Source organism: Heptranchias perlo, chromosome 18 (assembly GCF_035084215.1).
Source record: "Heptranchias perlo isolate sHepPer1 chromosome 18, sHepPer1.hap1, whole genome shotgun sequence".
In the NCBI taxonomy this organism is placed as follows: Eukaryota; Metazoa; Chordata; class Chondrichthyes; order Hexanchiformes; family Hexanchidae; genus Heptranchias; species Heptranchias perlo.
This window is the reverse complement of record NC_090342.1, coordinates 4,414,554-4,482,411: the sequence shown is the minus strand read 5'-3', so window position 1 is coordinate 4,482,411 and position 67,858 is coordinate 4,414,554. Positions and strand designations below refer to the sequence as shown.

At 45.5% G+C, this 67,858-nt stretch overlaps 1 protein-coding gene across 1 annotated transcript; it reads left to right on the top strand.

Annotated features, from left to right (window-relative positions):
• The first annotated feature begins 8,834 nt into the window (after positions 1 to 8,834).
• On the top strand, positions 8,835 to 64,039 carry pah (phenylalanine hydroxylase). Its single transcript, XM_068000023.1, has 13 exons — positions 8,835 to 8,980; positions 14,779 to 14,886; positions 26,817 to 27,000; positions 31,571 to 31,659; positions 38,012 to 38,079; positions 41,738 to 41,934; positions 43,913 to 44,048; positions 47,269 to 47,338; positions 48,556 to 48,612; positions 56,290 to 56,385; positions 56,490 to 56,623; positions 58,007 to 58,122; positions 63,869 to 64,039. The coding sequence occupies exons 1-13, from the start codon at positions 8,939 to 8,941 to the stop codon at positions 63,910 to 63,912; spliced, it is 1,341 nt and encodes a 446-aa protein (XP_067856124.1). The 5' UTR covers positions 8,835 to 8,938; the 3' UTR covers positions 63,913 to 64,039.
• Positions 64,040 to 67,858: the final 3,819 nt, after the last annotated feature.

Sequence of the window (67,858 nt, the reverse complement as noted above, 5' to 3'; positions counted from 1 at the left end):
TAGTGCTTGTCTATAGCACTTAGTGATGTATGGTGATTAGTACTATTGGGATTCATTGCTTCACATTAATGCTATGAGAATAGTGCTGTCATATGGTGATTAGTGTTATTTGGGGATTAGTACTAGCCTATGATGTTTGGTTTTACCTATGGGGCTTGTCTTGTTTTCTGGAGGTTATTATTACTCTGTTGGTTAATCTTACTATATATGGAGTTAATAATGGTTTCGTGTTTCATTGCTTATTGGAGGTTAGTACTGTTTAATGGAGGTTGGTACTATTATATGGAAGTTAATATTGTTCCATGGATGTTGGCACCACTCAATGGAGGTTAGTACTGTTTTTTGGAGGTTAGTAATATTATATGGAGGTTGGCACTGTTTCAGAGAGGTTACTACTGATAAATGGAGGTTAGTACTATTCAATGGAGGTTAGTACTGTTAAATGGAGGTTAGTAATGTTTTATGGAAGTTGGCACTGCTTAATGGAGGTTGGTACTGGTATTTGGAGGTTAGTACTGTTATATGGGGAGGGCATTGCCTAATGGAGGCTAACACTATTTCGTGGAGGTTAATGTTGTTCCCAGGAGGTTAATACTGTGTATGGAAATTAGTACTTTTTTTTAAGGTTCACGTTGCTCTATGGAAGTTAGTACCATTGAATGAGCATTAGATTTTTGGACTCTAAGGGAATCAAAGGATATGGGGATCAGGCAGGAAAGTGGAGTTGAGGTCAAAGATCAGCCATAATCTTATTGAATGGTGCAGCAGACTCGAGGGGCCATATGGCCTACTCCTGCTCCTATTTCTTATGTTCTTATGTTCTTATCTTAGTATTGTTATTTGGAAGTTACCACTGTGCATACAGTTAATTCTGTTCCACAAAAGTTAGTACAGTGTATTGTTGTTCTGTGGAGACTGGTGGTGTTTTATGGAGGTTAGTGCTGTTGTATTGAGGTTAGTGCCATTGTATGCAGGTTAGTGCTGTTATATGGAGGGTTGTGCTGCTGTATTGAGGTTAGTGCTGTTGTATTGAGGTTAGTGCTGTTGTATGGAGGGTTGTGCTGCTGTATTGAGGTTAGTGCCATTGTATGCAGGTTAGTGCTGTTGTATGGAGGTAATGCTGTTCTACTGAGGCTACTATTGTGCATTGAGAGAGTATCGTGTATGGATATTAGTACTTCTTTGTGGAATTTAGTACTGTTGAATGGTCTTAGTACTTTTGTATGGATGTTAGTACTGTGTATGGAGTTAGTACTGTTGTATGGAGATTAGTACTGTGTATGGAGGTATTGTGTCTGGAGTTTAGTACTGTCTATGGTTGTTACAACAGAAAAAGGAGGCTTATGATAAATGTTGGGTTCTTAATTCAGTAGAGAACCAGGCTGAATGCAAAAAGTACAGGGGAGAACTGAAAAAGGAAATAAGAGGGGCAAAGAGAATGTGTGAGAATAGATTAGCAGCTAACATAAAAGTGAACCCAAAAATCTTTTATGAACACATAAATGGCAAAAGGGTAATCGAAGGAAGGGTGGGGCCAATTAGGGACCAAAAACGAGATTGTCTTGTGGCGGCAGTGGGCATGGCTGAGTTACAAATGAATACTTTGCATCTGCCTTCACTAAAGAAGAGGATGCTGCTAATGTCACAGTAAAGGAGGAGGTAGTAGTGATAATGGATAGGATAAAAATAGATAAAGAGGAGGTACTTAAAAGATTGGCAGTGCTCAAAGTAGAAAAGTCACCCGGTCCGGATGGGATTCATCCTCGGTTACTGAGGGAGGTAAAGGTGGAAATTCGGATGCTCTGCCCACAATCTTTCCAATCCTCCTTAGATATTGGGAGTGCCGGAGGACTGGAGGATTTCAAATGTTACACCCCTGTTCAAAAAAGGGGAGGGGGATAAACCCAGTAATAACAGGCCAGTCAGCCTAACATTGGTGGTGGGAAAACTCTTAGAGACAATAATCCGGGACAAAATTAATTGGCACTTGGAAAAATAAGGGTTAATAAATGAAAGTCAGCACGGATTTGTTAAAGGAAAATTGTGTTTGACTAACTTGATTGAGTTCTTTGATAAAGTAACGGAGAGGGTTGATGAGAGTAGCACGGTTGATGTTGTGTATATGGACTTTCAAAAGTCTATTATGTGATACTTGATAAAGTGCCACATAATAGATTTGTTAGCAAAATTAAAGCCCGTGGGATTAAAGGGACAGTGGCAGTGTGGATGCAAAATTGGCTAGGGAAATGGTTGTTTTACAGACTGAAGGGAAGTATACAGTGGTGTTTCCCAGAGGTCAGTATCACTAGGATCACTGTTCTTTTTGATATATATTAATAACCTAGACATGGTTGGAGAGGGCATAATTTCAAAGTTTGCAGATGACATGAAACTGTGGAGGATAGTAACAGACTTCAGGAGGGCATAGACAGACTGGTGAAATGGGCAGATACATAGCAGATGAAATTTAATGCAGAGAAGTGTGAAGTGATGCATTTTGGTCAGAAGAATGAGGAGAGGCAATATAAACTAAATGGTACAATTTTAAAGAGGATGCAGGAACAGAGAGACCTGGGGGTTTTCATACACAAGTCTTTGAAAGTGGCAGGACAAGTTGAGAAGGTTGTTAAAAAGGCATATGAGATCCTGGGCTTTACAAATAGAGGCATAGAGTACAAAAGCAAGGAAGTTATGCTAAACCTCCATAAAACACTGGTTAGGTCCCAGCTGGAGTATTATTGTGTCCAGTTCTAGGCACATCATGGATGTATGTCAAGACGTTAGAGACAGTGCAGAAGAGTTTGACTAGAATGGGATGAAAGATTTCAGTTACATGGAGAGACTAGAGAATCTGGGATTGTTCTTAGAGCAGAGAAGGTTAAGGGGAGATTTAATAGAGGTGTTCAAAATCATGAAGGGTTTTGATAGAGTAAATAAGGAGAAACTGTTTCTAGTGGCAGGAGGGTCGGTAACCAGAGGACACAGATTTAAAGTAATTGGCAAAAGAATCAGAGACAACATGAGGAAATACATTTTTATACAGCGAGTTGTTATGATCTGGAATGCGCTGCCTGAAAGGGCGGTGGAAGCAGATTCAATAATAACTTTCAAGAGGGAATTGGATAAATACTTGAAGTGGAATAATTTGCAGGGCTCTGGGGGAAAAATAGGGGAGTGGGACTAATTGGATAGCTCTTTAAAAGAGCCAGCACAAGCACAATGGGCCGATTGGCCTTCTTCTGTGCTGTATGATTCTATGATTCTGTCGGGAGTTTAGTACTGTCTATGAAGGTTAGTACTGTGCCTGACGTTTAGTATTATCTCTGGAAATTAGTACTGTGCATGAAGTTGGTACTCTGTATGGAGTCAGTACTTTATATGGAAGTTGGTACTATGTCTGGGAATTACTGCTGTGTTTTGAGGTTAGTGCTGTGTCTGGAAATTAGCATTGCCTATTTGGATTTTGGAATTGCAAGATGCTTTGTTTTTTAGACCCCTCCTGCACTTTCTATAATTAAATGTGATTTATATTTTCGGACGGGAACTAAACACAATTTTCATCTCAACACTGAGCCCAAAATCTACTGGGTTTCTTTTATATCGACCAATAACTCCTCACCGATTGCACATTTTTTCTTTTTGAAACAAACCTGAAATTGATGTCTTGAGTATTGCTTTAAAACAATTCTACCCTCCTCCCCATTTTAGTATTACACCGTCCCCGCGTTTAAAGTTTACAGCAGCCTTTCCTTAATCTTCTCAAACACTCTGAGCACCCTGCGCCTCACATAAACTTTTCTTTTGCCCGAAAGGTCTCGGTAAACATGTGGATTTAACCTCGCTGGTATTTCTTCGTTGCAGTTTGCCAGGATCGTTTATGTGACAGCAGTTAGGTACGGAGAAAGAGGGAGCTTAAAATTTATGCCCTGGCAAGATAGCATAGGAAACGGCTAACTGGACGCGTTGCTATGGACAAGTCCATCTTTACAGCGCTGGTCCCTGTGTTTGTCTTTTGAAACCACTGCATACAAGAGAGGCAGGTGTGGGTACATAGGTGCACCAGTGCTGAACCCGCAGGATCAATACTGTACCTCCCCGAGCTAATTTATTGGATTTCTAGGTCTGATGCGTCGCAATGAGCGTTGCAGGGAATTAATGTAAAGAGGGCACAATACATACAAATGTTAAAAGTATACAGTGTGTGCCCATTGATAGCTCTAACGTGTAAACTGTGCCATCTATTGTTGGAGGCCAGTACTTCAGGCTTTCAGGAGCTGTCCAGGGTAGAATATTTTTAGTGACTACTGGTTGGATGTTTGTCTTTTTTTTAAAAATAATTCTTGGGATGTGGGAGTCGCTGGCAAGGCCGGTATTTATTGCCCATCCCTAATTGCCCCTCTGAAGGTGGTGGTGAGCCGCCTTCTTCCTAATTCCTGGGATGAGAGGGTTGTCCCATGAAGAGAGGTTGAGTAGAATGGGTCTATACTCTCTGGAGTTTAGGAGAATGAGAGGTGACAGGGTAGATGCTGAGAGATTGTTTCCCCAGGCTAGCGAGTCAAGAACTAGGGGGCATAGTCTCAGGATACGGGGTCGGCCATTCATGACTGAGATGAGAAGGAATTTCTTCAAGCAGAGGGTTGTGAATCTTTGGAATTCTCTACCCCAGAGGGCAATGGATGCTGAGTCATTGAATAAATTCAAGGCTGAGATGGATACATTTTTGGACTCTAGGGGAATCAAGGGATATGGGGATCGGGTGGGAAAGTTGAGTTGAGGTCGAAGATCAGCCATGATCTTATTGAATGGTGGAGCAGGCTCGAGGGGTCATATGGCCTACTCCTGCTCCTATTTCTTATGTTCTTCTTGAACCACAGGTTGTGATTTTGATATAACTGAGTGGTTTGCCAAGCCCCTTCAGAGGGCAGTTAAGAGTCAACCACATTGATGTGGGACTGGAGTCACATATAGGCCCAGACCGGGTAAGGACGGCAGTTTCCTTCCCTGAAGGACATTAGTGAACCAGTTGGGTTTTTATGACAATCCGACAGCTTCTTGGTCACTTTTGCTGATATCAACTTTTTATTTCCAGATTTAAAAAAAAATTGAATTCAAATTCACAAACTACCACGGTGGGATTTGAACTCACGTATTCCAGAGTATTAGTCCAGTAATATAAGCATGAGGATACCGCCTGAGCACATGGAATTACCGGACCAGAGCGGTGATTGAAAAATCTGACAGTGGTCAATTCATTGGACTTTTTTCCCATGAATTTCGATGGTAGGAAAGTGAGGCGGGCTCTGTACGGGGCTCGCAATGTTCCCCTCCAGATGTCCTTTCTCTGCTGCACCCAGCCGATGCTTAATGCCCAGGTGGTAAGGATGGAAATCTTGCCCTATGAGTTTTCCATTTGACTCAACCCCTCACTAGTCTCTCATTATTGCCTGTGTGATAGGCAGTAGAGTTAACTAAAAGGTTTCAAGCAACAGAATTCACTGGAGCTGTCTTGTAACAAAGAAAGAACTTGCATTTTTATAGCATCTTTCACGACCTCAGGACATCCCAAAGCACTTTACAGCCAATGAAGTACTTTCAAAGTGTAGTCACTGTTGTAATGTGGGAAATGCGGCAGCAAATTTGCACACAGCAAGATCCCACAAACAGCAATGTGATAATGGCCAGATAAGGCTGGGGTTGTTTTCCTTGGAGCAGCGGAGGCTGAGGAGAGACTTGATTGAGGTGTACCAAATTATGAGGGGCCTAGATAGAGTAGACAGGAAGTACCTTTTTCCCCTAGCGGAGAGTTCAAGAACTAGAGGACATAGATTTAAGCTGATTGGCAGAAGGATTAGAGGGGACATGAGGAAAAACTTTTTTACCCAGAGGGTGGTGGGTGTATGGAATTCACTGCCCAAATTGGTGGTAGAGGCAAGGACCCTCAACTCATCTAAAAAATTTCTGGACCTGCACCTAAAGTGCTGTAAGCTGCAAGACTACGGACCGGGTGCTGGAAGGTGGGATTATAATGGGCGCCTGGTTGTTCTTCGAGCTGGCGCGGACACGATGGGCCGAATGGCCCCCTTCTGTGCTGTATCTTTTCTATGGTTCTATGGTTCTATAATCTGTTTTTTAGTGATGTTGATTGAGGGATAAATATTGGCCCAGGGCACCGGGGAGAACTCCCCTGCTCTTCTTCGAATAGTGCCATGGGATCTTTTACGTCCACCTGAGATGGCAGATGTGGCCTCGGTTTAACGTCTACTCAGAGAGTGGTGAGAATGTGAAACTCACTACCACATGGAGTAGTTGAGGCGAATAGCATAGATACATTTAAGGGGAAGCTGGATAAACACATGAGGGAGAAAGGAATGGAAGGATATGTTGATAGGGTGAGATGATGTAGGGAGGGAGGAGGTTCACGTGGAGCATAAACACTGGCATAGACCTGTTGGGCTGAATGGCCTGTAACTGTGTATGTAATTCTATGTAATGTGAAAGGCAGCACCTCCAACAGTGCAGCACACCATTAGTACTGCACTAGAGCGTCAGCCAGGATTATGTGCTGAAGTCTCTAGAGTGGGAACTTGAACCCATGACCTTTTGACTCAGAGATGAGAGTGCTACCCACCGAGCTGGTTTAAGAAGTTTCTTCAATGCCAGGACCAAGTTCTCCAGTTGATTCTTTTTGTTCCCTTTTTAAAAAAGTAATATTTAATAGCTATTTTTCCTCCAGTTTAAATTTGTGCAATGTGTTACTTTGTTTGCCTCAAGGTGGCAGAGCTGCCCAGTTTGGACAGTGGTGGAGCATTAACTGCATTCAATGCCCTCACCCTGTTACGGTTCCTTTGGACTTCATCATGCAGCCAGTGGAAATTTAAGCTGACCCATCAAACGGCTGGTGTTAATGTCGATGTTTCATTGATTTGTGTGTGCGAATAAGTGGCTGAACCTAAGCAAACCGAGTGACTTATGCTACTGTGAGGTAAACGTGCAGAATGGAATCTCCAAAACATCACATGCGGCCAGGTCTCAACAATGTTGAACTTTCGCACATAAACTTTCTCTGGTTACACAGAGGAAGCCGGGTCAGTTAACTGAAAAATAAGAAAGGGATGCAATAGCCTGAGAGGACAAGTTCTACCATCCCACACCCCCATCTCACACATGGAGAATGCTGGAGAGAGCCATTTGATTACTGCTTAATATAACCCAATGAGTTTATGCAATTGCAATTTGGAAAGAAAGAAAGACTTGCATTTATATAGCACCTTTCACGACCTCAGGACATCCCAAAGCGCTTTACAGCCAATTAAGTATTTTTTTGAAGTTTAGTCACTGTTGTAATGTAGGGAAAAGCGGCAGCCAATTTGCGCACAGCAAGATCCCACAAACAGCAATGTGAGGATGACCAGATAATCTGTTTTAATGGTGTTCATTGAGGGAGTTCTCCCCAGTGTCGTGGCCAATATCACTAAATCAGATTATCTGGTCATTACCTCATTGCAATTTGTGGGATGTTGCTGTGCACAAATTGGCTGCCACATGTGCTGATACAGTGATTGCACTTCAAAAAGGAACTCATTGGATGTGCAGTGCTTTGGGACACCCTGAGAATATGGTAAGAGATATTGGGTGTAATTTTGACTTTGAATGATTATGCAAAATGGGCAATATCAGATCTGCCTCCCATTATAATCTCTCCCAATTTGGAAATGAAAATGGGGAGAGATGTACAACAGGCGGCTGATCCGATATCACCTGTTTTACACTATCGCCAAAAGTCAATATGTTCCTCTTTCTCTTTTTCTTTCCTGAAGAAATCCTGATCCTTCCAACACTGCCAACCCACCCCCCACTCTCCCCCCCCCCACCCCATTAGTACAAAACTCCACTTCTTCTAGACACCTCCCTCCTTTATCCTCCTGCCTTCAGACCCCACCCCCCAATATTCCGGTACCCCCAAAACCATCTTCCTACTGGATCTAAGGACCCTTCCCTCCACTTCTCCCAGATCTCAGCATCACCCTCATACTACTCCCAGATCCCAGAACTCCCTTTGTAGTTTTTCTATATCCAAGAACACACCACCCCAAAATTCCAGATCCTGGTACCTCCTCTGTTGCCCCTAGTCCCTGGTACCCCCTTCCCAGTTCTCCTAGACCCTATGACCACTCTCCCAGTACCATCACACCCCAGTGTTTTGGGATGCCCTGGGGTTGTGAAAGGTGCTATATAAACGCAAGTTCTATCTCTCTTTCAAGTCAGGGTGGTGTGTGACTTGGAGGGGAACTTGGAGGTGATGGTGTTCCCATGACGTTGAGGCTCTTGCCCTTCTTGGGGGAAGGAGGTTGGTAGAGGTCGCAGGAGAGAGAAGAGCTGTTGAAGTAAGGTTGATGAGGTTAAACGAATGGAGTGAGTGCTCCAATTCCCGATACAGTCTCCCTGTGCCCAACACTCACCGGGCAGTACAAATTCATAAAGTTATCCCCTTATATCCAAGCTAACATCTGTTGGAAGAATCCTGTCAGGATATTCCTATCATTTTACAAGCCAGAACCGCAGCCTTCTAAAGTAAATTCTATACGCAAACCTTATTAAATAGGGTTACGTGGTAATAACTGCAGGAGCTAAGACGCTGTGAGTGTTAGGGGCACAGGAGGGAGAGCTTGGATCCAGTACCGTGTTTGGGAGAGGGGACCACTTGCAATCGACCTATCAATCACACGGAAGGGGGCGTGTCCCAGCTCAGGTTAAATGCCCCAATGAGAAGCAAGGACAAAGGTCCCTGCTCTGACCTGCTGACTGTCAGCAACCAGACCTGGGTTTGTAGGAGAGAGGAGTGCAGTCCAGTGAGCCGAACCATCTCTCAAAATCCTCGTCACAGAAGCTCAGGAACTTCAGGCACTAAAGGCGGCAAACTTCTGAGGAAGCCCGAACAATGGACGCTGCATTTCTCAAGAAGAATGGAGAGAATGCTAAGGTAACCCTCCCACTGGCAATTTAAATTGAAATGTAAAGATGTGCTGATGGACTTCTATTCTTTCCCATCCTTTCTCATCTCATCTCATCATCCCTCCCTCCATACACACAAAACCCTTAGTCCTTTCAGTTACCGCTAAAAAGAGTGCGAATGCCGGAGGATTGCAGTAAAAGCAGGAAACACTCAGCAGGTCAGTCCATCAAGGGTTTTGTCTTTTCAGAAGCTGAACTGCCCGCTGTGTACTTTCTGTTTTAAGTTCTTTTTTGTTTCCTAGTAGTTTGCTTCGGAACGCAGACACAGACAGTGGTCATTGTACCACGTCCGTATGAAGTGGGAAAGGAAGCCATTATGTGTAAACCTTTGCTTGAGAAACAAATATTTCCTGTGTTTGATGCCGGTTTTATTTTGGTTCTGCATCTGTATCAATAATAAGAGCACAAATGAAAAAGAACTGGAATTGTTAGAAATGGAGCAAGGGAATAATGTGGATAGGTGGATCAGATGGGCCGAAGGGCTTCTCCTGTCTGAAACTGTCACGACAACAACAGCTCGCATTTATATAGTGCCTTTAACTTAGCAAAATGTCCCAAGGCGCTTCACAGGAGTGTAATCAGACAAAAATTGACACCGAGCCTAAGAAAGAGACTTTGGGACAGGTGACTGGACAATTGGTCAAAGAGGTGGGTTTTAAGCAGCGTGTTAAAGGAGGAGAGAGAGGTGGAGAGGTTTAGGGAGGGAATTCCAGAGTTTAGGGCCCAGAGGCTGAAAGCGCGGCCGCCAATGGTGGGGCGAAGGAAGTGGGGGATGGACAAGAGGCCATTATAAAGTCATAGAATCGTAGAATCGTAGAATGATACAGCACAGAAGGAGGCCATTCAGCCCATCGTGCCTGTGCTGGCTCTTTGAAAGAGCCATCCAATTAGTCCCACTGCCCCCCGCTCTTTCCCCATTGCCCTGCAATTTTTTCTCTTTCAAGTATTCATCAAATCCCTTTTGAAAGTTACTATTGAATCTGCTTCCACTGCCCTTTCAGGCAGTGCATTCCAGATCAGAACAACTCGCTGCGTGAAAAGTGTCTCCTTATGTCACCTCTGGTTCTTCTGCCAATTATCTTAATTCTGTGTCCTCTGGTTACCGACCCTTCTGCCACTGGAAACAGTTTCTCCTTATTTACTCGATCAAAACCCTTCATGATTTTGAACACCTCCATTAAATCTCCCCTTAACCTTCTTTGCTCTAAGGAGAACAATCCCAGCTTCTCCAGTCTATCCACATAACTGAAATCCCTCAACCCTGTTACCATTCTAGTAAATCTCCTCTGCACCCTCTCTAAGGTCTTGACATCCTTCCTAAAGTGCGGTGCCCAGAATTGGACACAATACTCCAGCTGGGGTCTAACCAGTGTTTTATAAATTTCTAGCATAACATTTTTACTTTTGTACTCTATGCCTCTATTAATAAAACCCAGGATCCCACATGCTTTTTTAACAGCCTTCTCAACTTGAGGTGCCACCTTCAAAGATTTGTGTACGTACACCCCCAGGTCTCTCTGTTCCTGCACCTCCTTTAAAATTGTACCATTGTTTACATTTTTTCCTGCGTCAGTTTGTGCCGAGACTGAATTCTGTCCTTGCAGCTCCTCAGAATGTATTTCCCCATTAATACACTGCGCTGTTTTGAAGAATGTCAAGCAGTTTGTACTTTAAAGCTCTTGAAGGACGTTAAGCAAATAGGGCACTGATGCCTTTTGAGATACTTGCACTCATGAGCCATGCTAGAATTGCAAACACGTCACTAACACAAAATGTTTGTTTACAATATGTAAAACTTTATTTGCTGAAATGTTTTTGGATTCATTGCTTTTCCAGCATTCCCCAGGCTGTTCTCGTGACCCCTGGGGATGGTTTAATTGTTGCAGTGGGACTTTTAAAAAAAGAAATAATGTGCATTAAGTTTGCCAGTGGTAGTGTAATGGTCACAATACTGGGCTGTTAATCCAGAGAATGTGAATTCGTAATCCCACCATGGCAGTTTGAGAATTTGACTTCTGTTTAAAAGAATTTGATAATAAAAAAAGTTGGTTCCAATAAAAGTGACCATGAAGTTGTTGGATTGTTGTAAAAACCCAACCGGTTCACTAAATGTCCTTTTAGGGAAGGAAACCTGCCGTTCTTACCCGGTCTGGGCCTATATGTGACTCCAGTCCCACACCAATGTGGTTGACTCTTAACTGCCCTCTGAAGGGGCCCAGCCCTCAGTTGCATCTGAGTGATGGCCCACTACCATCTTCTGAAGGCAAATAGGGATGGGCAATAAAGGCCGGACTTGCCAATGATGCCCACATCCCGAGAATGAACAAATAAAAAGTGATATATACATGATCTCAGGATGTCCCAAAGTGCTTCACACCCAATTAAGTACTTTTGAAGTGTAGTCACTGTTGCAATGTAGGAAACGAGGCAACCAATTTGCACACAGCAAGATCGCACATACAGCAATGAGGTAATCGGGCGGGTTGGATAATGGGCAACCGAAACAATATCGGCCATTTTACACTATAGCCAAGAGTTAAAATCCCCCCCTTCACCCCAGGACTGGGCTGCAAATATCTTCCCACTTCTTGAGAACACCGTGAGCACCAACCAGTCCTGGGACAGGAGAAGGATCGCTCCACTCCATGTCCTAACTCAGGGAAGCACCAGAGTAACACCAGAGTAACATCTTCCACCCAACCATTCTTGTGCCTCCCCCCTTACCCCAAGCCTAGTTGGTAAGTCTGTCCCGATTGGTGCTGGATTACGAACAATTTTATGGTGAATACTCACTCACAACAAACTGGTTTGAGACTGCCCCCAAAACTCATTTCACTAGGAGCCCTCACACTAGGCATGATTGCACGATCTGACAGGAAGTGTCCCTACCCGACACCATTGGTAAAGAACGAAGAAAGAACTCGCATTTATATAGCGTCTTTCACGACCTCAGGCCATCCCAAAGCACTTTACAGCCAATGCAGTAATTTTGAAGTATAGTCACTGTTGTAATGTAGGAAACACAGCAGCCAATTTGCGCACAGCATGATCCCACTGTTTTATTGATGTTGGTTGAGGGATAAATATTGGCCAGGACATTGGGGTGAACTCCCCTGTTCTTCTATTGAATAGTGCTATGGGATCTTTTACACCCACCTGAGAGAGCAGACAGGGCCTTGGTTTAATATCTCATCTGAAAGACGGCACCTCCAACAGAGTAGTACTCCCTCAATACTGCACTGGGAGGGTCAGCCTGGATTTCGTACTCAAATATTGGGAGTGGGACATGAACCCACGAGCTTCTAACTCAACGGCAAGACTGCTACCCACTGAGCCACAGCTGACACACTAGGTAAAACTTTAGCCACCTTGGCCCAAATCTGGAACTCCCTGAGCACCCTCTTCCCCTTGCTAACTCTCCATCTTCAAAAGCCTCCTTTAAAGGCCCAACTCTGCTGTTACTTTTCAGCATTAATTTCTCCCTAGTCAAATGCCCTGCGGTGTTTATTACATGAAAGAAAAGAAAGGCTTGCATTTATATAGCACCTTTCATGATCTCAGGATGTCCCAAAGCACTTTACAGCCAATGAAATACCTTTGAAATGTAGTCACTGTTGAAATGTAGGAAACACAGCAGCCAATTTGCGCACAGCAAGATCCCACGAACAGCAATGTGACAATGACCAGATAATTTTTTAGTGTTTTAGTGATCATAGAATCATAGACCATTAGAAAGGTTACAGCACGGAAGGAGGCCATTTGGCCCATCAAGTCTGCGCCAACTCTATGCAAGAGCAACCCAGCTAGTCACTCCCTTGCCCTATCCCCGTAACCCTGCAAATTTTTTCCTTTCAAGTACTTATCCAGTTCCCTTTTGAAGGCCATGATTGAATTTGCCTCCACCACCCCCTCGGGCAGTGCATTCCAGATCCTAACCACTCGCTGTGTAAAAAAGTCACCTTTGGTTCTTTTGCTAATCACCTTAAATCTATGCCCTCTGGTTCTTGACCCTTCCGCCATTGGGAACAATTTCTCTCTATCTACACCCTTCATGACTTTGAAGACCCTTCATGACGTTGTTGAGAGGTAAATATTGGCCAAGACACCAGGGAGAACTTCCCTGCTCTTCTTCAAAATACTGCCATGGGATCATTTACATCCACCTGAGAGGGCAGATAGGGCCTTGGTTTAACATCTCATCCAAAAAACAGCATCTGTCAGCCTAGACTTTGTGGTTAAGTCTCTGAGATGGGACTTGAACCTACAACCTTCTGACATCAAAGGCAAGAGTGCTACCCACTGACACACATATGTCAATGCAAGTTGTTGTCGTAGCAGTCCGATTGATCGGTGGCACATCCGCCTCCTTAAACATCCACTCCCTCCACCACCGGCGCACTGTGGTTGCAGTGTGTACTATCTACAGAATGCGCTGCAGCAACTCGACAAGGCTTCTTCAACAGCACCTCCCAAACCCGCAACCTCCACCACCTAGAAAGACAAGGACAGCAGGTGCATTGGAACACCATCACCTCCAAGTTCCCTTCCAAGTTACACATCATCCCAACCTGGACATGTAACGGCCGTTCCTTCATCATTGCCCGGTCAACGCTATCTGCTTAGTTCCATTGCCATGTCCTTTCCCCATTCAGCTCATTGCCCCCTTGCCAGGTCTCTAATAGAGCTATCCCCTTAGTCCCCTGCCCTTACCCCATTTGCCCCATCATGCACGTGCCAGCTCTCTGAAAGAGCTCTCCTGTTAGTCCCATTCTCCTGCCCTTACTCCATTCGGCCCATCATGCTTGTGCCAGCTCTCTGATAGAGCTAGCTCCTTGGTCCCATTCCCCTGCCCTTTCCTCATGCCCTTTTAGATTATCTTTTTCGAATATTTAACCATTATGAACTCTGCATCCACTATTGATTCTGGTCAGGCATTCTATGTCCTAACAACCCTCTGTGGGGGAAAAAAAAATCTCCTAACCTCTCCGTTCATTTTTTTTTGGTGATGATCTTAAATTTATGTCCCCTAGTCACTTACCCACTGACTAGTGGAAATAGCTTCTTTCTATTAACCTTATCAAAATCCTTCATCATTTTGAGCACCTCTATTAGACCGTCTCATGTAACTGTTGTTATCCACGTGGACACCAATCACCACCCTTGAGCATGAATAAGGAGTTGGTATCTAGAAGATATCAAGGGCATTTTAGAGGGTGCCTTTAAGATTTAGAGAGCGGTCCCCTTGCATAGTGCCCTTCTTCTCAAATGATATACTGAATACTCTCCAACTCTTCAACCTTTTATCCTTATCAGATCTCATTTGATAAAGAAAGATGTTCACATTCTCCATTTCTATTCCAACCAACTAGAACTGGCAAGGCCGGCATTTATTGCCCATCTCTAGTTGTCCTCGAGAAGGTGGTGGTGAGCCTTCTTCTTGAACCGCTGCAGTCTGTGTGGTGAAGGTGCTCCCACAATGCTGTTAGGTAGGGAGTTCCAGGATATTGACCCATCGATGATGAAGGAACGGCTGATATATGTCCAAGTTGGGATGGTGTGTGACTTCACCTGCTGCCCTTGTCCGACCTAGGTGGTGTAGGTCATGGGTTTGGGAGGTACTGTTGAAGAATAATGTGCAGAGTTCTTCTGGGACTGAACTTGAAAACCCTTGATGCAGAATTAGACCTGGTTTTTGCATCTAAATTCTGGAGCTTGTGGTATATTTGGCATGGGTCAGCATTATGGTCTTTATTTTTTCCTTTATAGGAGTCGATGTACATTGAGGAGAAGTCTACCAAGGGTGGAGTAACATCACTTATTTTCTCATTAAAGGAAGAGGTTGGAGCATTGGCCAAAGCCTTGCGACTGTTTGAGGTAATCCCCGTTGAATTTCCTACCTACTCGTTGTTATTAATCCCTAAACTCAGCATGTAAGATTATTCCTGCCCCATTTATATTAGGGGGAAAAAACAAACAAAGCCTCTACACTTGCTGTCATTGTTCCATCACCAGTTCCTCCTACACCCTGCCAGTTGGCCTTTCCCCTACAGCCGTTATAGTTCGCTAGAATAAAATTAAGTTACCTGTGCACATAACATTTTGGGATACAGTGTGTGAGTAATTTGAGACATTGGGGACAGATGTCATGGTTAATGTTAGACAGAAAGTTGATCCTGTTGAGAGGGAAGGCTCCATCTTTGCAGGTCCAGTAGGAGAATGCACTTTGTCACTCCCTTAAAGTGTATTTATACTGCGGCTATGGGGGGCTGATTTGCATCCAAACCCATTCCCAATCCTTCATTCTGAAGCTTTGTCAATAGATTACGACCCAGCATCATGATATTACAAGGCTGCGAGCAAAAGGAACGATGAACTTGGAACCAGAACCGTTGAAGCCCAGATTTGCACTGCAGTAAGGGAGCTGCAGCGGGGGTTAGGAGGGCCTCAGGAGCTGTGGGGTTTCACCTTCGAGTTCCCAGCGCGATGGAGAGTTAGATCACAGATTACTCCACGTTTACACACCAACTTGAACTTGAATTAAAGCTGGTGTGCAAATGAGCCTTTAATTTCATTAACTAACAAGGTTGGAAACACAAGAGTGCTGCATTGAATATAGACCACCTTCTGGCTGATACAATAACAACTTATAAACTTAATTTATATAGCGCCTTTAACATAGTAAAACATCCCAAGGTGCATCACTAGAGCATTATTACACAAAATTTGACACTGAGCCACATAAATTAGGTTGGTTGAACCAAAAGCTTGGTCAAAGAGGTAGGTTTTAAGGAGCGTCTTAAAGGCGCAGGGGTTTAGGGAAGGAATTCCAGAGATTAGGGCCTAGGCAGCTGAAGGCACGGCCGCCAATGGTGGAGCGAAGGAAATCGGGGATGCGCAAGAGGCCAGAATTGGAGGAGCGCAGAGATCTCGGAGGGTTGTAGGACTGGAGGAGGTTACAGAGATAGGGAGGGGGCGAGGCCTCAGAGCACTCTTGACCGGGGATGCTGTTTGTTGGTGTAATGAGTACAAAGACTAGGCTTTATCAATGATACAGGAGGTTTTATTCAACCATAATACTGTGTAAATTCTATTTGCAAAATCCCAAAATACATTTTTATGGATTTTCAGCAGAAATGATCATAGAATCTTACAGCACAGAAGGAGGCCATTTGGCCCACCGTGCTTGTGCTGGCTCTTTGAAAGAGCTATCCAATTAGTCCCACTCCCCCCACCTCCCCCTGTTCTTTCCCCATAGCACTGCAAACTTTTCCTTTTCAAGTATTTATCCAATTCCCTTTTGAAAGTTACTTTTGAATCTGCTTCCACCGCCCTTTCAGGCAGCGCATTCCAGATCATAACAACTAGTTGCATTAAAAAATTCTCATCTCCCCTCTGACTCTTTTGCCAATTATCTTAAATTTGTGTCCTCTGGTCACCGACCCTCCTACCACTGGAATCAGTTTCTCCCTATCTACTTCAGCAAAACCTTGATAATTTTGAACACCTCTATTAAATCTCCCATTAACCTTCTCTGCTCTAAGGAGAACAACCCCAGCTTCTCCAGTCTCTCCACGTAACTGAAGTCCCTCATCCCTGGTACCATTCTGGTAAATCTCCGCTGCACTGTTTCCAAGTTCTGGAAAGCAGTATTTAAACATATTCATATTGTGCCATTTTCGCTTGGTGACAATGTCCCAGAGAGTCCATGAGTCCTGCACCGTGGGCAGAAATAGGTTCTGTCCCAAATTCCTGGACCCCTCAGGCACAACTGCCCATTTCCACCCTCCTCACAACCCAGGGATTGTGGCCCCATGTACTTTATTTGCGTTAATTTGCCAAACCTTTGTAAATATTTGTGATCTGAATGACGCAAACATGGTCAAGGTCAGCATCCATATACAGGTCGTACTTAGTTTAGTCCTCTGTGCTTGTGTGAGTGGATTTAACAGATCAGATAAAGCGAAGGGTTAGTCAGTCAGCAGTCTGCAGCATCTGTGCTTTCAGTTAGTGTTTCATCTGTTGCACTTTACAATGAATGTAAATTATTTATTATCTCTGTTAAATAAAATGCTAACTATGATTAATAATCACTAAAGACTATTCCGCCAAAGTTATGGGAGAGGAGATTCCCGGGGTATGAATTTTTACTGCTGTCCACGAACTTGTATCAGCTGTCTGTAGTGACTGTACAGGAGTTGGTCAATTAATACAACATACCCCTTGTTAAACAAGTTCAAGGACGTGTGTGTGTTTGTTTTACTTTTCTTGCCGGGGTTCTCCCCTCTAGTCCTCTCCCACAGGCAGTGACTCCCTACTAATATATATATATATATATATATATATATATAAATATATTTTAATTTATTCATTCTTGGGTTATGGGCGCCGCTGGCGAGGCCAGCATTTATTGCCCATCCCTAATTGCCCTTGAGAAGGTGGTGGTGAGCCTTCTTCTTGAACTGCTGCAGTCCGTGTGGTGAAGGTTCTCCCACAGTGCTGTTAGGAAGGGAGTTCCAGGATTTTGACCCAGCGACGATGAAGGAACGGCCGATATATGTTCAAGTCAGGATGGTGTGTGACTTGGAGGGGAATTTGGAGGTGATGGTGTTCCCATGCACCTGCTGCCTTTGTCCTTCTAGGCAGTGGAGGTCACAGGTTTGGGAGGTGCTGTCGAAGAAGCCTTGGTGAGTTGCTGCAGTGCATCTTGTAGATAGTACACACTGCAGCCACGGTGCGCCGGTGGTGGAGAAAGTGGATGCATAAGGCGATGGACAGGCTGCCGATGGTGTCGAGCTTCTTGAGTGTTGTTGGAGCTGCTGCATTATGGAGTCAGGTTCCCTCTGGTACCTTGTGTGTGAGCGTCAGCAGGCTAGCTGACCATAGAAGGCATCTGAGCTGAGTCCTATTCTGTCCACACCCTATACAGCTCCAGCAGAGTTTGCTGGATCGTCTTCAGGAATGGAAATCATGATCGATAGCCACCTTCCTAATCCGGGGTGCTGAGGCAAATTGTAGTGATCTTTCTGCCATGCTAGCTGAGGTCATCTAACTCAGCACAGGCTGGGAATTGAAAGTGGGAAATCTCTGGGTTGGAATGACTCGGCTAATTACTGATTAGATTCAACAAATAATGAGCTCAGGGTGACGTTCCTTCTCAATGCTTGTTTATGTTGCTTGAGCTCCTGGAAATGCAACCCCAATCTTTGTTCCAGTTCACTCTTCCCTACATTGAAACATGCAGATCAATCTTGAGTCAGCATTAGCCTTGGGTCATCTCATAGGCAGTAAGTCACAAGTCAATTTGCTGATCCTTTCTCTCTCTCTTGCTTTGGCAAACATTGGCATGTGCCTCACGTCTAATGGTTCTGCTACTGCGCTAATAATCCAGAGGCCTTGAGTTTAAATCCCACCACGGACAGTTAAAGAATTTGAATTCAGTTTTTTTAAAATCTGGAAATAAAAAGCTGGTGTCAGTAAAAGTGACCGTGAAGCTGTCGGATTGCGTAAAAACCCAACTGGTTCAGTAATGTCCTTCAGGGAAGGAAACCTGCCGTCCTTACCCGGTCTGGACCTATATGTGACTCCAGACCCCACAGCAATGAGGTCGTCTCTTAACTGCCCTCTGAAGTGGCCTAGTAAGACACTCAGTCCACAAGGAAGGCCCACCACCACCTTCTCAGGGCAACTCAGGATTTTTAAAAATTCTCTCACAGATGTTATTCAACGTTAGGGTGAATGCCCTTGATGAATCCATCCCAACTATTACTATTTTCCCTTGGAGCATTTCTGTCCCGTATGTTCACAAAAACCTGTATAGTTTCTTCTTGAAACCCAATTAAGGTTCCTTGTTACCACCACCAGTGCTGGCAATCTATTCCACAGACTTACCACCCTTTTAGTATCCAGTTTCTTTCAAAGTTAGTTCCTCACCCACATAATACTGATATATATCAATGACTTGGACTTGGGTGTACAGGGCACAATTTCAAAATTTACAGATGACACACAACTTGGAAGTGTAGTGAACAGTGAGGAGGATATTGATAGGCTGGTGGAATGGGCGGACACATGGCAGATGAAAGTCAACGCAGAAAAGTGTGAAGTGATACATTTCGGTAGGAAGAATGAGGAGAGGCAATATAAACTAGAGGGCACAATTCTAAAAGGGGTACAGGAACAGAGAGATCTGGGGGTATATGTGCACAAATCGTTGAAGGTGGCAAGGCAGGTTGAGAAAGCGGTTAAGAAAGTATACGGGATCCTGGGCTTTATAAATAGAGGCATAGAGTACAAAAGCAAGGCTGTTATGATGAACCTTTATAAAACACTGGTTCGGCCACAACTGGAATATTGTGTCCAGTTCTGGGCACCGCACTTTAGGAAGGATGTGAAGGCCTTAGGGAGGGTGCAGAAGAGATTTACTAGAATGATTCCAGGGATGAGGGCCTTCAGATACATGGATAAACTGGAGAAGCTGGGATTGTTCTCCTTGGAACAGAGAAGGTTGCGAGGAGATTTGATAGAGGTATTCAAAATCATGAAGGGCCTAGTCAGAGTAGATAGAGAGAAACTGTACCCATTGGCAGACGGGTCAAGAATCAGAGGACATAGATTGGCAAAAGAACCAAAGGCGACATGAGAAAAAACATTTTTACACAGCGAGTGGTTGTGATCTGGAATGCACTGAGGGAGTGGTGGAGGCAGATTCAATCATGGCTTTCAAAAGGGAATTGGATAGGTACTTGAAGGGAAAAAATTTGCAGGGCTATGGGAATAGGGCCGGGGAGTGGGACTAGCTGGATTGCTCTTGCAGAGAGCCGGACTCGATGGGCTGAATGGCCTCTTTCCGTGTTGTATCCATTCTATGATTCTTCTATGATAATACATCCTGTAGTGTTCTCTCCATGTTTCTAGATCTTCAAAATCAGTATTGACTCTGCTCATTCAAGGTGAACATGTGTCATCTTTTATCGGTTCCTCACATTTAGGACAATGAATCCAGCAATGATGGTCCAATTCAAAAAAGTCCGGGAACCTTGTAGAGATGAACGAGCTCTCAAATAGAACAGGCTGCTGAGTCAAGGTTACCTACCTTCATTAATCTACTTTCGGTGTTCAGAAAAATCTCGCACATTAAAGACATTTGGGGGAAAAATTGGACAGGGCCTGTTTTTGGGCGGGGGTAGCACAATCCACTATTACCCCGCACCCAACGGTCCCTGTGCAGGCAGGACGAGATTTTTGTCAGGCCTGCGGACCTACCTGCAATCTGCGTTGGAAATCAGCGTCCAACGAAGATTCCATGCAATTCGCACTTTCCACCAGCAGGGGGAAGCTCCAATCTCTTAAAGGCAGGCTGTCTGTTAGAAATCTCTTAAAGGTAGCTGGTACCTTTTATTTGCTGAATATAACAGCCTGCTGTCTGCACGGAGTCTGAACGGAGATCAGACATCACACACGTAAAGCACAGATGCAGGTCCCATCCCTATTTTTACATACTGATGAGTTATGTTAAAACATTGAATAAAGGTTGCGCACCACTAAATCCCACATCCTCCAATTTGCATGCCAGACCTCACCAATCTGCCGATCTGAGCCTCCGTGCACCAAGGTTCTCTGCTGATGCACCAGAGGACTTGGTGCAAGAGGTGGACAGAAGGAGGGACATCCTATATCTGCAGGGGCGGGGGTGCAATAGACCCTCCAGACATACACCCAAAAGGTAGTGGGAGGCAGCGGGGGACGAATTCAATGCCAGGCACACAGCATCATGAACATGGATGCAGAACAGGAAGAAGTTCAATGCTTTGACATGAGTGGTCAAGATGAATGAGGTCAACTGTCAAGTGGCGTCTCCTACCAACGACACCACCAGCCGCATCCATTGCTCCATGCACTACACCCCCGATCACCCACATACTAACAAACTCGTTCCATCAGTACTCAACCCTCTCACCCTTACACATTACCACCGTTGCAAGCCGCCCACCCACAACTCACAGGCCACACACACTGGCAGCTATTCAACCATGGTAGGCACATCACCCAGACACACGTCCCGCTTTCTTGCAGGAGAAGCTGGCACATATCAGGAGGCAGCAAGTGGCGTTTTGCCCCTCGAGCCTGTTCCACCATTCGATCAGATCAAGGTGGACCTGTGACCTAACTCTATATACCCGCCTTAGCCCCATAACCCTTAATATCCTTGGTTCACAGAGATCTATCAATCTCAAATTTAGAATTGAGCTAGCATTGACTGCCGTTTGCAGAAGAGCGTTCCAAACGTCTCCCACCCTTTGCGTGTAGAAGCATTTCCTAACTTCACTCCTGCACGTCCTGGCTCTAAATGTGAGGCTATGTCCCCGCGTCCTAGTATTCAAGTGTAGCAGACCTCCAAAGACAGTTACAAGTGTCTCAGCAGCCAGAAGCAATAATCCAGCCACTAACCTGTAAATCCTGCATGGTCCCTTTAAATAGCGCCGGTGGGGGGTCCTCCAGGCACTCTAAGACACGTTCAGATGGTCGGGGTTAAGACTGTGCGTTGAGTTGAGCGTTAAGTCCCAAAATGGTGTCTATCACTTTAAATCAGCGTTGTACACTGATTGAAGCCATTTTCTCCCCACTTTACATGATTCCAGCGTTCGTTATCTGCGCCTGCGCTAACTCCTATACCAAAATGGCGTCTGGCGCATGTCACTCTGGAAACGTGCGTGCGCATCCAAGACGCCATCTTCGATGTCGAAGAGGCCGTGTAGCGCCAAAACAACGGGCGCTACACGGCCCAATTTAGCGCCCTTAGTGCAGAATGTAAGAGATTGGGCCAGAATTTGCTGTCAAAATAACGGTGAGGACAATGGCGCTTACCGTTATTTATGCACAAATGGTACAGCAACTTCAGACGAGGGGCAGATGCGCGGTTAAACACGGAAATCCAAAGGTTGCCGTCCGAGATGCGCTGCTCCGCCGTTAGCTTCACGAAAATAGCATCTCACCGTCTGCCTCACCGTTGAAACGCATTGAACGGCGTGAAGTTGCTGTATTTGCGCGATAGATACAAAGTAAACTCGTCACAGAAAGTTAAGTCTTGTCATTTCAAGTGTAAGTACCCTTTTAACAACATGATAAGTGTTAATTACTGCCAATCAACCTCTCTGGCACTGAAAATTAACGATTACAAGTGTGGAGTCTCAATCCTTTGGCTTTTAATTATTGTTGGAGATTTTAAAAATGTCAAATGTAACATTTTTTTTAAAAAAGGTTTACTTTTCCTTTCTCTCTGCCTCTTAATCCAATCTTTCTTTCTCTCTCTTTCTGTACCGGATTTGACATTGAATTCACGCACTCTAATTTACACTTCCTTCTCAGTCCTTGCGCTGTTAATTTCACAATCCTTCAATCTGACTGGTTAAGGAGATACCCAGTTGCTTGCCCTGTTCACTCAGGCCCCAGATGCCCTGTTTCCCTCGCTGCGACATTATCAGCTCGCACTTTCGGCAACTTGTCATGCAAAAAGGACAGGAAAGGTGCTATATAAATGCAATAGGAAGGATGTCAAGGCCTTAGAGAGGGTGCAGAGGAGATTTATGAGAATGGTACCAGGGATGAGGGACTTCAGTTATGTGGAGAGACTGGAGAAGCTGGGGTTGTTCTCCTTAGAGCAGAGACGGTTAAGAGGAGATTTAATAGAGGTGTTCAAAATCATGAATGGTTTTGATCGAGTAAATAAGGAGAAACTGTTTCCAGTGGCAGGAGGGTCGGTAACCAGAGGACACAGATTTAAGGTGATTGGCAAAAGAACCAGAGGGGAGATGAGGAGAATTTTTTTTACACAGCGAGTTGTTATGATCTGGAATGCGCTGCCTGAAAGGGCGGTGGGAGCAGATTCAATAATAACTTTCAAAAGGGAATTGGGTAAATACTTGAGGGGGAGAAAATTGCAGGGCTATGGGGAAAGAACAAGGGGAGTGGGATTAATGGGATAGCTCGTTCACAGCCACAATGGGCTGAATGGCCTCCTTTTGCGCAGTATCATTCTGTGATTCTATGATTCTATAAGTGCTCTCTTTTTAAAAAAAAAACTGTAGCACTCAGTACGATGACATGCACAATCTGCTAATCAAGTTTCGCTGTAAAAATAAGGGCTTAGAAATAGAACCCAGTGGCTTTGGGGTGACCTGTGGCTGTGAAAGCTGCTATATAAATGCAGGCTCTGTCTTTTGGAATTGCACTACATGGTACAATATTCGAGCTCTGCTCTTGTAATGTTGGAACTGCTTATCCAAAATGCATATTGCAGGGTGAAAGTTCCAGGAAAAAAAAATCACCTGTGCAAACACGGTTTTTAATTCCACTCTGTATTGGGTGGTGCTATTTGTTTTTAAAAATAAAACACTTGACCTGACGAGCGATTCTTTCATTTTCTGCCAAAATGTCACAAAAGGTCAGTTGGAAAACGTAAAAAAAAAAATAATATTTAGAGGAGAAAGTCTTTCAAAGAACCTATGGCGTTTCTCATCTGGTTTTTGCCCTACACCTCCCACTTCACCTGTAGTTACCTTACAGTCCAGGGATGTTAATGATGCAATTATTTATACAGTAAAATACTGCACAGCTCGTTTTGCTCAGAAACTTTTTGTTTTGGCTTGCACTGATTTCCACCCCCTTATCCTCCCACTGGGGTCTCCTATCGACTCCTGGCACTGTTTGATACAACTGTTTCGGTAATATAATTAGTCCGTGGCACCGGCGGGCAGAACCGTCGCCAGCGTCGTTGCATTGAATTGCACCCGGTCATGATACAATTGCATCAACCCGGGCGCCTGACTTTCTGTCATGACCCGCAGCTGAGGCTCTTGGCCAAGCGAGGGAGGGCTCGTAAAATGGGCCCTATGTTCGTCTGGTCAGGCTTCAAAAACGGGGGGCTAGTTTTACCAATGATACCATCTGCTAGAGGCACCGCATTCCGAGAAAAGCAAAACTGGAGTCCGGCACCGGCAACTGAGAGTTCAATTGGTTCTGGAGGGCCAAAGCAACAAGCCTTGAGCTGGATCCCAAGGGGGTAAAATTGGTCTTTGGCGTTAGTGCAAAAGAGGAGATAGCGAATTGTCAGTAAGACAGAAAGATCTTGTATTTCTATAGCGCCTTTCAAGACTTCAGAACATCCCAAAGTGGTTCACAGCCAAAGCAGTAACCTTGAAGTGTAATCGCTGCAGCGCTGCTGCCAATTTGTGCACAGCAAGATCCCACAAACAGCAATGAGATAATGGCCAGATAATCTGTTTTTAGTGGTGTTGGTTGAGGGATCAATATCGGCCAGGATACCAGGGAGAATTACCCTGCTCTTCTTCGAAAAAGCACCATCAGATCTTTTACATCCACCTGAGAGGGCAGACGGGGCCTCAGTTTAACATCTCATCCAAAGGACTGCACCTCTGACAGTGCAGCACTCCCTCAGATCCTGCACTGGGAGCGTCAGCCTAGATTATGTGCTCGAGTGTCTGGAGTGAGGCTTGATCTCATAGCCTTCTGAGTCAGAGGTAAGAGAGATACCCACTGAGCCACAGCTGACACCACCCTGCTTGTTTGCTGCAGTACAAATTACAATGACCTGTGTTGTCTTAATACTGAATGGGACACAGTTAGGTCGATAAGCAGTAAGGCCACCCAGTTACATAATGCATTCAGCGCTGGAAAATTCCACTTGTCAGCATGGCAGAGCAAAGCAGAACAGGTAACTTTCCTGTTTCAGATAAGCCGAGAAGCAAAATGATCTGTCTGTTGGCCAGGTTGTTTGGTGTGCCAATGTTCTGTGGTCTAGTACCACCAACATTCATGGCTGTGACCTTTCGATTTTGATTGCAGCATTCGAGAGCAGAAACTAAACACTTCTCCACAGAGAGGGAAGATTGGTCTTCTGTCTCCCACCCTCTGTAAACTTGAACTCAAACAAAACTCTGCTGCCCGTATCCGAACTCGCACCAAGTCCCGCTCACCCATCACCCCCTGTGTTCGCTGACCTACACTGGCTCCCAGTCTATCAACGCCTCACCCCTCCCTATCTCTGCAACGTTCTCCAGTCCTACAACCCTCCGAGAACTCACCTGTACTCGCCTGTCCTAATATCTCCTTCTGAGGCTCGGTGTCAATTTGTGTCTGATTACGCTCCTGTGAAGCGCTTTGGGAGGTTTTGCTATGTTAAAGGCGCTATATAAATGCAAGTTGTTGCTGAATTTGCCGTTGTTGTTTTCCCCTGGTGCTGCTGTATTGGTTCTACAAGTAAAAGCTTGGATCAGGGGTCCTGCTGTGCCCTCGGTCAGGGGTTGGAGCTGAGGAAATAAAATAACTTCCTTTCGCCCGCCGTCAATGACCACTCCTCCGTCTCTAGTCCCTTCAGCTTCTTTCTGATCTCCCTGTCGCCTCCAATTCTTTGCCCTCTTAATACAGGGAGAAGCTTTCTCACTAAAATGAAAGAACTTGCATTTATATAGCGCCTTTCACAACCACAGCATGTCCTAAAAGCAGTTTACAGCCAGTGAAGCACTTTTGAAGTGTAGCCACTGTTGTAATATAGGAAACACAGCAGAGAGTTTGTGCACAGCAAGATCCCACAAACAGCGCTATATGAATGACCAGACAATCTGTTTTACTGATGTTGATTGAGGTATATATAGATACTGGCCAGAGACACTAGGGGAAGAACACCCTGCCCTTCTTCATGATAGTGTCCATGGTATCTTTTATATCCACCTTAGTAGGCAGACAGGGCCTTGGTTTAATGCCTCACCTGAAGGACAGCACCTCAAACAGTGCAGCACTCCCTCAGTACTGGCACTGTCAGCCTAGATTATGTGCTCAGGTCTCTGGAGTGGGACTCTCAACCTATAACCTTCTGACTCAGAGGCAAGAGTGCTGCCCACTGAACCACACCTAACACTTGGCAGAAGTCGGTCTGAAGCAGGATTTCAGATGGAAGAGGACTTCCAAGGTCCATGGTAAGTGAAAAGAACTTTCTTTTGAGGGGCCAGGAGTGCTCCTGGTTGCTCAGAGAACATGATGGTTGGCCTTCATCTTGAAGCAGTTGTGTTCCAGAGGGCATTAAGAGTCAACCACGTAGTGTGAGACTGGAGTCACATATAGGCCCAGACCAGGTAAGGACGGCATTAGTGAACCAGTTGGGTTTCTACAACAGTCTCGGGCATATATCGCCATTCCTTCATTGTCACTGAGTCGAAACCCTGAACTATTTAGAATTATGATAGGATGGGACTGGGTAGATAGAAGCAGACTGTTTCCAGTGGTTGACGGGTCAAGAACGAGGGGCCAGAGATACCAGATTAAATGTAAGAGATTTAGAACAGAGAGCAGGAGAACCTTCTTGACACGTGATGCTGTGGAATTCACTTCCAAGGGTTAGAGGTTGAGGAAGAAACTATGTCGATATTTAAAATTAGATTGGATAGGTGGACGAAGGAGAAGGGGTTGGAGCAATGTGGGAACAGGGTGGGTAAATGTGATTAGGTCTATTTTCTCGCGTGTGACTGGATAAAAGGTCCATGAGCTTCCACCAAGTTGATTTCTGAAAAATACGACCGCCCACCACCAGGATCTTGCTGTGCACAAATTGGCCATCGCAATTCCTACATAGCAACAGTGACTACACTTCAAAAAGTACTTCTTTGGCTGAAAAACACCTTGGAACATCCTGAGGTCAAGAAAAGCGCGGTATAAATGCGAGTTCTTGCTTTCAACACATTAGAAAAGATTTTCCTAAACGAGTGCACATATTTTTGTTTTCTCTTTGGCAGGAGAAAGGTTTGAACCTCACTCACATTGAATCCAGGCCTTCCCGCCTCAAGAAAGGAGAGTACGAGTTCTTCATTGACTTGGAGAGTAAAAACGTCCCCTGCCTCGAGCAGATCCTCTTCACTTTGCGGCAAGAAATCAGCGGGACTGTTCATGAACTTACCCGGGACAAGAAAAAGGACACAGGTACCAGAGTGTTATTCCCCCTCAATTACTAAACAATGGAGTGGGGGGGTGGGGGGAACTCCCGACTGCCCGTTGGTTGCCAGCCCTGACCTTACGCTCCAGGTGGGCACCTGTGAGCCTCCAATTGCCCACCTCGAGCTGGGGGGGGGGGGTGGGGGGAGGTGAGGGGGTGTGCAGCAAGGAAATGACTGTGTCAGCCGAGGATTTGTTGAGGCCGACACTGCATTGTGCTTTTGACAATGCGCGATTTAGGATTTAACTAGAGGTTAGGGTTTGGGTTGACTTTGGGTTCGGATGTTCAAGTTAGGGTGTTAAGGTTAGGGCATTGGGTTTAGGGCATTGGGTTTAGGGTTATGGGTTGCTTTTGGGTTAGGGTTAGGAGTTGGGGTTTGGGTAAGGTTTCGGGGTTAGGGTGTTAGGTTTAGGGGTTAGGGTGATTGGGTTAACATGTTAGGGTTAGTGCTTAGGGTCATCTGTTGGGGTTAAGGTTTAGAAGTTAGAGTTAGGGGTTGGGGTTTGGGGCTAGGATGTTATCCGTTCTTATCTGTGTCTTATTGCTAATGGAAGTGATTCCAGCCTCTGCACTTCACAAATAATTTATTGGACATGATATGGAAATGCTTTCTTTACATTAATCCAAGATGTTCAGAGTGATTGTATAGGTCAAACTTGGAGGCACTGGCGGAGTTTATTGGGAAATCTCCAATTCAGGCGATGATTTCCTGCCTATTAAGGTTAATGACTGATTGTGGATGGTGCGAACCCATTTTTGATAGATGCTCCCGATGGGCAAGGCTCGGCTCCTGGAGCACAAGATCATTAAATTTACTCTTATACATAAATGAGTCAATCCCACAAATGTCCAATCACAGCATTTAAACTCGCCCGCCAGGAGGGTCAAACCACGTCTGCTCTCAGCCACAATTTTCCATCTCGTGATGTGACTCAGTGTTCAGGCTTGGCTCAGTGGGTAGCACTCTCGCCCCTGAGTTAGAAGGTGGTAGGTTCACAGTCCCGCTCCAGAAAGTTGAGCACATAATCTAGGCTGACGCTCCCACTGCCAGCACTGAGGGAGTGCTGCACTGTTGGAGGTGCTGTCTTTCAGGTGAGATGTTGAACTAAAACATCAGGTGGATGTAAAAGGTCCCATGGCAGTACTTCGAAGAAGAGCAGTGGTGTCCTGGGGCCAATATTTGTCCCTCAACCAACATCACTGAAAAATAGATGATCTGATCATTTATCACATTGCTGTCTGTGGGATCTTGCTGTGTGTAAAATGGCTGCCCCATTTCCTACATGACAACAGTGGCTACACTTCAAAAAGTACTTCACTGGCTGCAAGCATTTCGTGAGGTCGTGAAAGGCGCTATATAAATGCAAGTTCTTTCTTTCTAATCGGGGTGGGTGGCGGGGGAGAGGATAGTGAGGGGAGGGCGGGAAGTGTGCCCATTCCCCGATATTAGATCCCAGCGGGCAAGGCTCCACACTGAGAGCGCTCACCTGTGAAACTAGCCCTATAGACGCGTGAAAGCTGCACATTTTCTGCACCGTGACGTTGACGTGCTTTGCGATGATGAGGAATGAAATGCACCAATTCCCCTTTCATGACCCTGAATCCAGCTGCTGGTTTGGATTAAATTCTGGGGGGGAATAATTCCACTTCCATATATAAAAATATTAGCTTCATTAGTGACAATACAGCTGGCAGCAATGGAGGGGAAAGCACAGCTCCCGAGATCTCCTTTTGGATTTATTGTCGTGTTCTCAGTCATTAAGAGCCGGCCAGATCATCAATTCAAATGTCCTGACGGGACAGTTACAGTGAGAGTTAAAGCAACGTATTCATAAGATGCAGACAGACAGGTGCCCGGAGATAACAGAACCAAGCCTTATATATCTGCCCGAGATTTATTATTTGTCAGAGTTGAATTAAAGTCCAAGACGCTGCAGACTGGTTTTGTTTCTCGAGCGACCCCTCCCCCCCGAGGCAGTATCGAGTTGTTAGCTCTGTTTAGACAAGAACTTAATGAGCGTTGTGAACTCTCGTAAATTTAACAAATCTTGGGGCATCTAACCCCGTTTGGAGCGGCCACATTATTGGCTGTTCAGGGCAAAGACATGAAAAATGAGCAGGTCAATATAAATGGCTAATCAGAAGCTTTGCTAACTGCCCTGTTTTGTGGTCTGTTCCTTGGCTGACCTGCTGTTTACCTTCTGACCGTCAATGCAGCCAGTATAAGCAAAATCCGAGGGAAGGAATTAAGGTTATAAATGGCTGCGGACAATTAAATTAGTTGGTCTAATTTTAATATTTGTCGGCCAACACCAGTTGCTCCTTTCCCTTCTCTTCCTGTTTGACATTCCCTCGTTAGAATTTATTTTCTGTCATTTTAGTTTTTTATTAGAATTTATACTTTGCTATATGTTTCTCTGACTCCCATTTACAGTGCCCTGCTATGTGTAGAGGGGAGAGGCGGGGGGTTAAGTTGCAGCAATGTCCCTCCGCTGTCTCTCCATCTGCTGAGCAATCGGATTTCCCATGAATAAGTTAAAATTGTTTCATTAGATTTTACAGTTAGTCGCTAATGAAGTTTTACATTAGTTTCTTTCACAGATGAACTTGCTTAGAGTAGTGGGTTGGTGTGTGTGCGTGTGTGTGTGTGTACTTGTGTGTGTCCGTGAGTGTGTGTGTATGTGGGTGCGTGTGTATGTGCATGAGTGCGAGTGTGTCTTTGTGTGCATGCGTGTGTGAGAGTGTGTGCATGAGTGTGCGTGTGTGTGTGGTGTCAGTGTATATGTGTGTGTGTATATGTGTGGCCGTGAGTGTGTGTGCACGTGAGTGTGGGGGTGTGTGTGTATGTGTATATGTGCGGCTGTCAGTATGTGTGTGCGTGAGTGCGTGCGTGTGTGGGTGTGTGAGTGTATATATGTGTGTGTATATGTGTGTATGTGCGTGTGTGTGTCTGTTTGTATGTGGGTGCGTGAGTATGCATGTATGTGGGTGGGTGTGTGTGTAAGTGTGTACATGTGCGAGTGCGGGTGTGTCTGTGTGTCCATGGCCCACTTTTTTAATCACTTAAAACATGTTTCCTGTGCATCTCAAGCAAACACAACCTTTCCCAGTGATACCAAATTAGGTAAACATTGAGGAAAAGTGATGGGGGAATACAGGAGGACACAGACCAGTGGGGGAGAAGAAGAGCGGATGGAACTGTACCCTGAATGGTAAAATTCTCAATGGAGCTGAGGAGCGGAGAGATTTATATGAGTGTGTAAACACGCTGGGGTAGATTTTCATCTTCAATGGAATGGCAATCAGTCGGGTTCCATAAAGGGCGGCCGATGAGCCCCAACACATCGTCGCTCCATCACTCCATATCCATTCTTCAAGCATGAGCCCAGAAGTGTAACGCTGGCAAGCAATTCGGCCATGATGGGGCATCGCAACCAAGGCCTCTTCTCGTCTGACGTCCCACACAGACTTGTCTCACAGCCGGCATCACCAAAGGCCGACTGAAAGTTGGATTTTTTTTCCCTTTCTCTCCACTCTCCCCCATTCCTTCCCACGTAGCCTGAGGTTATCACAGAAGCCCTGCTAACGTCAGTGACAGAGTAGGGCTGCGGCCTCCTTGGTCTGTAGAGATCAGCACCGCACGGTCCACTGTTATTGATTATTCTTTGTCTTTTTATTTTGGTGACTCACCATTTGCACTTTCTAATGGGGAGAATCTCAAGGTTAGTATTGTGAAATGAACCAGACAGATAACGGGGCCAGATTTTGCCCTGAAGGCAATGCCGAGGCCCGACAGGGCTCACCGTTATTTCTGTGCAAATGGTCAAGCAACTTCCGGCGACTGCGCATGCGCGGTTAAACGCGGAAATCCGGAAGTTTCTGTACCAGACGCCCTGCTCCTCCGTAAGCTCCGCGAGAACCACATCTCGCCGGCTGGCTCCCCGTTCAAATGAATGGAATGGCGTGAAGTTCCTGCACTGACCTGATGGAGGCGAACTTATCTCACCAAAACAAAAGTTACGCTAAGTCATTTTAAGTCTAAGCACCCTGTTAACGGTGTGGTAAGTCTTAATGACTGCCAAACAGCCTCTCCGGCACTGAAAATTAACTTTTACAAGTGTGGAGGCTCATTCCTTCAGATTTTAATTGTTGGACATTTTTAAAAAATGTAATTGTTTTTACTTTTTCTTCCTGTCTCTTAATTCAACATTTCTTACCCTCTCTTTATTTTGCTCTCTGCGACTGAGTTGACATTGAATTCACTATTCGAACTTACACTTCAATCTTGATTGATTAAGGGGATAGACAGATGCCCGGGAGAGGGGGCCTTGCGCTGGATTGAGGCCCCCATGTGAGGGACCACGAAAAGTCCATGGGCAAGTGCAAGTTTAACAAAAGGTGGGCTCCGTCCGTTCACCGCTCACAGGAAAATCCGACCCAAATATAAAACCGTAGCCCAAAGTATCGGACTCTTCTTCGGAAAGGACAAATTATATTTCTGAAGAAAAATAACGACAACAAAAATAAAACTGCCTGTTCTTTCTTCTTCCCTTCCAGTTCCGTGGTTTCCTCGGACAATCCAAGATTTGGACAAATTTGCCAACCAGATCCTCAGCTATGGGTCAGAGCTCGACGCGGATCACCCAGTAAGGAGATTATTTCTGGGAAACAAACCGTATTATGTTATGCAGATGAGGTAGGGGCGGGAGGAGGCTCGTGTGGGGCATTAACAACTGGCATGGGCTATTTCTGCGCTGTACGTTCTGTGTAATTATCAGCCGAGGAGTTCTGCAATGAAATATGAGTTCATAATCCCACCATGGACAGTTTGATCATTTCAATTTAGATTGGAAAGAAACTGAAAGTAATAAAAAGCTAGCACCAGTAAAAGCGACCATGAAGCTGTCGGATTGTTGTAAAAACCCAACTGGGTCACTGATGTCCCTTTAGGGAAGGAAACCTGCCGTCCTTACCCGGTCTGGGCCTACATGTGACTCCAGTCCCGCACCAATGTGGTTTTCTCAACTGCCCTCTGAAGGGGCCACTCAGTTGTATCACACCCGCTACAATAGAAGGCCCACCACTTACCTTCTCAGGGCAACTAGGAGTGGGCAGTAAATGCCGGCCTTGTCAGTGATGTCCATACCCTGAAAATCTATTTTTTTAAAAAGTAGGGCGGAAATGGGACATTGTGCCCGTTTTATTAGAGTGAAATTGGGAGCAACGAGGCCAAATTTGGGGGAACAATGTCCTGCGTCCTAAAGACGCCTGACAAATGTTTCTCCCGAAGTTGGGGTTGGGCCATTTTTTGGGCGTCCATGTGTAGATGCCAATCCTCCAGGATGTTCCTGGAGTCTCCAGGAATTAAAGATTAATCTCCCTGAGCTATGAGCAACTCAGGGGAAAAATAATAGGGCCCTTAAAAAATATTGTGTGTTTTTTTTCTCATTTTCTGTAAGCACTTTCCTTTATTGGTTATAAAAAATATTGGAGATGGTGGGGGAGGGATTGGGGGCGAGGCTGTTTGACCAGGGGGGAGGGGGGCAGATGGAGGTGGGAGATCATGTGATGAATCCTCCAGGAATACGTCCGACCAGAGTTGGCAACCCCTACGTCTTGGGCAATGCCCTAAAACAGGCCTTAGGCCCCTTCCATATGCTAAGGAGGACCCCTTGGGGAAATTGGGCTGTCCTGAGCTGAGCCAGTGCTGGAACCTGCTCCCCACAGGTTTTCCGGGCGTGGATGCGGGCTAGCAATCCGGCCGTTTAATTTTCTCTCTTAAATTCATCTGGATCTTGGAGAAGCAGGAGTGTTGCCCCGAACTACACCGCACTCCCGAGGGTCACAGCCGACCCCTCCCCCCTCCCTCTGTCCACTCCCTCTGTCCTCTCCCCCCGTCAGCTCCCTCGTCCTCTCCCCCACGCCACTGTCCGCTCTCTCTCCCCTATCCACTCCCCCGCACTGTCCACTCCCCCCTCCCGCTGTCCTCTCGCCCCCCCCCGTCCACTCCCCCCTCCTGCTGTCCTCTCCCCTCTGTCCACTCCTCCCTTCCCCATCCATTCCCCCTTCCGCTGTCCTCCGCCCGTCCACTGCCCCCTCCCACTGTCCCCTTTCCGGCATCCACTCCCCCCCTCCCACTCCTGCCTCCCACTATCCCCTCCCCCCATCCACTCCACCCTCCCGTCCACTCCCCCTCCCCCCCGGTCCACTCCCACAGTCCCCTCTCCCCCGCCCACTCCCCCCTCCCACTATCCACTTCCGCTCCCAATATCCGCCCCCCCCCTCCCGCTGTCCCCTCCCCCTCCCCCCCCCCACTTTCCACTCCACCCCCGCCCCCACCCCCCAGCCTGAGGGCTGCTGCCGGCGAGACGAGCAGCCTATAACTCGAGATGGTTGAGCTGCCCGTGGAGGCACGACGGACGCAGGCAGACGGCCCGACTTATTGAAACCAGGCCCAATCCCGGGTCTCCCCCCGGTTGGACTGTGGGCTGCTCACCCAGCCCCAATTCTGGGCCCAGATTAATTTTTACCCCCTGTAACTTCAATTGAATCCCCATTTTAAAAAAAAACTTGCATTTAGATAGCACCTTTCACGACTTCAGGACATCCCAAAGAGATTTACAGCCAATTAAGTATTTTTTAAAGTGTAGCCACTGTTGTAATGTAGGAAACCTGGCAGCCAATTTGCGCACAGCAAGATCCCACAAACAGCAATGTGATAATGACCAGATAATCTGTTTTTTTGATGATGTTGGTTGAGGGACACATATTGGCCAGGACACTGGGGAGAACTCCCCTTCGAAATAGTGACCACAGGATCTTTTACGTCCACCTGAGTAGGGGCAGACGGGGCCTCGGTTTAAGGTCTCATCCGAAAGACGGCACCTCCGACAGTGCAGCGCTCCCTCAGTACTGCACTGGGAGTGTTGGCATGGATTAAATGCTCAAGTCTCTGGAGTGGGTCTGATGAACCCACGACCTTCTGACTCAGAGGTGAGAGTGCAGCCCTCTGAGCCACGGCTGACGCCAAGATTTGCTGTTTGAGATGTTGAAATGAATATTTTGGCTGAACAGCAATTAAATCCATTTGCTGTTATTGCTGACATCACATTCTGTCAGTCATCTATTTCACCACACGAGGGAGTAAAGCAGCTTCCACTCAGGAATTCTTATTCCCCAACTATCCACTAAAGGAGTTGCAATGAGAACTACTGCCTGTAAATTATTGTGAATGTCGCCAGTGTCGTGTAAAACAACCCGCCATGCCATCGAGTTGATAGGGTAGATAGAGAGAAACTATTTCCTCTGGTGGGGGGAGAGTCCAGAACAAGGGGGGCGTAACCTTAAAATTAGAGCCAGGCCGTTCAGGGGTGATGTCAGGAAGCACTTCCTCACACAAAGGGGAGTGGGAATCTGGAACTCTCTCCCCCAAAAAGCTGTTGAGACTGAGGGTCAATTGAACATTTCAAAACTGAAACTGATAGATTTTTAAAGGGTGTTAAGGGTTATGGAACCAAGGCGGGTAAATGGAGTTAAGATACAGATCAGCCATGATCTAATTGAATGGCGGAACAGGCTCGAGGGGCTGAATGGCCTCCTCCTGTTCCTATTTAATCAGTTTTGCAAAATGAGTCCAATCCCTTTTGAAACAGACTCTGAATATTCTGCTTCCTTTGACTTTGGAGCTGGGCCTTAGGCTCATTTTTTTTTTTTCTTCCTTCCTGCTTTGGGACCGGCTTACGTTTCTCTAATTGGCTGGCTAAAGCTGCTCAGCTTTTGTGCTGTGTCTGCGCATCAGTGAGAGAGGAGAGATCAGCCAGTGCACTCACTGCAGATCCCTAAAGGCTGCATTTATTGTTGGACGGTTGGGACCGAACCTGTTGCTAAGTACACGGTTTGGCTAAATCCTTCCTGAGAAAACTTTTCAATTTAGATACAGAACGTCATTTAATTCAGTTGTCGGCTGTGGCTCAGTGGGTGGCAGACTTGCTGCCGAGCCAAAAGGTCATGGGTTCAAGACCCCACTCCAAAGACTTGAGCACAAAACTCCAGGCTGACACTCCCAGTGCGGTACTGAGGGAGTGCTGCACTGTCAGATGGTGCTGCCTTTCAGATGAGATGTTAAACTGAGGCCCCATCTGCCCTCTTAGGTGGATGTAAAAGATCCCATGGCACTATTCCAAAGAAGAGCAGGGGAGCTCTTCCTGGGGCCAATATTTATCCCTCAACCGATACCTTAAACAGATTATCTGGTCATTTATCTCATTGCTGTTGGTGGGACCTTGCTCTGCGCAAATTGTCCGCCATGTTTCCTACATTACAATACTTCATTGGCTATAAAGCGTTTTGGGACATCCTGCGTTTGTGAAAGGCGCTATATAAATGCAAGTTACATAAGAACATAAGAAATAGGAGCAGGAGTAGGCCAATCAGCCCCTTGAACCTGCTCCGCCATTCAATAAGATCATGGCTGATCTGATCCTAACCTTAAATCGAAAGAACACAAGAAGTAGGAGCAGGACCCGGCCACTCAGCCCCTGGGCCCTCTCCGCCACCCACAGGGCCTTGACCGATCCGAACTCAGCTTCATGTCCAATTTCCTGCCCACTCCCCGTAACCCCTAATTCCCTTTACTTCGAGGAAACTGTCTATTTCTGTTTTAAATTTATTTAATGATGCATCTTCCACAGCTTCCTGGGGCAGCAAATTCCACAGACCTACTACCCTCTGAGTGAAGAAGTTTCTTTATCTTTCTTTCAGATACAATGGTCCAAGCAACAGTTCACTGTTACATTGACCTGTCCTTGAATGCCTTTATTTATATGTTTAAAAATTCAGGAAAGGTTTTGTAAGGAACCGAAGTATTGAAGGACGTAGCATTACATAACGGATATCCAAGCTTTGAATACACAGACCGATTTCATCAATTTTTGGATGCCATAGTAACTGATGCCCTGTCTGCCTGTTCAGATGGATGTGCAACATCCCAAGAAAGAGCGGGGAGTTCTCCCAGTGTCCCCGGGCCAACATTTCTCCCTCAGCCAACACCACCAAAAACAGATATTAACTGCTCATTCATCCCACTGCTGCTCCTCCTGGCTACTAAGGAACCTTTTTTTTTAACAGAAATGTATTTTTTAAACTTCCTTGCCTTTGGCTGCTGTGGGGGAGGGGAGGGGGGTTGGTGAGGTCGGGGGAGGGGAGGTGCAGCTGAAGAATCCTGAGCGGGCCCGAAGCCTGCCCTGCTTATCGGCAACAAATTTCTCGACGGGGCCTTCAACATATTTACTCTACCCTATTTAAAGGTTGTAAACAATTTTACAACACCAAGTTATAGTCCAACAATTTTATTTTAAATCCCACAAGCTTTCGGAGGCTTCCCCCTTCCTCAGGTGGGCTTCCCCCTTCCTCAGGTTCCACACCACCTGAGGAAGGGGGAAGCCTCCGAAAGCTTGTGGGATTAAAAATAAAATTGTTGGACTATAACTTGGTGTTGTAAAATTGTTTACAATTATCAACCCCAGTCCATCACCGGCATCTCCACATCATGGCTATTTAAAGGTAGCGTCAGTTTCAGGCATCCATCCGGGACGCCTAAAGAAAAGGCCCCCACGAATTTCGCAGTGGGCCCAGCGCCTGCCCAGATTGGGCCCAGGTCGATCCATTGCTAAACTAGTATGCTTTGTACCGGTTTTAGGCCCAGAAGCGGGCACAACGCACCATCAATTTCTGGGCTCTCAAACACTTCCTGTAGCTCAGTTTGAGAGCAGTGTCAATAAAGGCCTGGGAGTAGGCCAGGAGGCTAGCCTGCTCGTGATTGGGTGAGAAACAGTAAACCCTTAAACAGGATGGGCAAAAATAAATCTAAAAACCAGGAGGAGGATAAAAAAAAAAATTTTTTTAAAGCAATTGATCGGTTTAAACAAACTTTGTCACCAAAGTATAGGTTAACTATATTCTCAGAATGGGTTTTTGATGTTGAATGCTGATTTGTAGATAGCTTTCAAAAAATATTTTTTAAATTGTGGTGAATCACCGGAATGAGAGCATCACAGGGCTAGAAATTTTCACCAGTACGTTCACATAGATAGGAAGAAAGATCCTGCAATATATGGCGCCTGTCACATCCTCCGGACTACCCAAAGTGCTTCACCACCAATGAATTACTTTTGAAGTATAGTCGCTGCTGTTATGAAGGCAAATACAGCAGCCAATTTGTGCACAGCAAGATCCCACAAACAACGATGAGATAAGCATTGGCCAGGACACCTCCTCTGCTTTCCTTTGAATAGTGCCATGGGATCTTTTACACATCAACTCACACTCCAAATGCATTCCTCATGGATGCTTTCTCCACATTCTGTCCAGGTGTTGACCCATCTCTCTTCCTGATGTAGGATGTGTGAGTCACACACACACACACACACACACACACAGATACACACGCATATACACACAAAGATACACACAAAGATACACGTATACACATGGATAGGCACACATACACAGGTATACACATGGATAGCCACACAAAGACAGATATACATATAGATAGACACACACACAGATATATGCACACACAAACATGGATATACACACACAAATATACATGCAGATACATATATAAATACACACACACACACACAAATGCAAATTACAGACAGCTGTAGATTTTTGAGATAAGTTGCTTTTCATCAGAATAAGGTTGTGGACTTTTGCCAGTGCAGTAAAAATTGCTGTTATTAGTGTAATTGAGGTAACACAATAAGATATAATTACTCTACTTAACGAAAATGCATTAGGTTTTACAAAGGGGCATCTTTTCCAGATCATCAACATGATCATTAGGCATTTGTTGAATTAGACACTGCCTGATCACTCTCGGTGTACATCCAGAGCTGCACTTTATTTGTGTCAATCCCAAACATGCCGTCTCGGTCACTGGACCTGCCGTTTCAATGATAGTCTGAGCTTTTCCTATTGCTTTTTCATTCTTAGGGTTTTACAGACCCAGTGTATCGAGCTCGCAGGAAGGAGTTTGCAGACATTGCGTACAGCTATAGGCAGTGAGTAAAGCAAGTGCCTCTCCTCTACATTTCATGGAATATAAGGTTCATGAGGGGTTTTGATAGAGTAAATAAGGAGAAACTGTTTCCGTTGGCAGGAGGGTCGGTAACCAGAGGACATAAATTTAACATAATTGGCAAAAGAGCCAGTGGAGGAAGATCATAGAATCATAGAAAGGTTACAGCATAGAAGGAGGCCATTCGGCGCATCGAGTCCGCGCTGGCAAGTACAATCCAGCTAGTCCCACTCTCCCGCCCTTTCCCCGTAGCCGTGCAAATTTTTTCCTTAAAAGTACTTATCCAGTTCCCTTTTGAAGGCCATGATTGAATCTGCCTCCACCACCCCCTCGGGCAGTGCATTCCAGATCATAACCACTCGCTGTGTAAAAAAGTTTTTCCTCATGTCACCTTTGTCAGTCACCTTAAATCTATGTCCTCTGGTCCTTGACCCTTCTGCCAATGGGAACAGTTTCTCTCTATCTACTCTGTCTAGACCCTTCGTGATTTTGAATATCTCTATCAAATCTCCTTGCAACCATCTCTGTTCCAAGGAGAACAACCCCAGCTTCTCCAGTCTATCCACGTAACTAAAGTCCCTCATCCCTGGAATCATTCTAGTAAATCTCTTCTGCACCCTCTCTAAGGCCTTCACCTCTTTCCTGAAATGCAGTGCCCAGAACTGGACATAATACTCCAGTTGTGGCCGAACCAGTGTTTTATAAAGGTCCATCATGACTTCCACACTTTTGTACTCTCTGCCTCTATTTATAAAGCCCAGGATCCCATTTGCTTTTTTAACCACTTTCTCAACCTGCCCTGCCACCTTCAATGATTTGTGCACATATACCCCCAGATCTCTCTGTTCCTGTACCCCTTTTAGAGTTGTGCCGTCTAGTTTATATTGCCTCTCCTCGTTGTTCCCACCAAAATGTATCACTTCGCATCTTTCTGCATTAAATTTTATCTGCCACGTGTCCACAGATGAGAAGTAAATTTTTTTAACGCAGCGAGTTGTTACAATCTGGAATGCACTGCCTGAAAGGGTGGTGGAAGCAGATTCAATAGTAACTTTCAAAAAGGAATTGGATAAATACTTGAAGGGGAGAAAATTTGCAGGTCTATGGGGAAAGCGCAGGGGGGAGTGGGACTAATTGGATAGCTCTTTCAAAGAGCCGGCATAGGCATGTCGGGCAGAATGGCCTCCTACCATGCTGTAAGATTCTATGACAAAATGTCCGTAAATAGCTAACATTTACTCTGTATCCCAAATACATTTGTCCTTTTTTTTCTCGTTTGACTAGCAGAAGTGATAAATGGAACTGAGCCTATAAATATATTTATTATGCAAGCAAGCTTTGTTGTTTAATGGCGTAGCTTCATCAGACACACTACAAAGGCTTGCATACTGAATGATGCAGCTCTGAGCAATCTTCATCGAAACACTGAAGAGGTTATAATTTACATTTAAGTGGGGATTGTACACAATATTATAATGATGAGTCATTTGGTGTGCTGATGTAATCTATCTCTTAATATTCCACTTTTATTCTATCACAGCTGCGGCGAGCAGTATAAATTAATTTTTTTCCCCCCCCATTTAAACCAAAGGAAGTAAATTAGACAATTTGTTCAAAAGGAAGCTCCTTGCAAATTCTCTCTGGTTTGACTGAAAATTTGATGTGCTAGTTTTTTGCAGTAGGAACATAGATGGGACAAATGGCCTCCTTCTGGCCCCGAGGTAGTAATTATGCAGATGTAGTGAGGGTTAATATTAATGGACAGAAATGACAAGCTGCCCACGTGTGATTTCCCTGTGAGTATAGGAACAGGAGGAGGTCAATCAGCCCTTCAAACCTGCTCCGCCATTCAATTAGATCATGGTTGATCTGTACCTCAACCCCATCACTCTACCACCTAGAAGGACAAGAGCAGCAGGCACGTGGGAACAACACCTCCTGCACGTTCCCCTCCAAGTCACACACCATCCCGACTTGGAAATATATCGCCGTTCCTTCATCGTCGCTGGGTCAAAATCCTGGAACTCCCTTCCTAACAGCACTGTGGGAGAACCTTCAGCACACGGACTGCAGCGGTTCAAGAAGGCGGCTCACCACCACCTTCTCAAGGGCAATTAGGGATGGGCAATAAATGCCGACCTCGCCAGTGACGCCCACATCCCATGAACGAATATAAAAAAAAATCCACCTTTGCTTCATATCCCGATACCCTTACTCAACAAAAATCTATCGATCTCAGTCTTGAAAATTTCAGTTGGCCCCCAGCACCCATTGCCATTTGGGGGAGCGAGTTCCAGATTTCCACTACACTTTCCACTAACTGAATGGCCTGGTTCTAATTTTAAGACTGTACCCCTTTGTTCTGGATTCCCCCATCAGAGGAAATAGTTTCTCTGTATCTACTCTTTTATCATTTTAAACACCTTGAATAGATCATGCCTCAACCTTCTATACTCAAGGGAATACAAGCCATGTTTAAGCAACTTAGCCTCGTAATTTAACCCTTTAAATCCCGGTATCATCCTGGTGAATCTGCGCTGCATCTCCCTCCAAGGCCAATATATCCTTCCCGAGTGGGAACTGAAGATCTGAGCTGGCATGAACCGATTTGTGGCATTCCTGATGTTACGAGCGCGGTGGCCAGAAAATTGAGAGCACCCACGAATCAGGCAAGCTGACCTCTGCGCCCAATTTTCCAATCTGCTCTCATCCCTCTGAAATCTGCCGCCATTATCTGTTTGGCTCCTCGAGTTTCCCTTTGCAAGGTCAAAGATGCTGCAACTGATATTAGTCCAAAAGAGCAGCTCGGTCCAACTAACAACGGCAATGTTGTGAGAGGGAGAAGGCTTGAAGGGGAAGGAAGGCAGCTTGTGGACATTTCAGGGGATTCATCATCTTTGTACCAGATGAGCAGTTTCATTGCTACAAAAACAGTTTTGGGTAGGAGGAGGTTGGCTGGTCATTGAGTTGAGTCACAGGACGACTGACGGAATCTGAGCAACAGGGACAAGCTTCCCAGCAATTGAAGAAACAAAATCATAAAAGTACAAAGAAAAGGAGAAGAGGCCAAAAGAGAGTTGAGATAAAAAAGAGAAATTACCTTCTGTTTGTAAAGCAAGTCTAAGTTAAATGCTTAAGTTATTGGACTCACCAGCGTGGAACCTCCAATTGGACATTTAACTCGTACTATTTTCACACAGATGTTAATCAGTGGGTTAACGCACATGTGATAATGCACAGGAATCTAGTCTAAAATTAGAGCTGGGCCGTTCAGGGGTGATGTCAGGAAGCCCTTCCTCACACAAAGGGTAGTGGAAATCTGAAACTCTCTCCCCCAAAAATCTGTGGAGGCTGGGGGTCAATTGAAAATTTCAAAACTGAGATCGATAGATTTTTGTTGGGTGAGGGGATTAAGGAATATGGAACAAAGGCGAGTAAATGGAATTGAGATACAGATCAGCCATTGAATGGCATAACAGGCTCGAGGGGCTGAACGGCTCCTCCTGTTCCTAAATTCGTACGAGTGTGTTAATTATTCAAGCAAGAACTTCACCGATTGGAGGCCCCGATCTCTCAGCTTCAGTTTTTATGGCGTGGTTAACATTAGAGTTGTGTAAATTTTCCGTCCTGTCCTGTCACAGTGGTGAAGTCATTCCCAAAGTGGAGTACACAGAGGATGAGAAGAACACCTGGAATACTGTATTTCGAGAACTAAAGACACTTTACCCAACCCATGCTTGCCATGAACACAACCGCGTGTTTCCATTGCTGGAGCAATACTGTGGCTATCGGGAGCATAATATTCCCCAACTTGAGGAGATCTCCAAGTTCCTACAGTGTGAGTAATAAAAAAACAATTTGCATTCATATAGCGCCTTTAATGTAGTAAAACGTCCCAAGGCGCTTCACAGGAGCGTTATCAAACAAAATTTGACACCGAGCCACATAAGGAGATATTAGGACAGGTGACCAAAAGCTTGGTCAAAGAGGTAGGTTTTAAGCAGCGTCTTAAAGAAGGAGAGAGAGGTAGAGAGGTGGAGAGGTTTAGGGAGGGAATGCCAGGGTTTAAGGCCTAGGCAGCTGAAGGCACGGCTGCCAATGGTGGGGCGAAGGAAATCAGGGGATACACAAGATGCCAGAATTAGAGGAACGCAGAGTTCTCGGAGGGTTGTAGAGCTGGAGGAGGTTATAGAGATAGGGAGGGGGCGAGACCATGGAGGGATTTGAACACAAGGATGAGAATTTTAAATTTGAGGCATTGGTGGATAGGGAGCCAATGTAGGTCAGTGAGCACAGGGGTGATGGGTGAACAGGACTTGGTGCGAGTTAGGATGCGGTCAGCAGAGTTTTGGTTAAGCCGAAGTTTATGGAGGATTGGGTATCTCAAGGGTAAATTTTCCAATTACATGTTCTACCAGGAATATACCATGAAATTACAGTCCGTGATTTTCAGTCCATTAACACACAAGTTGTCAAAATAGGTGAGAATTGAATCCAAGTCAGAAAATGTACCCTTATAAATTAAACTGACAAAAACCTGGTTCTTACGAAGATTAAAGTTTGGCCCGTCAAGATTTTTTATGTGTTGTCGTTTTGATACTTGTTAAATGAAGGGAAAATGATTCAGAAACAGGTCATCTTACATAGAATTAGACAGAATGGACAGCACAGAAACAAGCCATTCGGCTCAACAGGTCCATGTCGGTGTTTATGCTCCACACCAACCTCCTCCCTCCCTATTTCATCTCACCCTATCAGCATATCCTTCTATTCCTTTCTCCCTCATGTGTTTATCTAGCTTCCCCTTAAATGCATCTATGCTATTCGCATCAACTACTCCCTGTGGTAGCGAGTTCCACATTCTCACCACTCTCTGGGTAAAGAAGTTTCTCCTAAATTCCCTATTGGATTTATAAGTGACTATCTTATATTTATGGCCTCTAGTTCTGGTCTCCCCCGCAAGTGGAAACATCTTCTCCACGTCTACCCTATCAAACCCTTTCATAATCTTAAAGAACTCTATCGGGTCACCCCTCAGCCTTCTCTTTTCTAGAGAAAAGAGCCCCAGCCTGTTCAATCTTTCCTGATAGATTTCACCTCTCAATCCTGGTAACATAAGAACATAAGAACATAAGAAATAGGAGCAGGAGTAGGCCAATCAGCCCCTCAAGCCTGCTCCACCATTCAATAAGATCATGGCTGATCTGATCCTAACCTCAAATCTAAATTCATGTCCAATTTCCTGCCCACTCCCCGTAACCCCTAATTCCCTTTACTTCTAGGAAACTGTCTATTTCTGTTTTAAATGTATTTAATGATGTAGCTTCCACAGCTTCCTGGGGCAGCAAATTCCACAGACCTACTACCCTCTGAGTGAAGAAGTTTCTCCTCATCTCAGTTTTGAAAGAGCAGCCCCTTATTCTAAGATTATGCCCCCCAGTTCTAGTTTCACCCATCCTTGGGAACATCCTTACCGCATCCACCCGATCAAGCCCCTTCACAATCTTCAATAAGATCGCCTCTCATTCTTCTGAACTCCAATGAGTAGAGTCCCAATCTACTCAACCTCTCCTCATATGTCCGCCCCCTCATCCCCGGGATTAACCGAGTGAACCTTCTTTGTACTGCCTCGAGAGCAAGTATGTCTTTAACATCCTAGTGAATCTTTTTTGCATCTTCTCCAGTGCCTCTATATCCTTTTTGTAATATGGAGACTGGACTGCTCACTGTACTCTAAGTGTGGTCTAACCCAAGTTCTATACAAGTTTAACATGTTCAAATAAACTGACTCCTACCTTTTATTTCATCATCTAAAGCTTGCACTGGGTTCCGTCTGCGTCCTGTGGCTGGTCTCCTGTCCTCCCGGGATTTCCTGGCCGGTCTCGCATTCCGCGTCTTTCATTCCACGCAGTATATCCGACATGGATCAAAACCGATGTACACCCCAGAACCGTAAGTGTTCCTTTTTAAACCGGCAACTTCGTTGTTTGTGGGGAAAATAGAAACTTGGAACTTTTTAAAGGTGGTGGAGTGAAATTCTTCCATGTGTGTCAGCTATCTCAATACTTTGTTGTCCCCACAATCTAATATAAAAGTAGCAACGTTCTTAACAGTAGGATTTACGACCTCGTGACCTTCACCACCTAGAAGGACAAGGGCAGCAGAGGCACAGGAATACCATCACCTCCAAGTCACACACCATCCTGACTTGGACCTACATCGCCCGTTTCTTCATGGTTGTTGGGTCAAAATCCTGGAACTTCCTACCTAAAAGCGCTGTGGGAGAACCTTCGCCACACGGACTGCAGCGGTTCCAGAAGAAGGCGGCTCACCACCACCTTCTCAAAGGCAACTAGGGATGGGCAATAAATGCCGGCCTCGCCAGCGACGCCCACATGCCAAGATTGAATTTTTAAAAACTCTGCTTCCATTGCAGAGTCTCACTCAAGGAATGAATCCAAGATTTAGACGTTTATGGATTGAGATGCTCCTCATGCTGCTCCTCATGCACAGGAATTTGAGCAACGACATATGGGCCATAATGGATGGAAAATTGAGCAGGTGCACTGACTTCAGTGGCCAAATTTCTGAATGTTCCTGCACAGAAACAGGGCCGCAGGCCTTTGAGTATAAGCCAATATAATTCTCCATGTGAACCCATTTAGTCCCACTCTCCTACTCACTCTCCATACTCTTAAATGTTCTTCTTTTACGAGTAACCGTCTAATTCCTCTTTTAAAAAAATGGTAGACTCTTCAGTCCATATTCTAACCTCCCTCTGTGTAAAGACATTTTATCTAACCTCTCCTTTTCATTCTTTTTGTGATTATCTTAAATTTGTCCCCCATCTCGCTGACCCGTGGAAGCAATCTATCATTATTTACCCGATTGTAACCTTTAACAATCTTAAAGGCCTTTATCCTTCTGCCCTCTCAGGCGGATGTAAAAGATCCCGTGACACTATTTTGAAGAAGAGCAGGGGAGTTCTCCCTTTGTCGTGTTAAACATTCACAAATCACTGGTTAGGCCTCAGCTGGAGTATTGTGTCCAAATCTGGGCACCGCACCTTAAGAAGGACATCAAGGCCTAGGAGAGGATACAGAGGAGGTTTACCAGGACGATACCAGGGATGAGGGACTTCAGTTATGTGGAGAGACTGGAGAAGCTGGGATTGTTCTCCTTAGAGCAGAGGGGAGACCTAATAGAGGTAGTCAAAATTACGAGGGGTTTTGATAGAGCGGGTAGGGAGAAACGGTTTCCTCTGGCCAGTGGATCAGTAACCAGAGGTCACAGATTTAAAATAATTGGCAAAAGAGCTAGAGGGGAAATGAGGAGGAATTTTCCACAGAGGTTTGTTAAGATCTGGAACGCACTCCCTGAAAGAGTGACGGAAGCAGATTCCATAGGAACTTTCAAAAGGCAATTGGACATGTACTTGAGGAGGATTAATTTGCAGGGTTATGGGGGAAAGAGCTGGGGTGTGGGATTAAATTGGACAGCTCTTTCAAAGAGCCGGCACAGGCACGATGGGCTCAATGGCCACCTTCTGTGCTGTAAGATTCTATGGTGTCCTGCCCGATATTTATCCCACAACCAACATCACTAAAACCAGATTATCTGGTCATTATCACATTGCTGCTTGTGGGACCTTGCTGTGCGCAAATTGGCTGCCGCGTTTCCTACATTACAACAGTGACTACACTTCAAAAAAAAACTTCATTGGCTGTAAAGCACTTTGGGACGTCCTGAGGTTGAGAAAGGTGCTGTATAAATGCAAGTTTTTCTTTTATTTATTTTTTATCCAGTCGCTCCTCAACCTTCTCAGTTCCAACAAAAAAATCCCTGACTTCTCACGTCTCTCCTCATAACAGCAGCCCCTCACCTCTGGTCACATGCGAGTGAATCTACACTGCACCTTTTCCATTGCTTTTTATAACCTTCCTATAATGAGGTGCCCAAAACTGCCTGCAACCCTCCAAATGCAGCCCATCTAAGGGTTCCTACAAGTTTTTGTATTCCATGGGGGTGATATTGATCTTGGGAGGCCAAGCGAAGCAAAGGACAGTGAATCAATAGCCCGTTTTACACTCCCCCTCCCCCGCCCCCGGTTTACTGTTCCTTTGACTTCAAATTCTAATTAAGTCGGGAGAGTAGGACATGGGTCACAGGTTCCAACTAGTAAAAGGCAAATTTAGGACTGATATCAGGAAATTCTCCTTCACACAAAGAGTAATCAACACGTGGAAGGGACACCTAGATAGAGCAGTGGAGACAAAAACCACTGGAATCATTTTAAGAAACAGCTGGATGCTGCAGTGGGAGTGGGAGATGGGCTTTTGGATCATTCTGGATGGGCGAAGTAAGATGGGCTGAATGGTCAGTAATTATCTTATGATCTTGTGAAGAGTTGGGAGATCCCCTGGTGCCCTGTCTAACGTTCCTCCCTCAGCCAACACTACCAGAAAAACATTAACTGGTCATTTATTTCATTGCTGTTTGCGGGATCTTTGCTGTGTACAAATTGGCTGCCGCGTTTCCTACATAACAACAGTGACTACACTTCTTCGAAATAGTTCCATGGGATCTTTCACATCCACCTGAGAGGACAGACAGGGCCTCGGTTTAACATCTCATCCAAAAGACAGCACCTCCAACAGTGCAGCTCTCCCTCAGTACTGTACTAAAGTGTCATCATAAATTATGCTGCTCTAAGGCTCTTGAACCCACAACCTTCATGACTCAGAGGCAAAGATTGCTACCCACTGAGCCATGACTAGCACTTTGCGATGGCCTAGCTATCTGCTAAGGTGCTAAATAAATTCAAATTCTTTCTTTTCTTCTTCCTTTCCTTTCTGTTCCCCTCTGGTCCTCTCCTTCCCTTTTCCTTACAGCACCTACTTGCACATTGACTTCACCAAAGCCAAAGAATTGGTCACAAGTCCGTTTCAAAAGAGCTCACTAAACATAACAAAAATTTCAGAGGGTCTTTACAAAGCAGGACGCACCGGTCTAAAAATAGAAGAGCAAGAGGGTTAATCCAATTCATTTCCAGCTCAGACAGCTGTCACAACAGGGCCATGTTCCATCCCACAGTATCTAAATCAGTTCTAATCATCTTAGGCGAGTCAAGGAAAAAGACGTTACCCTTTAATGTGTTGCTTCCCATCTTTAGGGACGTGTGCCATGAGTTGCTAGGACATGTGCCACTCTTTGCCGACCTGAGCTTTGCCCAGTTTTCACAGGTAAGTGCACCACACTTCAAATTACATCCTGGGACGTTTCAAAATATCGGTGTAGTGATAAGTGCTTTAATGTGTTAATACTTTTTGGTCTCTCCGGTTTCTGGTCCGTGGAAGCCATGAGTGAGATGGCATTGTCCCAGTGAGACTCTTTAATACCAGTGCGGGCACGGTCCCATTGCTAAATTCCATGGGGCCCATTTTTTTGGGCGTTAAGGCTCTTGAATATGTTAATTAGAGGCCTCATGCCTGTTGAGGAAACCCCTTGCTGAAAGGTGTATGGGCCTCTGCTCCATCAGCCAGTGCTCCTCATTGGGAGTTGCCTGATCGGGGAACCAGCCCTGCTGTGTGCCAGCAGGGCACAGAGCACAGCAGCGCGAGCACTGGAGAGAAAGATTTACCAGTGCGTGCCTTCTCCTCCGCAACGTCTGACTGGACAGTGCTCTGGTCAGACCACACCTTCAGCACCGCTTCCAGTTCTGGTTGAGGAGACACAAGGCACACATTCAAACTGTTCAGAGAGGAGCCACAGAGATTGTTCCCCAGTGTTAGGGGTCTGAGTTATGAGGAAAGACTGGAGAAACTTGGGCTTTTCGGCTTTGAAAAGAGATCACCTTTATAGATGCATAAATCTTTAAACTAAACTGTGACAGTAGGTCAAGAGAACACAGGTTTAAATTCCCTTCACCCCACCATTGGCGGCCATGCCTTCAGCTGCCTGGGCTTTAAACTCTAGAATTCCCTCCCTAAACCTGTGCAACTCTCCATCTCTCTCTCTTCCTTTAAGACCCACCGTAAAACTCACCATGTGACCAAGGCACCCCTCCTTCTTTGGCTCGGCATCCATTTTTGTCTGACTACGCCTCTGTGTAGCACCTTGTGACGTTTTTCTACATTAAAGGCGCAGTGCGAACGCAAAGTGGTTGTTGCTGTCGTAAAAAGGGAAAATTTAGGATTGACGGCAAGAGTTCTTCCACCCAGCACGGGATGGGCTCTGGGTTGGGTAATGGAAGGAAAAAACCCTGGAATTATTTAATGAACATTTGATTTGGGGGTGGGGGGGGAGAAACACAATGGGTTTCTTACTTTCCAAATGAGCTAAAGATGGGCCGAATGGCTTTCCTCACCTGATTCTATCTCGCGTTCTGGTTGGTAAACGTCTTTCACTTAAGGGCTGTTACTGAACACCCCGTATTTGTTTTCCTCCCTAATTCCTGCAGGAAATCGGACTTGCATCTCTGGGTGCCCCAGATGAATACATTGAGAAGCTTGCAACAGTAAGTGGAAAGTCACTGTGTTGACTTCATTTTTGCCTGTCTGTCATTTAAATTTTGACAGGCCTAATGGAATCTAGATGCGCAAATGAGGAAGAAAGGAATCAAAGGATACGCTGATAGAGTGAAATGAAGAGAACATAAAAACAAAAGAACATAAGAAATAGGAGCAGGAGTGGGCCATACGGTCCCTCGAGCCTGCTCCGCCATTCAATCAGATCATGGCTGATCTTCTACCTCAACTCCACTTTCCCGCCCAATCCCCATATCCCTTAATTCTCCTAGAGTCCAAAAATCTATCCATCTCCGCCTTGAATATATTCAATGGCTCAGCATCCACAGCCCTCTGGGGTAGAGAATTCCAAAGATTCATAACCCTCTGCGTGAAGAAATTCCTCCTCATCTCAGGCTTGAATGGCCGATCCCATATCCTGTGATTATGCCCCCTAGTTCTAGACTCTCTAGCCAAGGGAAACAATCTCTCAGCATCTACCCTGTCAAGCCCCTCATATATGTTTCAATGAGATCACCTCTCATTCTTCTAAACTCCAGAGAGTATAGGCCCATTCTACTCAACCTCTCTTCATAGGACAACCCTCTCATCCCAGTAATTAATCTAGTGAACCTTCATTGTACCACCTCCAAGGCAAGTATATCCTTCCTTAGATAAGGAGACCAAAACTGTACGTAGTACTGCAGGTGAGGTCTCACCAAAGCCCTGTACAACTGTAGTAAGACTTCCTTACTCTTGCATTCCAACCCCTTTGCAATAAAGGCCAACATGCCATTTGCCTTCCTAATTGCTTGCTGTACCTGCATGCTAACTTTTTGTATTTCTTGTACGAAGACACCCAAGTCTATCTGAACACCAACATTTAATAGTTTCTTACTATTTAAAAAATATTCTGTTTTTCTATTCTTCCCACCAAAGTGAATAACCTCGTATTTCCCCACATTATACTCCATCTGCTACTTCTTGCCCACTCACTTAATCTGTCTCTATCCCTTTGCAGACTCTTTGTGTCCTCCTCACAGCTTACTTTCCCACCTAGCTTTGTATCGTCAGCAAACTTGGATACATTACACTCGGTCCCTTCATCTAAGACATTAATATAGATTGTGAATAGCTGAGGCCCAAGCACCGATCCTTGTGGTGCACCATTAGTTACAGCCTGCCAACCTGAGAATGACCCGTTTATCCCTACTCTCTGTTTTCTGTCCTTTAACTAATCCTCTATCCATGCTAATGTATTACCCCCAACCCCATGAGCCCTTACCTTGTAAGAGGGGTGGGAGGAGGCTCGTGTGGAGCATAAGCACCAGCTCAGACCCTGTTGGACCGAATGGCCTGTTTCTGATACGCTGATAGCAGCGATGTAAATCTAATGTAGCTCTAATTTACAAGTATGTGGCACTGTTAAAATGATTGATTGTAAACAAAAAGCACGATACTGCAGTTAACGGGACTAGGAATGTTGCATTTTACTCCCATGATATACCAAGGAATTGGTTTCATTTTCTCTGCTGATGGCCGGCGCGGACACGATGGGCCGAAGGGCCTCTATCCGTGCTGTATGACTCTATGAGTATGTACAGGGTTAAAAACGCCCAGAAAATGGCCCCGTTGTATTGATACAGAACGGACTTTGGAGCCCGTTATTGTGTATTAGTCAGTTCTAAATGGTTGAGAACTGGTACAATTCATGCCAGATTGACACGGTGCAAATAGTGTTCAATTTTGCATAATTTTTCACAGCTTCAGATGCAGATTTGGACCCGCACAGGCCGCACACGGGTGGTGGGAGGAGACAAATGTGTGTTGGTGAAATGTAAAGGGGTGTGGACAATTAAAGGGATATGGCAGAATAGGGGGACAAAAACTCTTGCAGCTACCGGAAAGGCTCAAAGGGAATTTCAAACTGTTGGCCAACCTTCGCCAAGGCTGCGGGGTCAAGGGGCCAACCAGCGACAGGCTGAAATGAAGGGGGTGGAAACGTGAGGGGCAAGCAAGAGACCGCAGGCAAATGATGAGGCAGCCAAAAGCAGGACCCGCTCGCTAATGGGTTCTCAAGTGGAGGCGATGCTGCATGGCAGCGGTTGTTGGAGGCCAATCATCTCAGCACCAGGACATTGCTGCAGGAGTTCCTCAGGGCAGTGTCCTAGGCACAACCATCTTCAGCTGCTTCATCAATGACCTTCCCTCCATCATAAGATCAGAAATGGGGATGTTCGCTGATGATTGCACAGTGTTCAGTTCTATTCGCAACCCCTCAGATAATGAAGCAGTCCATGCCCGCATTCAGCAAGACCTGGACAACATCCATGCTTGGGCTGTTGAGTGGCAAGTAACATTCGCGCCAGACAAGTGCCAGGCAATGACCATCTCCAACAAGAGAGAGTCTAACCACCTCCCCTTGACATTCAACGGCATTACCATCGCCGAATCCCCCACCATCAACATCCTGGGGGTCACCACTGACCAGAATCTTAACTGGACCAGCCATATAAATACTGTGGCTACAAGAGCAGGTCAGAGGCTGGGTATTCTGTGGCGAGTGACTCACCTCCTGACTCCCCAAAGCCTTTCCACCATCTACAAGGCACAAGTCAGGAATGTGATGGAATACTCTCCATTTGCTTGGATGAGTGCAGCTCCAACAACACTCAAGAAGCTCGACACCATCCAGGACAAAGCAGCCCGCTTGATTGGCACCCCATCCACCACCCTAAACATTCACTCCCTTCACCACCGGCGCACTGTGGCTGCAGTGTGTACCATCCACAGGATGCACTGCAGCAACTTGCCAAGGCTTCTTCGACTGCACCTCCCAAACCCACGACCTCTACCATCTAGAAGGACAAGGGCAGCAGACACATGGGAACAACACCTCCTGCTCGTTCCCCTCCAAGTCACACACCATCCCGACTTGGAAATATATCACCGTTCCTTCATCGTCGCTGGGTCAAAATCCAGGAACTCCCTTCCTAACAGCACTGTGGGAGAACCTTCACCGCACGGACTGCAGCGGTTCAAGAAGGCGGCTCACCACCACCTTCTCAAGGGCAATTAGGGACGGGCAATAAATGCCGGCCTCACCAGCGATGCCCACATCCCATGAACGAATAAAAAAAAGAGGTAGTGGCGAGGAGATTGGCCTTGTTTGGCACTCTCCGCCTCCAAGGAGATGGGAGTAGGCTTGAGACCGCAGCTGGCTGTGCCAGGCCTATGGTTCACGTTGGCAACAGGTGGCCTTGCAACAGATGGCAGAGCTCTGCATCTGGGGTGACCCAGACCCTGCAAAGGCAGTTCCCCACACTTGTCACCAGGTACCTGTAGAATTTACCTGTAGAAACAGGCCATTCGGCCCAACCGATCTATGCCGGTGTTTATGCTCCACGCGAGCCTCCTCCCACTCTACTTACTTCATCTCACCCTACCAACATATCCTTCTAAGTGCGGTAATGCCTACAAATATAGTTGGCAGCATATTGGGTGGACGTAACCAGTCGGGTTCTGCTGGCTGTTGCTCACTCTACCATGGCTTCTTTCACGTAGTGTCACTGAAAGTCTGACAAGTTGTGATTGGATCGTTGCCATCACATCTGCTGACCAGTTTCCTCTGGGAAAAGGAGCCTTCACCTGCACCAAACACCTGCCAGAAAAAGGCATGCTCACCTCCGTCTGCAGGAGTAGGTGTGCAGGTACCAGTGAACGGGCACAGGGCACTTCCCCAGTGTTGGCAAGCCCCCGTTAATCCCCGTTAATCGGGAAACCCACTGTTGGACGTGATAGCGCTGGAAGCGACAAACAAATAGTACAATTGGCATAAAGGACCATGGGAACCTAAATCCCAGCAGGATTAAAAAAAAGAGGAAAACTGTCCCGAAACAGCGGTAAACTCCAGAATCAATTTACTTACTGTACCCATTAAATCAACTACTGCTCACAGTTCATTCCCAAGTAACTCTTGCTGCCCATTTCACATGGGACCAAGGCCTGTACATCAGAGCATCAGGAACTGACCTGTGGGGCATCCCTGGCGCCTAAATTAATATTTAAATTAAGCTCTCGCCTGGTCAAAGATGGGCACTCCACATCAATGATGCGAAAATGGGCGGAGGTCCAGTATGGCAGAACTCTGAGGTTCCTGTTTGCACACATTTTTGTCCAGAAAAGTGTGGGAAACCAAAGGAAGTATATTAGACTGAGAAGCCAAAGGAGAAAACAAGGCTAAACTGGACTAGGCATAGAACAGATTGAGTAAAACAAACAGAATCGTTTCACAGTGAACTTAATAGAATAAGGATCGATTGAAATGCAGCTTAGCAAAGCGACGCAAAGGTAAAAATTACAATCATTATGGGAAGCTGGGGTCGTTTTCCTCACATAGAATTACAGCGAATGTACAGCACAGAAACAGGCCATTCAGACCAACAAGTCCGTGCCGGTGTTTATGCTCCACACGAGCCTCCTCCCTTCCCTACTTCATCTCACCCTATCAGCATATCCTTCCATTTCGTTCTCCATCAGGTGTTTATCCAGCTTCCCCTTAAATGTCTCTATGTTATTCGCCTCAACCACTCCTTGTGGTAGCGAGTTCCACATTCTCACCACTCTCTAGGTAAAGAGGTTTCTCCTGAATTCCCTACTGGATTTGTAAGTGTCTATCTTATATTTATGGCCCCTAGTTCTGGTCTTCGTTGCAAGTGGAAACATCTTCTCTACACCTACCCCATCAAACCCTTTCATAATCTTAAAGACCTTTATTGGGTCACCCCTCAGTCTTCTCTTTTCTAGAGAAAAGAGGCCCAGCCTGTTCAATCTTTCCTGATAGGCATAACCTCTCAGTTCTGGTATCATCCTAGTAAATCTTTTTTGCATCTTCTCCAGTGTCCCTATATCCTTTTTATAATATGAAGTCCAGAATTGTTCACAGTACTCCAAATGTGGTCTAACCAAGGTCCTATACAAGTTTAACATAACTTCCCTGCTTTTCAATTCTATCCCTCTAGAAATGAACCCCAGTGCTGGGTTTGCTTTTTTTTTTATGGCCTTATTAACCTGCGTCGCTACTTTTAGTGATTTGTGTATCTGTACCCCCAGATCCCTCTTCTCCTCTACCGTATTTAGACTCTTATTATCCAAGCAGTATGTGGCCCCTTATTCTTCCTACCAAAATGTAATACCTCACACTTACCTATATTGAAATTCATTTGCCAATTACACATCCACTCTGCAAGTTTATTTATGTTTTCCTGTATTTTGTCGCAGTCCTCCTCGGTATTAAGTATACCCCCCAATTTGGTGTCGTCTGCAAATTTTGAAATTGTACTTCCGATTCCTGAGTCCAAATCATTTATGTAAATGGTGAACAACAGTGATCCCAGCACCAATCCTTGTGGAACACCACTTCCCACCTTCTGCCAGTCTGAGTAACTACCTTTAATCCCTACTCTCTGTTTTCTGTTTTGTAGCCAGCTCGCTATCTATTCTGCTACTTGTCACCTGACTCCACATGCTCTGACCTTAGTCTACAATGCGGTACCGTATCGAAGGCTTTTTGAAAAATCCAAATATATTACATCTACTACAATACCCTTGTCTACCCTTTCTGTTACTTCTTCAAAGAATTCAATAAGGTTGGCCAAGCATGACTTTCCCTTTTGACATCCATGCTGACTATTCTTTGTTATATTTTTGGTTTCTAGATGTTTTTCTATTAAATCTTTGAGTAAGGATTCCATTATCTTTCCTACCGCCGAGGTTAAGCTACCTGGTCTATAGTTCCCTGACCTTGTTCTAGCTCCTTTTTTAAATATAGGAATCACATTAGCTGTCCCCCAGTCCTCTGGCACTATTCCCTTTTCCAATGAATTTTTATATATATGTAATATTGTCTCTGCTATCTCTTCCCTAACTTCTTTTAATTCTCCTTAGAGCAGAGAAGGTTAAGGGGAGATGTAAGAGAGGTGTTCAAAATTACGAGGAGTTTTGATAAAGTAAATAAAGAGAAACTGTTTCCACTGGCAGGAGGGTCAGTAACCAGAGGACACAGATTTAAGATAATTGCCAAAAGAACCAGGAGGAAGATGAGGAGACTTTTCTTTTAAAACGCAGTGAGTTGTTATGATCTGGAACGCACTGCCTGAAAGGGCGGTGGAAGCAGATTCAATAATAACTTTCAAAAGGGAATTGGGTATATATACTTGCAAAGGAAAAATTTGCAGGGCTATGGGGAAAGAGCGGGGGGAGTGGGGCTAATTGGATAGATCTTTCAAAGAGCCGGCACAGGCACGATGGGCCAAATGGCCTCCTTCTGTGATGTAAGATTCTATGATTCTCTTTGTGCTATTTTAACGCAAGGTTAGCACGGTTAGTTTAACGGGTTAATGCCTGTTTTAAAATAGCGCAAAGACAAATTTGGTATGCGGGCATCAAGAGCTCGTATGAGATGAGATCAGTGTCAAATAGAATTTCTAATCCGTTAATTCTACATCTCCGTAATCCACAAGATGCAGCACAGAAAAATACATATAAATTGCAGGGTGTGGAGAAAAATATCCTTGAGGAAAAATCTCAATAAAACATGTATATATTCCAGGTTATAACAGCTTTATAGGGTTAAATGTAGCATTATAAAACACAACAATGACTGCTCAATAGTGTATGAGGCCTAAAACTTAGGCCTCCATCCACTTATCTAAAGGAAACCCTTTGATCTGCCTTTCAAGTGACGCTCCAGCATTTAATATCAGGTCCCAGGAGCAGCTCAGAAGCTGTACCTTAAAAGGTAAAGCAATTATATATCATTACCCCATGGCGTTCAGCTTTGATGGGACGTGGAAACAGAATCAAATAATTAGAGAATAAAAACATTGCCAATTACAACCCGAATCTTAAATAATGAAGACAAAAGCATCAACTGCTTCTGACGAATGCTTTACAAATGCTGCAGCTGGGTCTGTCAGCACCGTGGGTTTGGCGCACGAAGCTTTTACCTCTGGGATCTGGATGTGAATCCAGCCCAACTGGTGGGATCATGAGCCTGGAAGTTGGTCCGTGCAGCGCCAGTTTTTCGGGCACTACTCGGACTACTAAGGCCCCAGTATGGCGGGCAGGAAGTGTCCGCACACTTCTGGCCAGAATTGCGCCTCCCTCCATATCGGCTAAGGACAAAAAAAATATGTGCCCTTCACCCACGCCTGAAACAGGCGTCAGGCTCTTTGAATGTGCAAATAGGGGGCCTAATGTCTGCTTAGACCATAAGAGATAGGAGCAGGAGGAGGCCACTCGGCCCCTCGAGCCTGCACCAGCCATTTAGTGAGATCACGGCTGATCTGATTTTTTTACCTCAACTCCACTTTCCCGCCCTTTTCCCCATATCCTTTGACTCCCTCGCTGATCAAAAATGTGTCTAACTCAGCCTTGAATGTATTCAATGACTCGGCCCCCACAGCTTTTTGGGGTAAAGAATTCCAAAGATTCACGACCCTCTGGGAGAAGAAATTCCTCCTCATTTCCGTCATAAACGGGCGACCCCTTATTCTGAGACTGTGCCCCCTAGTTTTAGATTCCCCCATGAGGGGTAACATCCTCTCAGCATCTACCCCATCGAACATACAAGATTCTGAGGGGACTCGATCCCACTGACTGACTCCTTCTCCTGTTCACATTCCCAGGTCTATTGGTTCACGGTGGAGTTCGGACTCTGCAAACAGAATAACGAGACAAAGGCCTACGGGGCAGGGCTGCTGTCTTCCTTTGGAGAACTGCAGGTCTGATGTGTTCTGTTGTCTTTCCTACTCGTATATCTATCCTTCTGTGATCGTGTTTACAATACAAATTGCACCGTTACAAGTGAGTGGCCTTTGCTTTTCAGTATTCCCTAACGGATCAACCTGAACTTCGCCCCTTTGATCCGGAAAAGACGGCTTGTCAGAAATATCCCATCACAAATTTCCAGCCTATCTATTTCGTTGCTGAAACGTTTGAAGATGCAAAGGAAAAAGTGAGGTAATCGGGCGTGTTTGTACCTCAGAAACAGGAGGAGGCCATTCAGCCCCTTGAGCCTGTTCCGCCATTCATTTCGATCGTGACTGATCCGTACCTCAACTCCTTTTATTTGGCTTTGCTCCATTTCCTTTGATACCCTCACCCAACAAAAATCGATCGATCTCAGTCTTGAAAGCTCCAATCGACCTCCAGCATCCACAAACTTTTGGGGGAGATAATTACAGATTTCTACGACCCTTTGTGTGAGAAAGTGTTTCCTGATTTCGCTCCTAAATCATTTTTGGCAGGTAACAAACGTGCAAATTCCAAAAGACATTCAGTACTCAAAAGGGTTAATCTTCACCGTTTCATTTCAGCTCTAATTTTAAGGATTATGTCCCCTTGTTCTTGATTCCCCCACCAGAGGAAATAGTTTCTCCGTATCTAACCCTATCAAATCCTTTTAACAGTTTAAACACCTCAGTCAGATCACCCCTCAATCTGCTAAACTCCAGGGAATACAAGCCAAGTTTATGCATCCTGCCTTCATAATGTAACCCTCTGAGCTCCGGTATCATTCTGGTGAATCCGCGCTGCACCCCCTCCAAGGCCAGTATGTCCTTCTTGAGGTGCGGTGCCCAGAACTGAACACAGTTCCACAAATGGGGTATAACCAAGGCTCTGTACAACTGAAGCATCACTTCCTCCCCCTTTGTATTCCAGTCCCCTTGAGATAAAAAAAAAATGTCCTTGATGAGGAAAATAAAAGCCTGAAAAATATACGAGGCAGAATTTCTAAAAAGTGAAGCCGAGGGCTGGATGTCCCATGTAGCACGGGACTCAGTGGTCCAGATTAGCATCGTACCAGATCCTCAATCTGTGGTGTGTTAACTGGTCTCAGGAAGCCTGTAGTGAAGAGTTGCACTTGGCCTCAGTCTACCTGAATAATTGTAAGGAATCTTACAACACCAGGTTATAGTCCAACAATTTTATTTTAAAATCACAAGCTTTCGGAGATTATCCCCTTCGTCAGGTGATTCACCTGACGAAGGGGATAATCTCCGAAAGCTTGTGATTTTCAAATAAAATTGTTGGACTATAACCTGGTGTTGTAAGATTCCTTACATTTGTCCACCCCAGTCCATCACCGGCATCTCCACATCATACCTGAATAATGTGATGGACGAGTCTTCTCCCTGCTGTCTATAGGCTCTTACATCCAATTATTTAGTCCAGGCCTAGAACACAAGGCTACCAGCAAAGTATATCCGTAAGCAGCAGAATCTCAGAATATTCCCTGATAAATTAAAACACTGTTTAAGTAGTTAACCTCTGCCTCGTTATTTTACACAAAAACTGAACCGAACCAGCTGATATTTGCCGTTTTTTTTTCCCCTGTCAAAGGAAATTCGCTGCAATGATCCCTCGGCCCTTCTCTGTCCGTTACAACTCTTACACCCAAAGTATCGAAGTCCTGGACAACATCGAGCAGTTAAAGAACCTGGCTGACAGCATCGGCAGTAAGTGTCTTTCTCCGAATGGTCGGCCTGCTCCTGGCGATTGGCTCACTCGCTATTACACATGAGTAGCAATTCCCAATATCCAATCAGCTCTAATTACATTCCCGTGTGCGCCCTATTTTTTTTTTGCAGGCAATACACGGTTTATTTTAAATTGCCTTGGATTAGGTCAGGTGGAGAGCGTGAGAGTGTTCTTGTCCCTCCAACACCAGAGAGAATGGGCTCTTCCCATTCCATGGTTTTCTTATGATCTTGAGTAAGCCAACGCTTTATAGGGTTAGGGTCTAAGGATGCAGTGGTTAAACCATTAATTACTGCAATAACCTCTTTCAACGGCAAGAAATTTAGAATAAAATAACTAGAACGTAATTTAAGAGGCGGTGTAATCTCACAAAAACTGCCTGTATTTGAAGCCAAAATCTCAGTGACCAAAGGAGGAGAGATCCTTGTTAGCTTGGTTCAGTTGGTAGCAGTCTCAGCTCCGAGTCACATGGACACGGTTTCAATCTCCACTCCAAGACTTGAGCACATCATCTGGACTAGTGGTTCAGTGTACTACTGCATCGTGAGAGATATTGGGGTCAATTTTCGGATGGCCGAGCGGGTGCGTTCATGGCGGGGGGGGGTTCCTAAAATTGGGGATTCCCGGGACGGGTCCCGAACCCGGCTCCAACCCGCCCACTTCCGGGTTCCCCAATGACGCGCTTAGATGCGCGCGCAGCCCCCGCATGCGGGACTCCCACCAGCAATTAAAGCCGTCGGGATCCCACTTAAAGTAATTAATTACACAGTTCAGATCGTTTGCAGACCTGATTGGGAGGATATTTTAGGAGGGGTGGGATTTTCATCTCAACAGAGCGTGTTTCCCGTGCTGGGGGCAACGCTCCCAGTTGAAACAGACGTGTTGCAGCCACCAGCCAGTGGGGGCTGCAAAGGTCCATTTGACAGGTGTGGGGGAGACCTTCACTCATTGCAGGAGGCCACTCTGTCACTTTGGACAAAGTTTGGCCTCCACCACCCTCCTCCTAACACTAAAATTCACCAACTTGGAACCTCAACCCCGGTGTGCAGACACATTTACCTACCTTGCGGATCTCCTCAAACGTACATCTTCCGGATGGGGGCCGCCATAGCTACAGTCATGACCTCCTCGGAGAACGAACAGCATCACCAGCCTCGCCGGCCACGCCGTCCACCTCTGACACGTGGAGCTCCATAACACAGTGCTGTGACACATCCACCTGCACAGCAGGAGGGAGGGCAAGCACAGAGAGAGATGTGTCGCAGAAGGGTCTACAGACCGCTGAGCCTCGGTCTGTAGACCCTTGCCACAGGGTCTACAGACCGAGGCTCAGCTTCCTGGTCCTCTCTGAGGAGCAGTGCGTACGGAGGCTCAGAGTCAGTCGCCAGGTTATCGCGGACATCTGCAGCCTCCTTAATGACGAGCTGCTCCCGGATGGACCGAGCAGCATCTTCTTACCTGTCGCTGTCAAAGTCACCACTGCCCTCAACTTCTTCGCCTCCGGATCCTTCCAGGCTGCCACCGGGGACATCGTCAGGGTCTCTCAGTCGTCTGCACACAAGTGCATAAGGCAGGTCACCGACGGCATGTTCTGCAGGGCCTCGCACTATATCAACTTCCCCATGGATGACCTCAGCCAGATGGAGAGGGCAGTGGGATTCCACGCTGTGGCTGGCTTCCCACGGGTGCAGGGTGTAATCGATTGCACCCATATAGCAATCCGAGCACCTCCACACGAGCCAGGACTGTTCATCAACAGGAAGGGCTATCACTTCACCAACACTCAGCTCATCTGTGACCACCGCAAGAGATTCCTTCACGTGTGCGGCAGATGCACTGGCAGCTGCCACGATTCCTTCATCCTCCGGGAGTCCAACATCCCGCCCCTCTTCCACGCACCCAACACCCACAAGGGCTGGCTCCTTGGGGACAAGGGATACTCCCTGCACACGTGGCTTATGACACCTCTGAGGAACCCCACCACCGAGCCACAGCGTCGATATAACGACAGCCACATCGCTACCAGGTCTACAATTGAGCGTGAAATAGGGCTGCTCAAAATGCGCTTCAGGTGCCTTGATCTTTCTGGGGGAGCGCTGCAATACGCGCCAGACAGAGTGGGACGCATTATAGTTGTCTGTTGTGCCCTGCACAACATGGCACAACAGAGAGGGGTTCCGCTTGAGGAGGTCCCATCCACATCTGCCACCCATATTGAGGAGGACGAGGAGGAGGAGGAGGAGGACGAGGAGGAGGAGGAGGACGAGGACGAGGAGGAGGAGGAGGAGGTCGAGGAGGAGGAGCAACCCTTGGGCAGAACAGCGGCTCACCTGGCTGCTCGTGCGGCCAAGAGAGTCACTGATATGTGAACAGTTCTCCTAACATCAGACAGTGTGAAGAGTCCAGTCCTCACCACCTGGACAGAGGAGCGGCCACACCAGCCCCCTCCCCCGCCCCCTGAACAAAACAGTGGTGCAACTACACCCACACCCACTGTAGAGTGACCCAATGGGTGGCATCAAGTGTGCGTGCTCATGGTGAACCTCATGAAAGGGACTTATTGCACAAGCCAGTCAAGAATGGGCAGTAGTGGTGATAATAATAAGGTTTATTGTAAATGTGAAAGAAAACAAATATAAATAAAAAACATGACAAATCGTCAAACACCCTTGTGCATCCCCTTTGTGCTCACAAAACCTCTGGCTTACGTTTCCTATTACTCTACATGGTGCTTCCCCTGTGGCTGGAGCAGAGGTAGTTGCTCTTGTTCATGCCCTGACCGATTAGATGCTTTGGGCCTCTGGGTTTCGGTGCCCGTGAGGGCCCCTCCAAAGACTGCTCCACCTGCACCTGTGCAGGGGCAGACTCGACCACCTGGAGAGGAGGCTGCATTGCGGGTACTGGTTGAGAGGGGGGGCAACGGGTGAGACGTGGAAGCACTTTGAGTGGCGTCCCCACTTCCATGTCCCCTTTCGCCATCATCCCTCTCCTGGGCCTTCTGGCGTCTCTTCTCCTATCAAGGCAAAACACAGAGAGGCGTGAGTGAGTGGTGGTTGCATGGTGACCCGCTGCATGCATTGGTGTGGGTGGGGGTGACCGTGAGGGAGATGCATGGGAGGGTGCGTGTGAGACATAGCCATGAGATTGTATGAGGATTGGGTTGCGTGGTGGTGTTCGAATGGGAACTGGGGCGGTGAGTAAGTGCAGGCAAGGTGAGGATGATGGTTGAGTGGATGTGAGGAGTGATGCGAGAGTGTTGTGGCAGCAGTGCAGAAGGAGTTGTGTGGTGGTGGAGGTGATGTGGAAGACGGAGTGTGGGAGAATGCGTAAGTTTACTCACTTTGGCTGAGGTGGTTAGGTCATTAAAGCGCTTCCTGCACTGGACCCAGGTTCAGGAGATGTTACTGCTGCTGGTGACCTCCTCTGCCACCTCGAGCCAGACCTTCTTGGTGGCAGAGGCGAGCCACTTCCTCCCGTCCGCTGGGAAAAACATTTCCCTCCTCCTCCTGACCCCATCGAGCAGCACCTGGAGTGAGGAGTCTGAGAACCTTGGAGCAGCCTTGCCTCTGGGCTGCTCCATGCTGCCAATTTGGTTCTTTGCTGCAGGAGGAGCAATGGAGGACTGCCCCTTTAAATAGGGCTCCTCCTGCTGACAGCGTGTGATGCGGGTGCACAGTGCGCCCGCTGCGCAGGTCTGCAACGGGAAACCCGGAAGCACGCGTGAGTACCTTCAATTAGGCTGCGATCGCGTGCGGAGCACCCCGATTTCACTGGCCACGTTACCCACACGCCCAGTCGACCCCCCGATTCCAACCCGCCTCCCTCCTAATATCGGGCCCATTGTCTTTAGGATGGAATGTTAAACTCTGGTCTTGTCTGTCCATTCAGATGGGTGTAAAAGATCCCATGGCGCTATTTGAAGGAAAGCAGAGTGTTCTCCCTGTGTCCTGATCGATATCCCTCCCTCAACCAACATCACCAAAAACAAATTGGCTGCAGCATTCACTTACATTACAGCGACTGCCGTTCAAAAGTAGCCAATGGGTTGTGATTTGGGATATCCTGAGGATGAAAATACAAGGGGTTAGAAATTCAAGAAGGCCCACCACCGCCTTCTCAAGAGCAACAAGGGATGAGCAATAAATGCAAAGTGATGCCCATATCCCAACGATGCATTAGTAAAACATGATCAGTGGAGGTACACCTGGCCTGACCAGGTGTACGACCTGCCGAAGGGTCCAAGACAATGAAAAGGTCAGAATTTTGTTTTGTTGTTGTTGAAACTTCAATGCAGCATCTTTACAAATGGGATGACTGAGGTCAAAGCAAGGGTCTTTCCAGAGGGGCCCAACGCCTGTCCCACCCAAGCCCAGCATGCTTTGGCTAGACTTTCCATCCTCTTCAGCAAGTGGACACCCTGAATGTGCCCTCTAGTGGCACGGGCGCCCACCATTGGCATCTAAATTTGGGAACCTCAACCCCCCCCCCACCACCCCACCCCGCACCTCCCTCCCCACCCCCCAACCAGGAAGGTTCCCCAGGATCAGTGTTGAAGTTCCCGGCAGGCGCATCCCAGCAAGTACCCCAAGATGTGCTTGTCACTGATTTTCAATGCTCTCGTGTCTGTAGCACAGGATGAAATTACTGATCACCTAAAGCAAATCTGTGCCAGCCAGCACAAAAACAACATGCCAAGAATAGATAAAGGAAATGCAGAGGATTGCCTATATTTTTAGAACGCATTTGATAAGGTGCCACACAGGGATTTACAGCAAAGATAATGGCACATGGAATTAAGGCAAATATGGTCACATGGGTTGGGAGATAGTTGACAGGCAGAAAGCAAAGGGTAGGGATAAAAGGAAGTCTCTCAGACTGGAGAAGTGCAATCAATGGTGTTCCGCGGAGGTCTGTGCTGGAAACAGTTTCTCCTTATTTGCTCTATCAAAATGTATATATATATATATATAAGGACTTAGGATTTAAGAGAATAGTTTTGGAATTTATCAATTTGCAGTGGAGCATGGCAAATTATGATCAGCATTGTGAAAGATTGCAGGAGGAGCCAAATAGCCCGTCAGAGTGGGCAGATATGGCTTGGATGCAGTTCAATGTAGCAAAATGTGAAGTAATTTTGGAATTAAGAATAGGGAAAAGAATTGCACCTCAAATGGCAAAATATTAAGTGGAGTTACAGAAGCAGAAGAACGCAGGTATGTGGATACACAGGTCAATAAAGGAGGCAGCACAACCAAATAACAAAGTGATTTTTTAAAAAGGCAAATGAAATTCTTGATTTTGTATCTAGAGGCATTAAATACAAAAACAAGAAGGTAATGCTGAATTTGTGCAAGGCCTCAGATAGCTGCATTTGGAATATTGTGTGCAGTGTTGGGCATCCCAGTATAAAGACAATTGAAAAGGTGAACCATAGATTCACTGGTGTGTTACCAGGGATGAGGGGTCACAGTTATGAAGAGAGACTCAAGAAGTTAGGGCTTTTTCTCATTAATGCTGGGAAGGTTAAAGGGTGACCTGATAGAGGTCATCAGGATTACAATAGGGTAAATAGTGACAGATTGTTTACCTCTTGTGAACTCTATAGACCTAGCAGACTTGTAATAATAAGCAATGAATAAAAAGCTGCAGGTTAATAACTAGAATGGTAATATACTGAAATATACAGAAAATGCATAAACTCTGATTGTTGTTTAAAATTTGTAGGTGAAATGGGAATTCTCTACAACGCTCTCAAGAAACTTGAATGAAGGCTGCAAAGGACAAATACTTGCTGTGAAAGCCAAGTTATCAATAAAAGTACAATAGCTTTTAAATAAAAAAGTATAGAATGAGAAAAGTGTACTCAGCCCACCAACCCGACCCCCCACCCTCCCCATACACACCATGTACAGTTTGTCCCGTTCAACCCACTCAATCTTCTGAGTGAGGTAACCCACCACAGGCAAAACTTCTAAGAAGGTGAAGCCCTGTGAAATTTATTGCCAGCTCGCGAAGGACGTCAATCCAACCTTACTATTGAAATTGGACGAGTTGCATTCCAGAGATGACACATTCACAGTCCCAGTGGTACAAAGGTTTGGCATTAAGTATTGGATCATCATCTACATCTATCCTAATTCTTCATTACTTTCATCCCATTCATAGAATCATACAGCACAAAAGGAGACCATTCAGCCCGTCATGCCTGTGCTGGCTCTTTGAAAGAGCTATCCAATTAGTCCCATTCCCCCTGCTTTTTCCCTATAGTCCTGCAAATTTTTCCTTTTCAAGTATTTATCCAATTCCCTTTTGAAAGTTACTATTGAATCTATTTCCACCACCCTTTCAGGCAGTGCACTGCAGATTATAACAACTCGCTACATAAAGAAAATTCCTCACCTCCCCTCTGGTTCTTTTGCCAATTACCTTAAATCTGGGTCCTCTGGTTACCGACCCTTCTGCCAGTGGAAACAGTTTCTCCTTATTTACTCTATCAAAACCCCTCATCATTCTTCAGTAGATAATTATCTGTTCCATTCGAAACAGTTTTTGTACTGGACTTAGTTGGGTTTTTAGTGCTGACACAGGTCTTGAGTAACGAGCAGTAACTCCAATGTAAACTTGGCAAATCTATAACATGTGGTCATCAGAAGGATGCAGTGAAAAATGAACATTCCCACAGTCAAATTGAACAAACCCAGCGGGTTTAGTTGGGCTTGTCATTGGCTGTACGTCAAGACAATGTAGCACTAAGAGCCTCTAAGGCCAGTGCTAAGGCAGCTTTAAAGACGCTCACCGACACGGAATCAGAGGATTTTCCTGGGACTCCATCCTGGGTATTAGGTCACTTTCTAAGTTCTTTGACCTTGCCTCGCGATTGTTCGTTTTGAACTTACGGTGGGGAGGGGGGAGGGGGGAAATTCCCCTGTTATCGCATCTGGAAAATGGCACAGGATGATTGCATCATTTTTAATTTAAATGGACGGAAAATCGCCCAGGCTCTGTTTGTGTGTTTGGGACCCACCCACGCCCAGTTTTGGTCCACGTACTGAGCCCAGTTGATCCAATATACTCAAGACCAAAGCAGGAATATCTGCCATGTGATGTCCTGTGATCCTGTGCCTGCGCCTCTTCGAATGCTGATCCTCTCTCCCTTCACTGATCAACAGCCACCTCGTCCATCACCTTTAGCAATTGTAATGTTATTCCAGCCACATTGTTTATGTAAACACAGGACCCAGAACACATCCTCCAAACCTCCATTAGTCACTGCGCCCCCCCCCCTCATATTCTGTTGAACTATTAAATATGCCACATATTCATTCTGGGGACAAGAATTATTTTGAAAATGTAAATAAATGAGTGTGTTTTTCTGGGATTGCTTTCTTCCTCCTAAATCGAGTGTGATCCCGAGACTCTAAGAAGCGCCTGCTGCCAGATTGAGTCTTTAGCCGCAGGCTCGGTGGTTCTTTATGACACTCGGTGACTGAGTGCAGTTCAGCTGCTGTCCGATTACAAAAAGGTAATTTCACTAATTTGAAAATAACACCTGAGGCCCTTTTGAGCAGAAGCATATTTATGCAAAATGGTGACATTTTAATGCTTTGAATTATTAATTTTCGCTCTTTTTTCCCTCCTATTTTGTATCTCTTTTCAAGCTTTTTTAAAAGCAGGCTCTTGTTTGTGTTATAGTTTGTGTCTTTCTCTACTCTCATTGAAATATAAAGGTAAGATTGACGCTATAAATCAGGGCTGTCCAAGCTTTGTTTTTCGTGAGCCACATCGATGTGTAACGTGAAGCCTCAAGGGCCATATATAAAGTTTAAATCAATGTTCCCTTAATTTGCATCTATCTGATACTAACACATCTTTGTGTTCTGAACTAGGATTCACCTATAAATGTAAAAATGAGATATGTGTTCTATCGGCCAATATCCGAAATAAATATATCTAATAAAGTGGAACAAAAGTCCCAAAAGCTATTCCAATTAATAATTGAGGCAATGTTGCTAACAGCCCTTCCCAAACCTCCAGACCAAAGAAAAGTTCAAACAGGACAAACTAACCAGTAAGAAATATAAGCAGACTACTGCGGATGCTGAAAATCTGAAATAAAAACAGAAAATACTGGAAACACTCAGCAGGTCTGGCCGCATCTGTGGAAAGACAGAGTTAACATTTCAGGTCAATGACCTTTGGTCAGAACTGGAAGATGTTAGAGATTAACAGATTTTAAGCAAGTCCTGCTTGTTTGCTTACTTGCATAAAAGCCCTCTAACATCTTCCAGTTCTGATGAAAGGTCAGCGACCTGAAACATTAACTGTATTTCTCTCTCCACAGATGCTGCCAAACCTGCTGAGTGTTTCCAGCATTTCCTGATTTTTATTTCCGCCAGTAGCAAATATAAGTACAAATAGGACTGGGTTACCTATGGTTCAAGGACTGGGTTACTAGGGTCTAGGGGCTGGATGTACCCCACGGGCTGAAGAGTCGACCGCTCCTCTTTAGTCAGTAAATATTATAAATCTATCATGTTGAGTTAAGAGATTTTGAGATAATAAATTTCTTAATAGTTTTAAGCTCTTAGATTTAATATATGGGTATGTAGAACTTAATATAAACTACTTAAGGATGTTTAAGTCTAACAGCTGCTGCGGCAATTCTGAAGCAGAAGAAGGAAGTTGGTTTTCAAAGTTCTTTGTTTGTCTGAGAACAATATTTTTAAAGAATTTTCAGATGTTGCAGTATATTGCTATTCTTTTTTGAAATTTACAACAGAATCTAATTTTTTGGTGACATTGAGCAGACTTTTTTAAAACAGTCTGCAGAATTTAAGTAGTCAAATTTTTTAACTTTATTGGAGTTTCTTTCTCCATATTAATTTCACTATTTAAGGTAATTACTTCTCAACACCAGAAGATGGTGAGTGACATTACACATCCTTACCAGCACTACACAGAAAGACAAATAATTGAAGAGGTTGCCACTAATGTTTCCTGTTTTAGAAATGCAATCCAACATAACAATAGTCTCGCTACAAAAATATGTAGGACATGCATATTATAAATTGAGCACTAAGATTTAATGTAAAAATGAGGTGTGTGTTATATCTGTCAATATCATAAATGTATTGTTATATCTAATAAAGTGGTATGGTGGTTTAAGAAATTGTTAATTGATGCCTTTTACTTACTAAGGTATGTCTTATTTGCACAGTCTATATTGCAATTTATACCAACAAAGTAAATCATGATGACTGTTGAGAGTTCAAAATGGTTAATCCTTACACCGACTACTTTCTAATTTCCTGTCTTTCACTCGCAGAATAATTGTACCTCACAGAACATCTCTTAGAACACCAGAAACTCATCCAAATAAGTCTTGTATTAATATAAATATGTAGAAACATCTAGGGTTCACAAATGTCTATATCACTATAAAGAACTCTATTCTGCCAAATACACACATATATGGTATGCATTATAACAGTGGTAACTCCATCACCTATTTGCATATTCCATGAAAACATGCTCACTGATCACTTTCTATAAAAGAAGTTCAGTAGCTTACTTAGCACACTGATGGTGTGCTTTGCCATGAATTGTGATATCCATATTTGAATACAACAGTGACTACACTTCAAGAAGTATTTCATTCAACGCGCTTTGGGATGTCCTGAGGTCATGCAAGGCACTATATAAATTCAAATCTTT

Coding starts and splice junctions, on each gene's coding strand:
- pah (XM_068000023.1), top strand. CDS start 8,939: ATGGACGCTGCATTTCTCAAGAAGAATGGAGAGAATGCTAAG. Junction 48,613..56,289: donor ACATTGAGAAGCTTGCAACA/GTAAGTGGAAAG, acceptor TCACATTCCCAG/GTCTATTGGTTCACGGTGGA. Junction 56,386..56,489: donor CTTCCTTTGGAGAACTGCAG/GTCTGATGTGTT, acceptor TTTGCTTTTCAG/TATTCCCTAACGGATCAACC.